This window comes from Pollachius pollachius, assembly GCF_949987615.1.
Source record: "Pollachius pollachius genome assembly, chromosome: 9".
Classification (NCBI taxonomy): domain Eukaryota; kingdom Metazoa; phylum Chordata; class Actinopteri; order Gadiformes; family Gadidae; genus Pollachius; species Pollachius pollachius.
Window position 1 is genome coordinate 22,584,952 of NC_136942.1, and position 72,089 is coordinate 22,657,040.

General features: G+C 45.7%; 2 protein-coding genes across 2 annotated transcripts in view; one reads left to right on the forward strand and one right to left on the reverse strand.

Annotated features, from left to right (window-relative positions):
• Positions 1-8,226: 8,226 nt before the first annotated feature.
• Positions 8,227-34,454, reverse strand: LOC307080972 (SITS-binding protein; the record flags this gene model as incomplete). Its single annotated transcript, XM_079743960.1, has 10 exons — positions 8,227-8,400; positions 9,745-9,924; positions 11,940-12,061; positions 12,431-12,567; positions 12,840-13,102; positions 14,207-14,410; positions 18,482-18,632; positions 19,084-19,291; positions 30,446-30,617; positions 33,990-34,454. The coding sequence occupies 10 exons, from the start codon at positions 34,452-34,454 to the stop codon at positions 8,227-8,229; spliced, it is 2,076 nt and encodes a 691-aa protein (XP_079600086.1).
• Positions 34,455-41,543: 7,089 nt separating this feature from the next.
• Positions 41,544-72,089, forward strand: part of mrpl23 (mitochondrial ribosomal protein L23) — a gene marked incomplete at its 5' end in the record, with an annotated part of 53,670 nt that continues 23,124 nt past the window's right edge. Inside the window, 5 exon segments of the mRNA XM_079744100.1 lie at positions 41,544-41,558; positions 41,560-41,672; positions 42,078-42,200; positions 52,296-52,378; positions 71,082-71,155. Coding sequence (XP_079600226.1) covers positions 41,544-41,558; positions 41,560-41,672; positions 42,078-42,200; positions 52,296-52,378; positions 71,082-71,155 — 408 coding nt within the window.

The following is a 72,089-nucleotide window of genomic DNA, read 5'->3' on the forward strand; positions in this document are numbered from 1 at the left end:
GTGCGTTAGTAAGACTCAATAAATGGGTTTGTAACGTGTTTATTAACAACTATAAGTAACTCATAAGACTATTATTAATTTTATTAAGACCAATTAATGCTAATAAGTATATAATAAGGGTCTTATTAGCGATAGGCTTATTTCAAGGACCTTAATATAAAGCGTCACTGAATAAGCTATTAGATAATGGTAATTGTCATGATAGGGACTAGGGATGCGCGGATGGGCTATTATTTCATCTGAAACCGCATCACAAACGCATCATCCATCCGCCATCCATCCGCACCAACGTTTTTTGATCAACCCGCCATCTGCCGGTTGCTTTTATAGGGCGATGCAAGGCGCTGCTGACGTGAGGCTAGAAAGCTCTTGCGTGTTCCTGAAAGGAGACTGATCCAATGAAGCAAAGATGTTGCAAGGCTAAAGTCCCCGGTAGGATAGCCTATTGCCTGCGCTGCCATCTCCGAAGCGTTGATCACTAGTCCGCTCCCAAAGACGTTGACGTCGCTTAGCAACCGAAAATGCTAGGGTTGACAAGTTACCACAAAAAAAAAGATCCACATTCCTTGACAGCGATCTGCTTAGCAACAGTGAATTATCAAATATAATTTACCGCCGGAATATGTTATATATAAGAATAAAAACAAGAATAAATATTTTTGTTTTGATTGGTTTAACCACCCCTCGCCCGAATTTAATGAAAATGTTATTTTTTCGCGTTATCTGCCCGATCCGCGGTTTAGCCGCGGAGTCCACGGCTGCAACCGCCAACCACCCATCTCTAATAGGGACAGATTGTGACAGACATGACAGATCGGGCCCATCAAAAAGTTTCCTGGGACAATGCCATAGAATGACATCTCTTTAACCATCTCCGTAAATGTGACACCATACCTCTCACTCACCCTTGTCTGGTCTAGTTTTCTGCTCTGTTTATTCTCCACGTTGATTCTGCTCTTGTTTATTCTCAATCAACATTTAATAATAATTAATTACAATTATGTTATTAAACAGTCCTAGTAAAATAGGCTTGCATCGCCAGACGAACTGCAAACTGCCGTTCGTCTCGAACGTTCCGTTCATTTTTGATTTCCAAGGGGCTTTACCAAGGGGACGCAGACAACATCCCTCTGGACACTATTGGATAGGCCTACAACCAATCAGAGCAAAGAAACGGGTGACGCATCACTGAGCAACGAAAAAATTGTAAACAGACATGTTTGCAGCAGAGAAGAGCGTTAAGTGCAGTCATTTGTTATACTTTTAGTGAAAATATACCGTCCAATTCTGTTAGTTCTGTCTCGGTAGCGGAATCAACTGTTCTGCATCAGTGGAAGCCATCTTTGTTGTGGTTTAAAATGCCTTTCCGGTGCTCCTCTTCACCGTCATTGTATTTATCCCGCTGTGGAGTGCAATAAATGAGGAGAAAAGAGACGGAGATGCGTCGAGTCGGCTTTACTCTCCACTTCAATATAAAACTTCACATCAAACGTGAGTGAGGTTAAAATGGGGACACCGGTTAAAACCGCAACTCTGTTACGTAACCCTTTCCCTTAAAGGTCCCTTGGTGAATGTCTCTTAATCGTTCTTGTGGGTCACCACAAAGCCCCCCCCCAGAATTCACCCAAAATAACAGAGCCAGTCCTAACAGCTACCCCAAAGAGAACACAGGACACCCACTAGTGCAAAACAGAACAAACCAGCTCATAACAGTCCCTAGAAAAGTCAACGTATAGGGGGGCAGACCAGGCGGCCAGAACGGCTGCGCTTAACAGGAGAAGAGCAAAGGGCAGGGGCAGATGTTGAGGTTGCCACAGGGGGGCGCCCTCGCCGCAGGGGTTAGGCCAGCTGGAGCGGTTCGCCAATATCCACATGAGCAGGTTTGAGACGGTCTATAGCCACCCGCTCTGGCCTGCCCCCCATATCCACAACGAAGTTCTTAGACCCTCCCTCCAGGACACGGAAGGGCCCATCATAGGGGGGCCGCAGCGGGGTACGGTGGCCGTCGTGGCGGATGAAAACATATTTGGCTGACGGTAAATCCCTGGGAACGTAGGACTGGGGGAGGCCATGGTGAGATGTCAGAATGGGAACAATAGCGTCGGCAATGCCCCCGGGACACAGCACGATGGGAGGCAACTGACCACTGGGTCGTGGCATCTGGAAGAAACTCCCCTGGGATGCACAGGGGCTGGCCGTACACCAGCTCAGCTGATGAGGCTTGAAGATCTTCCTTGGGGGCAGAGCGAAGGCCCAGCATAACCCATGGGAGGCGGTCAGCCCAGTCACTGCCCGTAAGGCTGGCCCTGAGCGCGGTCTTCATGTCATGATGAAACTGCTCGCAAAGTCCGTTGCTCTGTGGGTTATAGGCTGTGGTACGGTGGACCTTCACCCCCAGGACCCCAGCGACCGCAGTCCAAAGCTCTGACGTGAACTGCGGACCCCGGTCCGAGAAAAGGTTGGACGGTGTGCCAAAACGGGCCACCCAAGCCATAATGAACGCCCGGGCCACTTCCGCTGATGTAGTAGAGGACAGGGGAACCACTTCTGGCCACCTGGTGGTCCTGTCCACCATGGTGAGGAGGTAGGTGTAACCAAGGGAGGGAAAAAGTGGGCCCACCAGATCCACATTCACATGGTCAAAACCTCTCTCTGGCACTTTGAAGGGTGCCAAGGGGGCCTTAGTATGACGAGTCACCTTTGCATGCTGGCACGCCACACAGACAGCAGCCCAGGCCCTGACGTCCCTCCGCAGGCCCGGCCAGACGAACTTGGCCCCCACCAGCTTGGCAGAGGCCTCACCACTGGGGTGGGAAAGGCCGTGGACAGTGTCAAAGACCTTACGCCTCCAGCCAGCAGGTACCATGGGGCGTGGTGGGCCGGTGGAGACGTCGCAGAGGAGTGTAGCGTTTGCCGCACCAAACACCACATCTTTCATGAGCAGTGCCGTGGGGACCGTCCTGTAGGCCTGCACCTCAGAGGCCGCAGCCTGATCCTCAGCCATGGCTGTGTAGTCGAGGCCCAAGTGGACGGACCAAGTAACCACCCGGGAGAGGCAGTCGGCTACAAAATTGTCTTTGCCGGCCACGTGCTGAATGTCAGTGGTGTACTCGGAGATGGCGGAGAGCTGACGCTGCTGTCGACCAGACCATGGCTCCGAAGACTTGGCCATGGCGAACGTCAGCGGCTTGTGGTCAACGAAAGTCATGAACCGACGGCCCTCCAACATGAAACGGAAATGACGGGTGGCGAGGAAAAGAGCCAGGAGCTCCAGTCATGGTGTCCACAGGCTTCGCCGGCAGGATGCTGCGCTGAGCTTTAGAATTGACCACCAGCTGCCGGCTGGACAAGGTGTCAGTGACGAACAACAGCTTACAGTCACGGCCAGCGCTCACAGCCGCTAAAGAGCGCCGGCCCAGGCTTTTCCCTGGGACCCAAAACTGCAAGGCTGGCGACATTGCTCGGCCTTGGCCCCAAACCTGGAATGGTAATAACACCACCCGTCGTCCCGCTGTTGGCGGGCCATCACAGCAGCTGCGGTGTCCGGGTCGTACTCTGGGGGTGGAAGCGGGGCAGGCGTGTGGTGGGGGGGCAGCAGTGCATGGACTAACTGCTGCCCGTTGGTGAGGGAAATCCTGTCTGCCTCCACAGCCAGCGTCCGGTAGTCCCTAGAGGAAAAGAGGGGGGAGCTGGCCAGTGCGGTGCGCAGGGGTGCTGGAAGCTGCTGCAGGAAAATGTGGGCGAAAAGGAATGAGGGATCCGCCGAGCCCAGCACAGCCAGCATCCTCTCCATTAACTCGGATGGCTTGCTGTCGCCCAGGCCATTCAGGGAAAGCAGGCGGTCCGCCTTCTCCAGCTCCGACAGTTCAAAGAGGTTCAACAGGAACGTTTTGAGTGCATCGTACTTGCCGCGCCATAGCCCTGGCCGTCGTCGAGGCATCTAAGGCCGCTACAATGTGGAAATACTTTGTAACATCCTGCGTTATTCCTCTCCGCTGGAACTGGGCCTCGATGTGTTGAAACCACGGCCGTGGGTTGTGCTGCCAAAAGTCTGGTAACTGGTGGCAGCGGTGGCAGCGTAGATAGCACCGACGTTTACCGCGACGTCAGCCGCGCCACCAGCAGTGGCCTGTGCCGCAGCAGCAGCATGTTCACCAACGTCGATGTGAGACATAACCGAGCCGTATCCAACTCGCGTCGGGGTCACCAATTGTGGAGTGCAATAAATGATCAGACAAGAGACGGAGATGCGTCGAGTCGGCTTTACTCTCCACTTCAATATAAAACTTCACATCAAACATGAGTGAGGTCAAAACGGGGACACCAGGTAAAAAAAACGCAACTCTGTTACGTAACCCTTTGCTTTAAAGGTACAGTCCCTTGGTGAATGTCTCTTAATTGTACTTGTGGGTCACCACACCGCCTCCTATTAGATTAATTGCTGTGATTGATCGGTCTATCTTGTACCGAGCCGAAATATTTTCGTATGGGAGGGGAGCACGACACTATCTGAAGAGCAAATGAAACATGAGATTAAGAACGTGAGATCTGGTTCCGAGGCTAATAGTTTAATGGGTTTTCCCATCATCAAATAGCAGGAAAAGCATGTAAGAAATGCGGGTGTCAGTTTCTGACGGGTGTCAGCATTTGTGACAAACATCTGCATTGCCCCTTCTCAATTTGCTCACTCAACTCCTAACTTCTGAGAACGTTTAACGATTTCCATTTTGAGGTGCGATAATTGAAGTGAATGCTCTGGTCTCTTCCTAGTGGTGAGGTGTTAGCCTTGCACTAGCTGGGGCTGATCCGGTGCTTACCTGCTTTCTCTGGCCCAGGGACACCCAGCCTGACCTCATATCAAACCCTAGCGATTTAAAGGTGTGGTTAGGGGCCAGGTTTCCCAGGAGAGGAGAAGAAGGAAGTCAGTTCACCTGACCCTTTCCCATTTCATGCTTATTCAATCGCTCCACCATATTGGCTTAAAAAAGTGTGACATACACAGCCATGCGAACACACACACAAACACACTCCACAATGTTTCCGAGCCCCCATGTCAACCCAAGCTAAGCTCTCATTGGCTGGCTAGTGTTTCAAGGCCTGCATTCCCTGGACCTGCTCGCGGTTTATCAACATGTGAACCTGCCGTTTGGCAGCAGGGCGACGGGGATCGATTTCACACGCATCCCTCTGTGTGACAATCAACCTAACAGCTCTGATATAAGTGTCTATCATTATTACAATGACAAGATGTGGGCTCTGTTCCATATGAGTTCACTTAGTTACAACCTTACGACAACACAAATTGTAAGTGTGGGAAGGTAAAAACACCATTGCTGAGTGCATGTTTCCACCAGAAGGCCGTTCCGGGCAGCATAGCAGGCTATTGAGTTGTCCTTCTGGTTAGAGGCAAGCAGGGAAACCCATTCACTGATCAGAGCAGACGCTGAAACTTAACACCTTGACTTGCACTTTCTAAAATAAGTCATTGGGCCGGGGCTGCTCTGGGCCATGCCAGTTGGATCCACTCTGAGCCGTTGAGCAGCGAGGGATGGCAGGGTGGCCATGTTGCTGGTCCTGGTTTATATTCATTCATCCAGGAGAGGGGATACCCTTTTCTGACTCCTGGGGTTTGCTGGGACGTGTTATGGGTACTGGTGGTTCCCTCTATAAGTCATTCTCCATAAAGGGTTTCTAAAAATAATATTCTAATAATAAAGTAAGGATCAAACGTGCTTTCAGTCTCTCAGTCGTTCCTCTTAAATTGGCCCTTTCAGAAACCCATTTTACGATGTCTCATCAACATGTCTTAGTCACAAGGCCCCTGCAGGCGGGGTCCGGACGCTCCTCTGGAAGGTGGTGATTGGGGGGTGGTGGGGAGGTCAGATGAATAGTGTGTATGTGTGTGTATGTCTGGGGGGGGGGGGGGGGGGGGGGGTGGCGCTGCTCGACTGTATTGAGTTGCAGAGAAGAACCCGGAGCCCCAGAGTGGACCGCAGCCCAGAGGGGGGGGGGGGGGAGGGGTCATTTTTCTGAGAATCTCCTTTAAACTCCATTTAAGAAAATGATTTCATTGGGGTTAAGGTGCAATCAGTATTGGAATCACAGACACGTATAAAGACACATTGACTATTATTTAACAAATATGGACATTTAACTCTATATAAACTATATAAATGATCTTAAAAAAATAACGGTATATCGGCCTAAATGTCATTAAACACAGGGATGATACCAGAGAGAGAATGTGTCTAATGTTCGTGGTAAGAAAATGTAAACTTTATTGCAACATTGTCAATTAGAGGTTCTGTGATTTACAGAAGAGAAGGACGCTTGTAATGGCACAGTCATCGTAATATGTACATTGCTGATACTGCAATTCTTTAACGATTTTAAGAGTGGCACAGAGACAGAGGCTCACAAGGCGCTCACCTCATCCAGCAGAATAAGGAGTCCCATGATGTTCTGTCTGCCAGTTCAAGTTGCAAAGCGTTCAATAGAAAGCACATGCCATCGGCGACAAGAAAGGCTCTTTACACCGAAGGAAATCACAGTTCTTCCGTTCATTGTTTGTTCTGCTTCTAGGAAAGATTAAGACGTCGGGGTGTTTGCAGCCCACTGCAAAACGTTAAGACTAGGGGTGATTTGTTAAGCTTCAGTAGAACATTGATACACAGTAAACTTGTTAGGATCAAGGCTATAAAATCGATTAGCGATCAATTAAATTGTGTTTGTTCATAGTGTGATTAAGGGGGTCCCAGAATGACAATATAGACATAAACAAATGGTCTCATTGCTGAACTCATAACTTTAGCCGAGGGTTGAGTGAGTCCTGGCAACATGACATTGAACATTGTCAGCGCAAAACCATACATTTATAAGCATCAAGCTCTAGGCACTCTTCATTCTAGTGTGGAAAATGGTTGGAGTAGTTTTGTCCTTCCCTGTCCAGAGATCCCTGCTTACACAGCACGACGTCATACATCTCGTTTCAAGGAACACCTTCTGAAATGGTAAGCGATGTGCACTGCAGAGGCCTGCTATGATAGATATGATTGTATTGTGGAGTTAAGATTCCCTCCATGTTATTTCTATCTCTTTCCCGCAACTGAGGTGTCATTGAGGGCTTCCTTTAGCACTTCAATTGGCACTCATCAAATTCCTCAGCATCACAACAGGAGTGCAGGCTGGTCAATGAGAAACAGTCACCAAAAAGCAATGCTCAGATGATCCTAAAAAAGACAACAGAAAAAACAGAGGTAGAGATTCCAGAATCCAAGCTTGGAAAAATCTGTTCCAGTATTTGGAGTCAAACCTCTTCATTTGCTCGTTAGGCAGCAGCCAACGAGAAGTGAAATCAGGTGTGAGGTGGGGCCAAAACAGGTCAGGATTTTCACTTTCTGAACTTGGAATTTCCAACTACTGTCAAATATCCACATTTTTCACATTATTTAGCAGAACTATTACCAATTGTGTCTACATACAGGCCTACAATAGACTACGTAATAAGTTGAATCCGGCAAATAGAGTTGTATGTTGAATCTTTCTCTGGATTAGTAAAGCAGAGAATAAGTGCTGATTGTCTGGTGGGAAGCGGTAGTAAACTTGAGGTATATTTATGATACAACAGCCTTTTGGCTCGAGAAAGTTCCAGTAAAATCCTTTCCAATGGTCACAACAAGTGGTAAGAAGGTAGGGTCATGTTCATGTGAGGGCCCAGAAGGGTCCTCCCTCGTCCAACTCTCCAACTGTCCTTGTTTTCTGTATTACTTATTTGGTCGTGAGAGGAGACTGAAGACCAGGAGGAACTAGCTCAACTCCACCTGTAGAGGCGCTGCTGCAGCTGAAGGGTTAAAGACTGTAGATATGGATGTACGTAAACACAGAGACCTTCTTCTGTCCCTTGCATACAACTAAAAGCAAACAAACACATTAAAAAGAGGTAAAACTGATTTAGAAAAACAAAGAAAAAAACCTCACAGTGAAAAATACAAATAGTTTTGTACTGTAAAGTGCAAGTATAAAAATCGATATATATAAAGGTATGTATATATATATATATATTTATATATACATATATATTTAAATCTCAAGATCAAGTCCTAAGACACGGTCAATGGTCTTTCTTTTGTGTGGAAAAGTGCCAGTTGAAAATAGCACGGCTTAACAAAGAACAAAGTAAGATCAACACCATGGGGCGGGTCATGTGACTTTGGCTTGTCAGGTGACTCAGCTCCTCCGCGAGAACACGGCCACCTGGTCCAGAGCCACCGGGTAGTCCTGAAGCAGCGTCCCGCCGTCAAACACCTCGGCGCTGCGGCTGTCCTGCCACTGGAAGCCCCCGTCAGGTAGGTAGATGTCCCTCTGCATCGCACCCCGCTCCACCACCGGCGCCACCAGCACCTGCAAGCCAACACCATCCCCGACGCCTCCATCAGAGGCTCTAGTGTCTGATGAAGGCGCTAAACTGCTCAACCTGAACCGCTGAGCTCCAGGAGCCCAGCGACAGGTTAGATGTTTAATCTCACTCCTGGCTCTATTTTATAACAGCAATAACAGTATTTATTGTGAGAAAACCAAAACCTGGGACATTTTGTGGCCAGGGAAATGCAAACAATTTATCAGATAATAACAAAGGAGATTTGAGGGCAATCCAGGACGGCTGGCAAGCCTTCTCCCTAACAACCCTTCTCCCTAACAACCCTGCTCCCTAAAAACCTTGCTCCCTAACAACCTTGTTCCCTAACAACCTTGTTCCCTAACAACCCTTCTCCCTAACAACCCTGCTCCCTAATATCCTTGTTCCCTAACAACCTTGTTCCCTAACAACCCTTCTCCCTAACAACCCTGCTCCCTAACAACCTTGCTCCCTAACAACCTTGCTCCCTAACAACCTTGTTCCCTAACAACCCTTCTCCCTAACAACCCTGCTCCCTAACAACCTTGTTCCCTAACAACCCTGCTCCCTAACAACCCTGCTCCCTAACAACCTTGTTCCCTAACAACCCTTCTCCCTAACAACCCTGCTCCCTAACAACCTTGTTCCCTAACAACCCTGCTCCCTAACAACCCTGCTCCCTAACAACCTTGTTCCCTAACAACCCTGCTCCCTAACAACCCTGCTCCCTAACAACCTTGTTCCCTAACAACCCTGCTCCCTAACAACCCTGCTCCCGGGGGAAGATGGAGTTAGGATGTGAAGGAGCGCGCACCGCATGATAAACACGACCTCTGGTTACGATGCCCGACGCCAGTTCTCATATCTCTCGCCGCCGATTACGCGTATCAAGTGCACCTGTCTGCTGACAGTTGCAACCCAACTCTGGCCTCCAAAACCGCCATCCAGTGCCCTCGTCTCTAATCTGGGACCCGGCAGGGCTCCTACGGGACAGCAGAACCTCTTGGAGGGGACGGAACCAAGCCTGGGCCAGGACACCAGAAATGGCAAAGGGTGGGCTTTTTCATTACTTAGATATTCTATTGAAAGTAAAACTCAATGAAGCACCTGGATGGAGCTTGAAGAAGGGTATTCTTTAAGTACGCTGAGCTGGTTTGGAACCATTTCATGCTCTTTATTACAGTTGACCAATGAGGGCCGGTACCCCTATACGTTTCTGATCCCGGACTCTAGACCCCAACAACATTGGTTGAAACAAATATAAAGCGAAGAAGGTGAAACCCCCCGGTGTCGCGGGTTTGAGCTCATCAGCCGTCAGGCTTTAAATTATCAAAAGGAGGTCTTCCTACCTCGTCTCCGATGAGGAACTGGTCGTCGATGGTGAAGGTTGCAGGGTCGTTTGGGTTCAGCCACCACATGGGCCTGTAGATGGGGTGCCTAGTGAGCAGCCACTCCTCTGAATACTTCTCTATCAGCGGGACCACCAGGTCCTGGTGCAGCGAGATGTAGGACCGGGTCAGGTTCAGCACCTACATACACAACAAGGCCGTAGGTTGAGGAAACCATCGTTGTTATTGTTCGTATTGGCAGGTGAACGTTGTATCTTGTCCAGGACTGGAATCAAGAAGGTCTCTCGTCTAACTGAGCAGAAACTGGTTATGAACTAAAGATGTTGTTCTTATGTTTCTATAGTGGCTATTTAACTCAGACCATCTGGCTGGAGCTACTCTGTGTGTTTGGAGATCATTGAGCAAAGACAATGTTAATTTCTGAACTGGTTCCATCTCTCCGAGGGACAAAGAGTGGTTTGCTGTTGACTTAGTGGTTTAGCATTGTCCTCGAGTCCTGTCTGTCTCAAAATAACTCTGTATTCCTGGGGTCACATCGTCCCCCATGTCCGCTGCCTAACAGGAACCCTGACCGCATGCAGAACAGCGTGTGTTTTAACGAGAGCAGATAGAAATCATTTGCAGGAATAGATTCAGAATCATGACCCGGTTAGAGACTTATTGAGGAGCCAGGTATTTATGTGGTGCTACATGTGGTTTTAGTGCTATATACGTTTCAACGTGGCCTTTAAACGTGATTAGTCTACAACCAGCATATTTTCCAAGGAAGGTGCCACATTCAAATTGAATCATTTAAATCAGAGAAATGCTTTGCTTTTGTGTAAAATCCTCCAAACCGTGTCAAACTTGTTATTTGAATGGCCATAATAAAGTATTTTTCCAAGACAGCTTCATTTTGGTTGGTGCAGAGCGGCTGCAAGCTGAAGTGGAGTCATAACTCCCTGCGACAGACCCTAACCCACACCAGATGGACCCCCTGCGCAGGTGAGGTCAGGAGGGAGCTGAGCAGTGTGTGTGTGTGTGTGTGTGTGTGTGTGTGTGTGTGTGTGTGTGTGTGTGTGTGTGTGTGTGTGTGTGTGTGTGTGTGTGTGTGTGTATGAGTGTGTGTGTGTGTGTGTGTAGGGGTGGGAGTGTGGGGTACGTAGGAAAATCAGGGGACAAAGGGTCAGCCGGAGTCTTTTCTCCACAGTGGGAAACATATTTGTATCTGAGAACCCCTGGAATCTGGGTTGTACGCTGGACCGTCCTGGCCTGTACTGGACTGGACTACACTAGACTGGACCGGCCTGGACTGTACTGGACTGGACTAGACTAGACTGGACCGGCCTGGACTGCACTGGACTGGACTAGACTAGACTGGACCGGCCTGGACTGTACTGGATCAGTGCAGGAGTGAACTGGACTGGAAGGCCTTTAAAAGGCTGAAGGTCGGGGAGAATAGCCCTTCAAGTTCTACACACTGAGAGGAGGAGGAAGGGATAGAGGAGGAGAAGGAAGAAGAGGAGGAGAGAGGAGATGGAGGAGGAAAGATGAGGAGCAAGAGGTGGAGGAGAGGGAGGATATGGATGAGGGGGGGAGAAGGAAGGGGGAGGAGTAGGAGAAAGAGAGGGGTGGAAGGAGGATGGAAAGGATGGATGGAGAGGAGGAGGAGAAGGAGGGTGGAGCAGGAGGTGTTGATAGTCCTAGGAACAGTGTCCCCTCCTGCTCCTCTCCACAAACACACCTTCTGGCCCGGTGCCATGGAGGAAACATCTCACTGCACAGCGTGAGAACGCAGCTCTAGAGAAAACAATCAGTCCTCCACCGACCCAAACACAAACATCATCCCTCATCCCAGCAATAGAAAAACGCTTTGAATCGTGGTGTTAGGGTATATAAAATGTGTTCAGTACAGAGAACCAATGTTGTTCTAGCTTAAGGGAGCAGTGTTGTCTATGCTACTTATTGAATTGGTTTGAAAGCTTCAGAGCACTTGTACTCTTTCTGCACATGGTCACTTTTTCTATTCATTCATTTTCTACGCAGCGCTATCCTCCCTGCTACAGCAATGGGTCATACACTTGCATACTACTATATAGACTTTTAATATAATATAAGCGAAGACAGTAAACCTATTTCATTTTAAGTGCCTTGCACATGGCCACTCTCCCTCTTAGCTGGGGTCCAACCGACGGCCCCCCCAGACAGGAGCCTACCTGCTCCTCTCCATAGACCCAGGGCGGGGTGTGGAAGCTGAGGACCGGGAGGAAGGCAGCCACCTCCAGCCACCTGATGAACAACTCTTCATCCGTCACCATGTCTCCCGACAGAGAGCCACCTGGGAGGGGGTGGAAAACGGTTTAAACCCAATAAGGACTACTTTAAATGAAAGATCTGGCCATTCTTGTATATGTGAATTCATGTAGTTAGTAGTGATGCTGGCGATGCTATTCATACTAGTCATGCGATGCTAGCGGTGCTATTCATGGTAGTTATGTGATGCTCGTGGTACTAGCGATGCTAGTCAAGTGATGCTAGTGATATTAATGATGTAGAAAGACTAGTGATGCTAGTCATGTGATGCTAGCGATACTAGAAACGCTAGTGATGTAGAAAGGCTAACGATGCTGATGATTTTAGTGAGGCTTGTTAGCCTATTGATGATAATGACGACCAGTAGGAGTTGAAGGAGGAGACCCAGTATTACCTACTGCGTCCGGGAGAAGGAAGTTGTATCCGAGGAGCGTGTGGTGCAGCAGCGAGGGTATCAGGCCCCTCAGACCCAGGGGCCCCCACTCCGACTGCAGGGCGGGCATCCTCACAAACACAGGCTTGTGGCTCGACCTGCGAGGGAAGAATGGGGTAAGGCCCGGACATCATCCTCTCCTCCGTATCACATCTTTATGGTTTTTGACGATCAATATGGATTGACATTGAAGAAATAAAAAAGATGAGAGGTAGATGATGAATGATAAACTATAACTTCTGTAACGCTACAGACAATGAGATCATATCTTTTTGACAGTGAAACCCATCTTAATCATAGAACAACAACAATAATGGCAGCGCATTGGTCTTTAAGACATGCTTTGTTCTCCTTGCGGCCCCTCGCTCACCGGGTCCCAGCGGTCATGATGGCCGACTCTCCCATCCGGGCTGCGACGTCCGCCAAAAGACCGATGTACCGCTCACCCCCCAGAGGCCGCAGGGGCCCCGGGCCCTCGGGCGGGCCGGCCACGGCTCCCTCCAGCAGCACATACTCCATGGCCACGAGGTCTTGAAGGGCCCCCACTCTGTCCAGGAACCAGCCCACCCCTGCTGGGCTGGTGAGGTTGAGCTTCACACAGAAGTGGCCCCCCCACTGACTCAGCACTGGGATCTGGAGGAGAACAGAACCTCTCTGAAGCTCCATGGACTCATTAGATTAGACTCATTAGACTACTGGAACTTACTGCTCAATGTTATTGGGTTTAAATGCAAATATTAGGGCTGGAGTTCCGTGAGGGCAAGGCAGCCAGAATGATAGACAGATGCTATTGATAGAGAGAGAGAGAGAGAGAGAGAGAGAGAGAGAGAGAGAGAGAGAGAGAGAGAGAGATGATAGAGTGATAGATATATAGAAACTGATAGAGCGAGAGATAGAGAGAGAGAGAAAGAGAGTGAGAGAGAGAGAGAGAGAGGGAGAGAAAGAGAGCGAGAGAGAGAGAGAGAGAGAGACAGAGAGAGAGAGAGAGAGAGAGAGAGAGAGAGAAGGCATTTTTACACTGCCAAAAGCGGTACGGTTGAGGCTTGGCCAGCCCTGCCATTTCACTGTCTTGCCTCTGTAAAATTGCCTATATCTTGCCTATAATCCCCCTTCGTCAAGGAGCCGGCTTTCTTGGTTCACTGGAGAAGGCGGGGCTATGCACGGGGAGTAGCCCTCTTTAGAATTATTTGTACTTTTATCTGAGTGTAGGCTACAAGTCTTATTCTTATTCTTTATTTTGCTGACCACTTTTTTTTATCTTGACAAAAGCCTAGTAAGGAAAGTTCTTCTGCGTCTGTCTCGTAGTAGATCGCACCATCTTTCAACGTCTTCGTTAAATGTGACTGCATCACCTTCTTTCCCATGATGGTCAGCATCTCGCGGATTTCACTGTCTCTCCAGTTACTACTCATGTTCATATCGCTGTGTTGTCTCTGTTGAAGAAACAACGCAGCAACACCTCTACCCAAGTCCCGCCCCTGGAACCGTGAAGCCATCTAATAGCATTTACATCAAAATGAAACCCCCAATATGTGAGGATCCAAGAGGGTAAATTGGGGTGCGAAATAAAGCCGGTAAATTACCTCGGTCAGTGTAAATGCACTGACCATGTTGGGAAAAAGGCGGGCATAAGACGGGCATATTTGGCAGTTAAAACGTTTAGAGAGAGAGACAGACAGACAGACAGAGAGACAGACAGACAGACAGACAGACAGACAAACAGACAGATCTCCTCACCAGCTGTCCCTGGGGGCCAGAGGGCAGGCTGAGCCAGTACTGCTCTCCTCCGCCCCCTCCGGCTAGCGAGCTGTGGAACTGAGCGGTGTGGATGCTCTGGAACGGGGTGAGGGTGATGGAAATGTTCAGAAGCTTGACCAGCCCCAGGTCCCTGGTCTGTCTCTTGGACAGCCCTCTCTTCCTGCCCGTGAGGTAGTCGTGGTCCTGAGACAGAGAGGGGTCATGGTCAGCAGGCCGTGTTGGTGTGTCTGGTTGGTGTGTTAAGGCCCTGAGTTAATATTGAATTCCACGGTTGAACTTCAAACACAGCGATTACCACAGAGTACAACAGAGTCATTTGTGTGCGGATCATTTTCGGTTAATGCCTGAGTGGCGGTGAGACTGTGTCCCTGCTGACCAGTGGGATTGAGGGGCCATGTGGGAACATTCTGCACACACTGCACCGCTCTAAGCACAATGTGGCACTGCCATTAAGTGCAAACCTGCAATATTATCGGTGCAAACAGCAGGTTATTCACTCATTGGTTTTACTAACCATTAGATGAGTGCTGCATGCAGCGCTCAGCTATTGAGCTTCTTAGCCTTTCTTATTCTTTCTTATTATGTATTGATGTGTCCTGCTGGGTTATTGGCAATGGATATTTTGACCAGAAGCATTAAAACCATGAGTTGATCGTACACTTGTTGGGGGGATGAACAGGCCACAGAGCAGTCTCTGTTGGGGCGTTCCAGACAGATTAGCAAGCATACAACAAAAGGTCAGGTTGCAAATAGGAGATTTATTCTTACATAACGTCTTAGGAACACAAAGGTTAAACTATGGAGGGGGGGTCCATCCGGTTTAGTGAGGATAAACACGTTGTGCAATTTCAACATTTAAGACAATCACACACGCACATTGGAGCTCAACTTTATGTAATGGGATGTCTGAATGTGAGAGCACTAATTCTCCCCAGTCTTTCCACATTGAGACTAAATACTCACTTAGTGTTGTGTGGCGGGTAAATAAAGAACGCTTGTGAAACTAAAAATAAGCAATAGACCGATAGCTTTGATGTCGTTCACAAGACTGTGATGCTGCTCAACAGCCCTGCTGCTCAGACCACCGTTAACTTTCCAAACAAAACCGCTGGACCACAGAGCTCCTGGGAACGAGGCGGAGCTACAGGTGCTCGTCAATCCAACAGCCTGGGACCCAGCGGTGTGCATGAGAAAACAGATTCTGTTTCACCGTGACCCTGTCTGTTCTGTTGTGTTCTCCCCTCCTACTTAGCGGCAGGACACCTGGCGAGGAGGTCATGGGAACATGAGAGGTGAACTCTGGGAAACTCTGTAGTCCCGTACCTATGATGAACTCAGCCTGTGAAAATAAGTGTATAGAGTATATAACACTTTCACAGTTCCTGTAAAATATTGATTCACAACACTATTGTTTAGAACATTATATGTCTGCACTTTTTGGTTAGATGCTAAAGTACTACTAAAGTTGTATTGAATATAATCCACATAAGGACTTCTGTGAGTCTGGTTTATGGTCTCATGGTGTGTAATAGGGTGGGGCAAGTCCCACACAAGTAGGGCAAGTCACAAACATTATCAGTGATAAAGATTTAATGGTATAGTAACAAATTCATTTAATGTACTCTCAACGGAAAACTTCTGTATTGAATAATTTGAAAGAGTAAATTATCAGATGGTCAATGGTGGTATGCTGTCTTGGTTTAGCACTCCACCATTAAGGCTACATTATCTTCCTTTCTATTTGTATCTATTTTTGTATTATAGTGTGCTCTTTACGTATTATGTTTACTGTGGTGTAAGACAAGCAACTTAGATTACGTAATTAAAATACAGCAACAATTTCCATGGAAATGTTTGGTAGAAAACAGCACTCAGTTAACATTCAACGAAAACATTCTAGTTCAGAGAGCGTTTTGTGTCTCTGAATAAGCAGGACACGATTGAACTGTGGATGTAAGGAACACATCCAGTACTGACATAACATAGAACCATTTGGACCACAATTGTTGACAATGCTAAAGGAACTTTTTATTTTGAGGGCATCAACTTTTTATGTGAGACAATTACTTTGCTATGAAGCATCAGTTAAATGTTTTAGGTGAGTAATGACCTTTTGCACATGAGCTATGGTGTGGTGCTGCGCTATATACCTAGAGCTTTTAGAATGTAAACTCTGTTTCATGAACTGAGCAAAAGCAAGTGAGAGAAACTGTCAGTTTGCTGTTGTCTCTATTGAACCCCCAGACCCAGGAACGCATGTGTTCTCCAAGTGAAAAACATGTTGTTCTCCTTGGTGACATTCCAGTGAACCTGTAATCCTTCCCTCTCCCACTGTTCCCCTGGAGTAGACGTCCACAAGAACACCGCTTTCACCAGCCTCTCTGACCAGCAGCCTAATCCCCTCCTAACCAACAGTCCTGACGGACGGACGGACGGACGGACGGACGGACGGACGGACGGACGGACGGACGGACGGACGGACGGACGGACGGACGGACGGACAGACAGACAGACAGACAGACAGACAGACAGACAGACAGACAGACAGACAGACAGACAGACAGACAGACAGACAGATAGATAGATAGAGCCATGGATAGATAGTTTGATGGATAGATTGGGTTGTAACCATGGGCATCAATTCCGCTGGGGACGCGTCCCCACCACTTTTCGTTAAGATTAATTTTGTACCCACCACTTGTAAAAAAAAAAAAAAACTTGAGTTGAATTATTATGGATTATTACACGGCTCTTCTCAATGCTATAGACTGCTCCATTCACTTGCATGGGCCTTCGCAACATTCAACTGTCAATTATTTTTGTTTATTACACGGCTCTTCTCAATGCAGTGTAATGCTCACGTCCAGCACATTTGACCGCTGTCAAGGAAAGTGGATTTTTTGCCTCTGATTCACGTCATCTGTATCACTCAGCATTTAGTCCGGTAATTTATCAACCCCAGCGTATTTGGTTGCTAAGCGACGTCAACGACTTTGGCGAACTATTTCTCTGCTGATCAACGCTACGAATGATAACAAATACATTGTAAAAAGACACACTGTGTGAAGTTATTTTTTCGTTTTGGCAAGTAGCCAATACTAATAATACCAATATTCTTTGGCTGGGATGCAATGATGAGGCATCAGACAATCAAGTCATTTTAGCCTGAATACATAGGTAAAAAGCACCAGAGCAGGTTGCTATCACCATGGACAGCATCAGAACGATAACCTGTTGAACTAAATGGATATGGTGGGCTACACCACGGGATGCATCTGCAGACCACTGCCACATTAATAAAGGTAAGACAGGATATGTATTGCTTAAGATTTGCTGGTGCTGTGGCGAGGTCTTTTGTGTTTTTTGCACTCAAGTGGTCGGCTGTTTTAACTTGCTATTGATAATCGCACAAAGTGACTTTTGGTCATCCTTGCTTTGCTTGAATTCTGGAATAATTGTGGGGGGGAGTGCATGAATTTTTGTCAGAATGCCTGATGTAGGCTAGATTGGATGGAATGCGTGTTGTGAATTGAGAACAGCCAGCTCATGATTTGATACAGCGTTCAGCTGTGCAACAAATATATTTTTCTTTTGCAATCTTGACGACTTTTGTAGTGCTGTGTGTAGCCACACGTTTGCCCCTTCTGAATTTAAACACGCAGTTAATTTCCTTTCCTTGCTCCTCTTGTTTATGTTGTTAGCTTAGCCAGTCATGTCACGTTGTCAACATTGGATACATGGAGCAGAACATAGTGGTTCATATGTCCGATGCTTTTTGGCAACGTTTTCTTCATAAAACGTGCCTGACAGATTTTGTATACATTTTATTCCTTAGTAATTAGATACATGGCTATGCCGTCTTTCAGAACCTTTCATTACCGGCACTAAAGAGAGAAAAAAGAGTGCATCCTCATTGTACCCAGCACTTCCGAATGCGTCTCGGTCCCCAGCACATTTCAAACCAAACTGACGCCCATGGTTGTAACGTTAATCATATGTCAATGTATGACACAATACATTCTATAGGAAATTAAATACGCAGCATCATCCTCATTCATTTTTTTTGCCATACTTTCTATGGCACACAAAGACACAGACAGAACTCATCATCAAGACGTTAGCCTTATCCTTTGAGGAGGACTCAAAGTACCAGAAGGTTCTCACAATGAAATCCTCCAATCTGGATCTCAAACTCATGAAGGCTGGATCCCAAACACAAATTGTGGAGGCTGGTTGATGTATGATGGAACATACCATGTCGGCGAGGAGGGTGGTGGAATGTTCGCTGAGGCTGATGACCCCCTCACTCAGATGGTGTCTCCTGAGGCGGTTTGAGAAGGTTCTCAGTTCCCTCTCCACCTTCACACCCGAGTCCACACTGGCTAGAAAATTCCAGAAAGGTAACCTAAAAAAAAATCAGATCTCTTTATTGATCTTGGTCTAATTAGGAAATTACTCATTACGCCAAACTCTGGATTATAGTAGGAAGAGCAATTAAAGGAACAAATATCCCGGAAAGAGAAGAAGAAAAATAACTGCAAGGCATTACAATCTGAGGACAATTGCAGTTGCATGAATAAAACATATACCAAAACATTTGCATATGTACCAAAAGCAATGCATTTAATGCAGTAAAATGTGCATATAGAAATTAGCAAGAAATATGCATTTATATAATATTTAAATATCCATAAAAAGGCTCTTGGATTCATTTTGACATGTTGCACATATGCATATACACAAGATAAGGAGCCCTGAAATGGGATCTGTTGCCTCTAAGTCACTACGTCGTGTCCATGTGTTCAAAAGAAGCTGAATGTCATGTCCTTTCTATGTCAAGAGGCACGGAGACCCACCAGAGGGTTCTCATGTTCGGCAGCTCCCTGCTTTGCTGGGAGAGCTGTGAAGCTGCCTCCTGGTGGACGGCCTTGACATGGCGGGCCACACACACGCTGTACTGCAGAGGAAGGCGCTCCATGCCGGGGAGCGACTGGAGGCAGAACTGCTGCCTGCTCTCCAGCCCCAGCTGGACCGGGATGTCTGGGGAGAGCAGCACGGCGACACCTGGGAGGACGTAAGGAAACAGATCCAGTCACTAAGTGGAGGGTGAATGTGGATTGGACACTTGGACTGGCTGCTCTCAGCCTTATTCATATCAGCTTTGGATAAAAACATCTTCGCTACGACAAATTAAACAAAACAAAATCATGAACCTAGATTCATGTTTGTAGATTGTAGTTCACCAGGTTATGTCAAAGGTGCGTTAGTGCGTTTGCCAAAGTGTGCAAATTTTCAAAATCCCGTTACATAGCGTTAAATAATGACACATAAACTGTTCTGATACGCCCTATTCAAATAGTCTTTGTTTCTCTGAGTGAAAACTGAATGTTTAATTCTACTAATGAGCTGTAGCCAGGTAGCTCATACTAGACCAATCGTGCAAGGAGCTGGAACATCCAATTAGTGGCTGCACAGCGACGGAACAGCTAAGCATGTGCAACATCCAAGGCTGTATGAACAGAATCATAACTGGATAACCTATAAATAGACAGCAAGACAAGAGGAATCCCTTACACGGTCAAAGACCTCCAGAAAGATTAAGCCGGAGCTAGTTCTACAGAAGGAGGAATTGTCAACGTAAATGCAACATAAGGCGCCCAAACATTTAAGGAATAAAGTATTGCTGCAGATCAAAATGTAGCACGACAGTTTGACAAATAAGCTGTTTTTGTGTGCAGTACAGTAGCGAAACCACAGGTTCAGATAAGTCTGAATGAGTCCGCTGCACAATTTATAGAAACTCGTAGCACCCATTTTGATATGCTGTGGCCTGAACAAGCCTGTGCTTTCGATCAGTTTACAGATTTTATATTTTCCTGTTCGACCTAGCAAACTCCAGAAAGACCCACAGTTTGTCCCGACACTTTTAGAAAAAAGTGAGCCGCTATTGGCCTTAGGATGTGATTGTCAATGGCAGATGTCATTGATGTGACATAGCGTGAGAGTGTTAGCGAGAACGGAGCCGGCACCGAGGCAGAGTGTAGCCTGGGTCAGCGGTATCACCTGACAAGCTCCTCCAGAAGGAGCCTGAGGAGTATGTGGTTGGATGAGTTTACTGTCGCTCCACACCAGCGCTGGTGGAGTGTCTGTTTACCAAGAACCCTGAAAGATCTGGGGAGCACCAGGCAGTGCAAGGAAAGGGCCAGGACTGGAATACTAGGTCAAAGTCATTGCTTATTGTTTGTCCTCCGTAGAGGACGCACACACACTCGCGCAAAAACACATGAACACACACCACAGCACACACACATTACATCATAGCTACAGGGCACGTTAACAACATGCAACAAGCAAAAAACAACAACAATATTAAGACAAATAGTGAGGCGCAGTCACAATGAAGCAACTGCTTAAACATAAAAAAAAAGACTCAAAAAAGTTCATTTAGTCTAACTTGATATATTAACTTATGTTCATGTAACTGAATACTTGTCTGTTTACATGAACATACAAGTTAAAAAAAAGACTGTTCATATAAATCAATCCAATCTCATATTCTATTACTGTGGTAAACAAATCTGGAGGACAAAAAGCAGATGAATCGTCTTCAATACTTTAATGCTTCCAATGCCAACTGAGTCTGTGTCAACCCGAGCCCTGCACTACTAGCCTGAGTATCACAGACTGTTTGAGATTATGTCAAGCAGATAATTGTGTTCACAGATGTAGCTGCCCTGAGAGGAATGCCAGCCCACTCTCAAGTTACCTCCTCCCATTCCTTACCCCCTTGCTGCCTTCCTCTCACCCCTTCCCAAGTCCCACCGTCTCCCAACGTCCCCTGGTACCCTTCAGCCCATGCTCGCTATACCTTCCCCTCTGCATGGCTCTCTTCCATGCCAGCTTGGCCCCTGACCCCGAATAAAGAAACAAATCCTTCATCTATAGACACCTGTCGACCTGGCCAAGCAAATACTAGCGTAGCATGTCCTCGTAGAGCCTAGCCTAGCTGAGCCTAGCCTTCTAACTTCTTGACCCAATCAGTAATGACCAACTTAACAAGATCTCAGAGACGGAAAACCGATCCGGGGATCTCTCCTGGTACGTGAGCCATACCCAGGCCGGACGGACTGCTTTCATTCCCAGTTTGGACGGTTTCAAGCTCCTCTGATGAGACACGATGAGGCAGAGACCAGCAGAATGCGGGACCAACAGTAATGCTCAGAATCAGTCAGATTCAGAGTCAGGAAAATATCCTAGATGTAGCCGGAGAGGGTGTCCTACATGGGTGTCCGATGGGGAGTTTGTGGGAAGGCATAATGTCAAACAGATAGCTGTGACACCTCTACTACCCCTTCCCAAGGTATTAAGTCACAACCTCTGGGTTTATTAGAAAATATATATGCAGCCGTGAAATGTATCTTTTCAGATGTGAGGGCCTTGCTTGCTTTTGCTTGGCAAATTCAGTCCCCTTCATGCAGATTGTAAAAACAAAATTAAAAACAAAGTTGTCTTTTAAAAAAAACTGAGATATTCTATGAATGCCATGACACCTACTGGCTTGTATTTACTTACTGTGAAGAGACACACAAAGCAGAATAAATTCTCCCAATAAAGTTTGGCTTTGGATTCTCAAGTCCAAAGCCAAACTTTTAAACCAGACATGTGGATTTACTCTCTCTCTCTCTCTCTCTTTCTCTCTCTCTCTCTCTCCCACTTTCGCTCTCTCTCTCTCCTTCTCTCTCTTTCTCTCTCTCTCTCTCTCTCTCTCTCTCTCTCTCTCTCTCTCTCTCTCTCTCTCTCTCTCTCTCTCTCTCTCTCTCTCTCTCTCAGACTGCTGATAGCCTCGTGACCCGTCCCAGAGGTCAAAGGTGAAGAGCCAGGCTGACTGAAGGATGGAGAGGGTGATACAAGCTTGGTCCGCAGACCCCCCCCCCTCTCCCTATATTTTATACCCGTTTCCATGATGCTTGCATACCTATAGCCTTCACCAACAAAGTCATCAATGAAATCTCAAAATGTGTGATCTCCCATCGTCTACCAAGATACATTTCCTTTGCAAGGGAAACTTGCTTTCAAACACATCCAACCAAGGGAAACGAACGACGGTTATCGGTTGATGCTGATGTAGTCCGTTTCCGATCAATCAAATTAAAGGTCCCATAGCATGAAAATCACACTTTATGAGGTTTTCTAACATTAATATGAGTTCCACTAGCCTGCCTATCGTCCCCCAGTGGCTAAAACTTGCGTTCAGTGTAAAACGAGCACTAGGTATCCTGCTCGCCTTTGAAAAAATGGAAGCCCAGACGCGCTAAATTGGAATGTGGCCCCATATGTCGTCATAAGGGGCCAAAGTTTCCTCCCCTTGCTCTGCCTTGCCCGCCCAGAGAATTTGGCCCGCCAATGAGACAATGACCTACGACCGTGCGAGCGCCACATGTGTGTGTGTGTGTGTGTGTGTGATTACACACATTAACGCAAGTGTTGTACACTTCTTTGTTATTTGGATAACCGTTCTGCTGTTGGTGTTATGGCGCATAACACGTCAGACTCTCGTCTCTGGTATTTCCACAACGAGACTCGTAGTGAGGGTTATCTCAGCCATGGTTGAGAAGGAATCGGGGGAAAGGAGCTTTGGCTTTGACTCCCTGAAGTACATGAACCACAACATGGAGGAGAAAGGGATTGTTGCCCGCGATTGTCTCCTGCTTGAGCGTGTGTGTGTGTGTGTGTGTCTGTGTGTGTCTGTGTGTGTGTGTCTGTGTGTGACGTCAGCGAGTGAGTGGACTAGCGAGGAGAACGAGCGGGAGGGTATACGTGCTCCAATAGTGCGAGATAAAAATAAAGCACATTAATTTGAATGATTTTTGCTTGTGTGTGATTTATCGCGGGCACGGGTCGTGTAACAGGCCAAATATTAACGGGTATCGGTGGGTGCGGATTTCTTTTTGATATTTTCACGGGTGACGGGCGGATCTGGTGCTGGACATTGTCAGCATCATGGACAGCATCGTAGCTCAGCTGACTAAAAAACCATCTGACCTACCAGATCTATGGATATCCTACCATGCGACTGTTGGGGCTACAATTTTTTTAGAGATACTTTCTCGTGCAGACCCAACCAACGCGCCCAAATAAGGCCCAACCAACTCTGCTTTCCAATATTTTGTTTGTTTCCAATAGTATAGGCTAGAGTCCTGCCCGGGTCCACTGTTTGAGACCCAGCACCAGAACCACTCCGTCACCCGTGATAATATCAAAATGATATCCGCACCCGCCTGGACCCATTAATATTTGGCCCGTTACCCGACCCGTGCCCGGGATAAATCACACACAAGCTAAAATCATTCAAATATATTAGCTTTATTTTTAACTCGCACTATTGGAGCACGTATACCCTCTTGCGCTCCGCCTCCAACTATGAGATGGTTAGTGTTACACCTTTCATGCTGTCGGCTACCAGACCGTAGTCGAGGATCACAGGGGAGAGGTTCCCTCCAGGGCCGATGCTCTCTCGGTGGCAACACCCTTCATTTTGTCCGGCAGTGGGTCTGCTTATAGGTCGGAATATGGTCGGAATATGGTTGGAATGTAGCAGCCACCGATTCTTGATAGGCTGGGTACTTTATTCTTCTATTCTTCTATTATCACAACCGGACTCGTTCATTACTTCACTAAACTGACACGCAGACTAGCGCTCGCTGTCCTCACTCATCCACTCACTCGCTGACGTCACTCACACACACACACACACACACACACACACACACACACACACACACACACACACACACACACACACAATCACACACAAGTTCTGATAAATAAAATGTATAGAAATACAATCCAATAACACAATAACTTTAATTCATTAATCTGCCATTATAAATGCCGATACCGATCGTTTGGAAAATGCCTAATATCGGCTGATAATATCTGTCGATAATATCGGCCCGCCAATTAATCGGTCAGGCTCGAATTGTTGCCCACCATTGTCTCCCGCTGGAGACCCGCTGCCCGCTGCCGAGACGGGGGTGCCTAAGCGCTGCCCGCTGCCGAGGCGGTATTCCCTCCGCAGCGGGCAGCGAGGCTCCGGCGGGAGACAATCGTGGTCAACAATCGCGGGCAACAATCCCTTTCTCCTCCATGTCATGGTTCAGTCTACTTCAGATTGATGGGGACGTTGAAGAACCAGAGACGGAGAACCTGTCGTTTGAGATTCATAATATCGTCTGGAGGTGCACACTGCTTTTGGCCGTGATAATATATATTATATGATATAGATATCTATGTATAATGGGATATTATTTAGATATAGAGCTCCGGGACTCCCGCCGAAGCACCCGGAGTGTAATAGAATATATACAGAACACGGCCAAAGGCTGTGTGCGCCTCGCCATTGCGATACATCCACTGTAAACAGGGGGCATGGTACCGTGGTCGCAAGCTGCTCAGTGCCACACCCCCCTCCTCCTTGACCCGCCTCTCTCTTCCTCATTTGCATTAAAGCTAGACACCGAAATGGCGCGTTTGGGGAAAGCTCAATGTGCGACTGGCTTGTAGTGGCTGTAATTCTGCACCACGGCTGAATTTCGGGAACGTCTTCAAATATTGTGTTAGGGGCCCACTAATATCTATATTAAAGCATCCATAAAGAAGCATGCCATGGGACCTTTAAAAGAATACCAGGTGATGAAACTCTCACCTGCACCGTCTAACTTTCTCTTTTGGAACCTCCCTTGAAGCAGTGGAGGTGATGTAACCAAGTTGTAGCTAGATTTTATTGTAATTATTATTATAATAACAATTGTTATTTTTCATATTATAAATATTGAAGAAAATAAAGATTGTTGACGTGAAGAACAAGTCTTGCCTGTGGTGCTGTGCCCATATGCCTTCATCCGGACAATGTCAGTCTGGAATATGTTCTCATCACCATGCACCCACCTGGGATTTCCCTAATCACTATTCTGCATGCAAACACATCTGGGTGAGGGTGGACGTGTAGAGCTCTGGTCATGGTGATGGTGGATGTGTGGGTGTCTGAGAGGGTCAAGCTTCTCAGACTCTTAGCATAACGCACTCATTATATCACTCCTCCACAACGACGGTACTAACCATGATCACACAGGGTTCCTATCCATTGGGATCACACGGTCCCCATTAGCTGGAGTTTTCCAGCTAATTTTGATTTTGCGATTATTCTAGATTAAACTCAGCATTATCATGTTCTGATTCAATTCAACCTAAAGACTTCAGACGGTGGAAGCTCAGACCTGGACTGGGTGGAATTGCGTTCAGCGTTGGATGTTAATGGGATTTCATATCCCCACGGCGTGTGGTTTCAGCACCATTCAAGCTGTCCCCAGCAGCTCGGGAATACGGTACGTTTAGAGACAGGTGGGCCTACGGAAAGAACCAACAGTTGGCATTCATCTCATATGTCACCCTACTGTACTGCACTGCTGTGGGACATTCCTTCTTATCCTTCACTCTCTTACCCCGGCTGGCGCTTAACACAAGACCCACACAACACAGTCCTCTTTCCATTTTCTCTCTCTCTGTCTCTATCTCTCTCTTTCTCTCTCTCTCTCTCTCTCTCTCTCTCTCTCTCTCTCTCTCTCTCTCTCTCTCTCTCTCTCTCTCTCTCTCTCTGTCCAGGAGTTCTCTCTGTCATGAATAGCTATCACAGTCCAAATATTATCCCCGTGCTTGCTCTGGTAACTTTAGCTACAGCGATGTATGTGTTTGTCTCTGGGTGGTAACCATGGCAACTTCTGGACAGTAACCCCATTTCTTTGTGACCCTGATCAGTGTTGTGTCATCGTGGTTAACACAGCCAATTAAGGGCTCAATAATTTAAATCATTATAAAATGATAAAAACAAGATGTTGTGTGTCTGTGTGTTTGTTTGTTTATGTTTGTTGATGTGTGTGTCCTATTTACTAATCAATTGAATCACTGATCGCGTTAATACACTGAACTCTTCGTCAGACACAGCGTTAGAGTGTATTAAAACCAATCCATAGCCTGTGAGGATCTGAACGGCTGGACGGATGAGAACAATGATCTGTTTCCTGGACTTCATCTTACAGTGCAGCGTGTGATGACACTCAGAGCTACAAATACAACCAGCGGACTTCTTCTTAGGGCGATGACGTGCAGTCCGGAGGCAGGGTGAGGAGAAATGAAGATGAAGAAAATACAGTTTAGGCTTGCACCACAGTTAGGTACACACCAACAAAGATTCTGTCTTATGGTAGCTCTGTTGAAATGAGTCACATGCCCAATGATGTCACATGAAGAGTGTCAGTCATAAGATCATACGCTTCTGGTCTCCATACAAACACCCAGACTGCTGTCCAGCCTGACCCTGAAGCCTCCCAGTACATATAGAGTCAGTTCATTGATTCATTCGCTCTCACTTCATTTTCTAATTCGAAGGACGCTGTCAACAGGCGCTGACCCAAATGCCTCTTGACCAAACAGATACACCTACAATCAATTAGACCTACAATCAATTAGAACAATGAAACATGTGACGGCAAACACAGCCTTCTCATCAGCACTCACCAATAATTTGAGTGCAGTTATTTTATCTTCTTTGAGATAAATATAACATACAGTTAGTCTTATACTGTTGCAATAGTGATTCAACAGACCGTGCCACAGAGGTGGCAGCCCTCTTGGTCATGTGGTCACCGTTTCAAACCTGCCCCAGATTAGATTAGGTCATTTTAATAGATGATAACGTTATGTATGTTTAATTCTCAAATGCCGGCATTATCCGTTAAACTCCTTCAAGATTCAGACACATTATGCTATTGTCTTTCAATCTATCCAGGTCAACTCATCAAGCAACACAATCAGACCCATCAGAGGACCACCTGCTGCCTCACAGGATAGGTGATCACAGGTGTGCCTGAGTGACTGATCCATCATCCAATCAGCTTTGGGCATTGCTGTTTCCCTGCCTGAGCCCCGACCTGTCTGAGCTTAGGCCCGCATTCTGCTGGGAGTGCCTGCATAGCAACGCCGAGACAGTTGTCCTGATTGGAGTCACTTTGGTCCGATGTGTTTTGTTGGTCATCAAAGAATCAATGAGTTAAGCCGGGTACCAGTAATAACTACTAACTACAGCATCCTACCACTAACCCGGGTCAGCTGGCCCTGAGTTAATATAACATACACAACACACTCTGATGTTTATTTGTGTGTGTGTATGCCCTGTCCACACAGAGCCGAAACGGGCGAAAACGATCCGGTTCCGTATTATGCGGTTCAGGAATATCTCCGTAAAGACTCAGATTCATTGCGAAACCGCACCGAGCTGTAGAAACACTGTAGTAAATATTCAAGGCGCTGGTTCTCAACAGAAAAAAGTGGAGTGCATCAAGCCTGCGTGCATACAGCCTGCGCACTGTATACAAACATTCAGTCACAAGGAGATTCAACCTTTTAAATTGAGCAGAAATACTTTTTAATGTACAGTTAGTAATAAAATGTATCAAGGGACTGTATTTAAAGCTACAAAAAGAATACAAATAAAAAAATAAATAAAAAATTCAACGCAACTCTGACGTCACCAAGCTGGTGGGGGGCAATGACGTCATCGTTTGCGTTTCAGGCGTAAAGAATCCTAACGCATAACGCCTTGTTCACACTACATGCGTCCGTCGATGGATGGGGGCTTTTTGATGTATCCGTGTGTTCTTCCGGGTTGTATTACAAATACGATTTCATTGGACAGTGTCCTTGCGTATATTTGCATAAGGCAGTCTGATTGGTAAACGGATCCGTCGCTGCCTGAAAAGTTGAAGATTTCTCAACTTTTTGACTCAGGCCACGGAGCCGACAGAACGGACGGACCCACAATGCATTTCGCGAGCGCCCTATGCAAAGTCAAATGAGATCCGTCGACGGACGGAGGTAGTGTGAACAAGGCGTAACACGAAACCGTATAGGTCCGGATATATTTGAAACCACCCTGGGACATGGTTTCAGAAATGTGCGGTTTCGGCAAAAAATCGGCTCTGTGTGGACGGGGCCTGTGTGTGTGAAAGAGGTGGGTTATAAAGTGGGGGCCAAGCCAACAGTGAGTAGCAGACGTTATTTTGTCACATTATAATTATGGCTTTTAGCAGATGTTGTGTCCTCCTGTTAGCTCCACAAACACACACACACACACACACACTAAGTATATTTATAAAGATATTTATACACATGCAAAGTGGGTGTGATTCCTTAACACGTTGACAGACTGATACACAACTACAAGCTTAATATAATATCCACACACAAATACACAAACATCATAAACAAACGTGCGCACATGCACAAACACACACACTGTACACATTCTTCATCAGTCACGTTAACAATTTACATCCGCCAGCTGTCATTTAACCCCAGAATAAAGTCCAACTGCCCCCAAAAATAACCTGCTCAGCTATTACTGCCCCCCCCCTCCCCACCACACACACACACACACACACACATCCCAGCCCCCAGTCCTCACCCAACCTGCCTCTCTAATAGAAACCAAAGCCATGCCCCGCCTCGCCCCTAAGAGTTAATTAGAGATACTAAAGGTGTTTCCCTTCCCTTTGTTGTCTAAGCTCCCAATTAATGAGCCAAAGACGGGTTATATGTGTCCCGCATGGCCAGCTGTCTGTCGGGTGGTTGAGGTGATAGGAAGGTGGTGGTGCTGGTGGTGGTAGTGGTGGTGGTGGTAGATACGTTGCTGGTGGTAGTGGTGGTGGTGTTGCCGTTTGGGGACCTGGCCTTGAAATGACCCCCTGCCCCCAGTATGGTTTGTAAACACCCAAGCTCCTCCTGGGGATTGCAGGCTGAAGGCAGCCAGAGGGCTGGCCAGTCCACCCGACTGGCTGCACAGAGCACCACCCTCGCTTCACCAAAATTCACTGCCGTTGCTTATTGGCCAGCATGAAACCCAATGAGAAGAGCGCCTACACTCTTCTGTGCCCTGGGCCCATGGGATCTACCTATAGTCCACCAGGCAGCAGGTAACCATGGAACCATCCACACGTTCATTACATACACCTTACTACCACACGCCTTCAACTCTTCCACGACTCAAAGCTGAAAGGGGATTGTGCCTTGACTGCCCTCAAAGCTGTACAATACTCTCTCAGACTATCGACACATCCCAATCCCTGCCTTTTGTGTGGTTTCAGGTTGAATCCTCTAAATACGTAGGATATTTTTGTCCAAGTGCCAAACATAAGCTTGTCAGCACAAGGCCATATGAGGTGCGTCCGAGAGAGGGTCCCACAGTACAACGGTGTGAGTGGATGTGTGGAGCTGTCTGCTGGGCGGTTGATGTCTGCGTCCCAGGACTACTAGGACACTCAGTATAATGCCACTTTTTTTTAAGGGGGGTTAAGCTCCTAGGACGCTCAGTATAATGCAACTGTTTGTGTGAAGGTGTGGAGCTCTGTCTGGCCGGCAGTTGATATAGATGTCCACGTCCGAGAGAGGGTTAGGCTTCTTGGATAAATAGTCACGGTGGGGGCGCATTCCATACGCGGCATCGCTGCTGTCATTATAATGGTCTTACACAATGACGGCACTTAAGAAGAGTCAGAAATGGGTCATGGCCTACACCCCCAGGTCTTTAATACAACTCTGAGCCCAAAGCAAATATCTTTACAAATGTAGAGACATTGTAGAGGCGTCTGTCCGCTCTTGGCTACAACAGAACCTGGCTCAACATGGCGGCCTCCGTGGAGAGGACCCCCTCCCGTTGTTGATATAAAGGACCAAAAGATTATAACTCCAATAGGATAATACACAAATCAAAACCTAATTCTGCCAAGTCTGTTCCGCTAGACTTATTGAAACATACTTTAATTAAAGATGAATTCAATAAACCTTCCCTCCGCTAGATGCCGCAACATTTCTACACACTGTTCTTTTTCCGCTGAAAACGGATCTGGTCTCACAAAGCGTTCAGTGACCATTTCCGTCATATTTCTGACCAAAACGTAGAAAGTTGTTAAACAGGGTGAACAATTTTATAGAGGGGTCGCCTCTATCAGCTGCCCGCTGGCTCGAGGAATCCAATGTGTTTTTTCTAAATGCTTTACAACAAGTTATCTTACTCGAAACAGGGTCTATTTAAACTTTACACGTGCTTTATAGGTACAAAGACCCGACTCTACTTATGTGACCATGGATTTCTCCGGTCTGGCTTACCAGACGATCCCAGGAAGTACCTCTCCAGAGCGGAGCCGTACCCAGCGGGGGCGTCTCGTAGGTCGCTGATGACAAAGGGCTGCATGCTGCTGTTCTGCTGGTTGATGGGCCAGCTCTGGCCCCGCACACTGCCGCCCCCGTACCACGACACGTTGTTCATGGAGAAGCAGTCCTTGGGGGGGAGGGAAAACACACACACACACACACACACACACAAAGACACACACACACACACACACACACACACACACACACAAAGACACACATATATACATAACCATACACACACACACCCACACACACAAACACACACTGACACACACACACACACACAAAGACACACATATATACATAACCATACACACACACACCCACACACACACACACACACACAGACACGCATACATAACCATGTAAACACACACACACACACACACACACACACGCACACACACACACACAAACTCACATTGGTTAGCTATACCATGTAATAATTCTGCAGGTAATGTAACTAGCATTAAGTCATACAAATAAATTGATTCAAATTTGTTTTTCCAAATAAAATACCTGTGGGTGTAGGGGAAGCAGGGTATAAGACAAATAAAATGCACAGTGGCAATAGTAACATATAAATTATTACTTCACAATTTAGTATATGTATCCAAAATAGGTAAGATTAATGATATAGGCATATTAGAAGATGTGACAATTAAAATGTTGTCCAAAATCACTCCAATACATCAGATATGGCATTTCAGGGTCAAACGAGGTACAAGTGAATTGTTTTGTCAGTATATCTGCGATCTTCACGTCCAGTAGAGTTTGGTATTGTTCTGAGCTGAGGTTTTGAGCAACAGGTGTCTGGGTTTCGGAGACTTGGGCTGTTTTATGTAAAAACAATTCTCACGTCACAATCACATGTTAAATCATGCGAGGAATGTTCGAGTGGAGAGAGATTAGCAGTAGGCCTACAAAACATACAGAAGCCAACCGGTGGTTGAAACAACACAAAAAGTTAAGAGGCTAATCACACCGGGACAGAGTCGTACTGTAGGCATGATGGTGTTTGGTGCAATTTAGTTTTTTGTAATAAAAAAGAGGAACAATCAATCTGTAGGCGTGGCTTCTTTACCGCCCACACCTGACTGAAGAAGTATGAAGGTATTATTGTAGCAAAAGTCTTAAGCACCTGTAACTGCAGATTTTGAATGCGTACACTAAAGTCACAGTAAATTTGAAGTCGTAAATATTTATTTTGCATGTGCACTCTAAAGTCACAAATTTGTAACAGTACATTTGAAGTCGTGAATATTTTTTCGATCATTGTAAACACAAAATAGGGTCTACGAGTTCACAAGTCTGTGTTACAGGTGCACAAATCCTTTTTGCTACAACCATTGCAACGCAGTTGGTGCAAAACACATTCGCACACCTGTGTTTCATGATCTGAGAACATGCCCAAAATGTGTGCATTCGTGAACCCAAATGTGAACTAATGCATCAGAAGTTGCACATCTTTGAAACATTTCCTCACAAATGAAATTATATAGATCGCTTTGTTCAATGAGCATTTTAATGAGCGAGCACAAGTCCATCGATACACCTGCTCAATCTGCTGCTACGAGTCACAGCTCTTGTTTTTCTTGCGGATACTTTTGCAACACGTCTATGTGGTGCACGTGTAGCAAAAGTGATTCGTATCCGTCTGAAGCAGAGCGTCCGTGGGCGGGACAAAATTGCTGCATTAACCAATGAAAGTCGCCGGCAGGGGGTGCATTTTTCAAACTACACTGGGACCATCCAAGCATTTCATTCGTTACTGCTGCAATTTTGTCCCGCCCACGGACGCTCTGGCTTGATTTGTATAAGGATACAAATCAATTTTGCTACACATGTACCACCTAGACGTGTTGCAAAACTGCCTGCAAAAAAACCCACAGCTGTGACTTGCACGAGCATATGCGAGCAGTTGTAATGAGGGACTGCTCGCTCATTAAAATGCTGAATTTACATAGCGTTCTATATCATTTTATTTGTGAGGAAGTTGTTCACAGATGTGCAACTTCTGATGCATTAGTTCACATTTGGGTTTACGAATGCACAAATTTTGTTTTTTTGCACCAACTGCGCTGCAATGATTGCAGCAAAAGGATTTGCTGAAAGTCTGTAGCACAGACTTGTAAACTCGTAGACCCTATTTTGTGTTTATAATGGCAGAAAAAATATTTACGACTTCAAATGTACTGTTACACATTTGTGACTTTAGAGTACACATGCAAAATAAATATTTACGACTTCAAATTTACTGTGACTTTAGTGTACGCAAGGGCGTAACTTTTGGTCTACCATTGGGGGGGTTAAACTTGAGGAATATTTATTTATTTTTTATTTGTTTATTTATTTATTAAATCATTTTCTTGTGTAAAAGGTAACATGCCAATTATCCCTTCTTTTACTGATTTTGGCTACTTTTTGACTATTTATGCGATAATGACACAGTAGTTAAATTCAGTGTTTAAGCACTAGCCAGCAGTGGCAGCTTCCACTTTATTGATTTTGTGTGTGTGTTCACTATCTTATGAAAAAAAATCGCAAGAACTTAAAGATGAATCAATTGCATCACTGTATTGGCCCCTACATGCAGCAAATATATTAAGCACAATTCAACTCTCAATGCATCACACAATACAGGGTGGCACACTGGAGTGCTGCTAGCACCTCTCTTCTGAACATGGCAAACTGATTTCACATATTGGTGGGCATCACCAGTTCAAACTAACAAAATCTAAACAAAAGCATGTAAATACAAAAAAAGCCTATCTGTTAATCACATTTTAAGGTATGTTACAACAAGGCTGCAACTTAACACACATACCATACCAAGTATTTGACTAAAAGAAACAGGATGCCATACTGACGTCTATTCTGCCAGCAACTATACTAGTACTAGCAGACTATAGTACACACCTCACATCGACCCTGGAAAACACCTAAACCCTCACCCAGGCAGGTGCACACCTCACATTGACCCAGGTACCTCACATTGACCCGCGCCTGAGTGTACGCATTCAAAATCTGCAGTTACAGGTGCTTAAGACTTTTGCTACAACAATACCTTCATAGAAGAGGTACCTGGTCCAAGAGGTGCTTCATGAACCACCTCCAGAGTGCATATCCATTTACCTCGTATCTCTGAATGGACCAGGTGTTGAACCTTGACCTCTCAGAGTCAAACCTACCCCCAGAGCATCAGAATGACGGTCCATCACAGAGCCACAGCGAGTACAGTACACCCACGGTGAAATACACCCAGTGGCTTCAACACACACCAACAACAATGAAAACTTTAAAACTCCGACATGCATTTTTCCGTATAACACTGTGTTTCGTGTATCACCAAAGTGAAGTTCTCAGCAATCGGCGCATTGTCTAAGCGCATTAATAAAGTTGGTTATTTTTTAACACCCAAACACTGAGACTTCGTGGCTGAGTGATTGCAGTGTGCAGTGAAGCGCAGTGCAGTGGAGCCCCGCTGCAGGCCTACCTTCAGCACCACGTGACAGCTGGCCGGCGTCCAGCTCATTCCGTAGCACTCCGTTTCCCCGCTCACATCCAGCGAGATCTTCACCTCAGCCACCGACTCCCACGTGTAGCAGAACTCCGTCTTGTTGAGCCAGCACAGGTTCCTCACGAACGGGACCTCCGTGTCGGGGCTTCCCACGTTCCCCACGTCGATCTCCACAAAGGTCTTGTCCTCGTCCAGGGTCTGTATGACCAGGGACTGGGTCCTCCTCTCCCAGATCAGTCCGCTAAAAGTCCCTCTGAGGATCCAGTTCTTGTTCGGTTGGTCCACCACTTGCCAGTAGATGATCCCGATGGTCATGACAAAGAAGACGGCCACCCCGAGGCAGGCTATCGCCCCTTTCCACGTCTCGTTCATCTCCTTCAGACCCGTGTCCCATGTGCCCTCCGGGATGGGGCTTGGGTTCCTGTTCCGTGCGTGAGGCATGTTGTTCTTTAGGTCAGCAAGAATCAAATACACAAAATGTAGAAAAAACACTCAGTGGATAAAAAGCGGGTCGGTTCCACCATATCATGGTGCTGCACCGACGGGTGGAGGATCAGAAGCAACAACAAGCCACCGGTCAGTCGCTCCTGCGCTCCATGGCAGCAGAGACCTGTCCTGAGCAGAACACTGTCCGAAAGAATCCCAGCGGAGGAAAAGGTGGCACAATGAAATAATGACTTACCACATATTTCTGCTTCACTAAAGTGTTGATTTGGAGCCTCTCGGTGGCTGAGCAGCGAGCCGCGCAGTGCCGGTTGGGCAGATGCCTACGAATAGCTCTAAGACGCAGACTTGCTTGCCCTGCACTTTCTGCCTGAGAGTCTGACGTAACGGCAGACTCCTTCAGGAAGGTGGAGAGAGGAGAGAGCGGAGGGTGTTCGGTGGCCGGGTCCAGTGGTCAGGGGGCCGGGCAGGCGGCGGGAGGGGAACCAGCACCTCTCCTTCCGTGCGCTCTGCGCGCGTCCCGGATAGGCCACCTCCTGTCCTCCTGGTGGAGCATCGTCCCAGTGATGAAAAAACGGGGCAAACTTCGGGGCCAATCTGCTCCTTTCCGGACGCCATGCAGACGTTTTTATATAGCATGACTTAGAAATGAACACAAACACACACACAAAAGACGAAAGTGGCAACTGATGCAAGGGATTGAAAAAAGGCACACGTCTAAAATTCGAATCCTTGATAATTCAGGTTGAATTTGGCAAATGTATTTCTGGGCATTGATATTGAAAATATAATAATCCCATACGTTTGATGAGCGTTTCTATCCATTATTCAAATCCCAGTGATTGAGGGTCAGCCCCCATATCGTCATCATCAGTCCCTATCCCACCCTCAGAGGCTCACCATCCAATACATAATAATGGGATTAGGTCATTTCTTAATGAATGGATGCCAGTGTCTGCTAGCTGACTGGATGTGAATGTAAAGGGCCGTGTAGGCCGAGAGGAGAGTGAACACGTTGACCGGTGGTTAAAGGTGCAGAGCAGAGTCCTCCGGGAAATGCCAGCAGAGACGTCTCGCAGATCAGTTTCCCCCTGTCCGTGTATGCGTGTGTGTTTCTGTAACTGTGTGTGTGTGTGTCCTTGTGTTTATGTTTGTGTTCCCGGGTGTGTGGGTCCCTGTGTGTGTGTGTGTCCCTGTGTGCGTGTGTGTCCCTGTGTGTGTGTGTGTGTCTGTGTCCCGTGTGCATCTGTGTGTGTATCCGGGCTCCCAAAGCGACACATACCCCTGGCACGGTGTGTGTCATTAGATAAGATGCTATGGAAGCTCTACTCCACACGCTCTTCAACGCAGACTGCAGCCTCCACCATCGCTCAAAAACCTGTACGTATGTGTGTGTGTGTGTGTGTGTGTGTGTGTGTGTGTGTGTGTGTGTGTGCGCGTGTCCACCACCTTCAGCTCCATCTCCAAGGCTATAAATAATCCTGCTGGGTGGCAGCAGCACCGCCCTCCACCTCTGAGAGTGTGAACACAGAACCTGAGAAAGGGCCAGGAGCCACCCGAGGTGCGGGATCTGCGTACGGGACAGGTCCGGGGGCAGGACCCCGTCCCGTACACAGTTTGCCTGTTGCTCAGAGGACCTAAGCATCATATGCCAGGTGAACTGCTCTTCCCATCAGAGAGGAGCCGGCCTGAACACGACTCATGGCAGAACGGAGGGATTTCTGTTCACTTTTTCCCCATTTATTTTCTCCACATGTTATAACGAGTTACTTGTTATTGCTTTGTGAGATGAGTCCACTCTGTTGGTCTTAGGTCATGAGATGAAACACTGTTCCTTTAATACTTACATATGTAAACAAAACTCCTGGCATCTCCCACCATGTGGTCATTGACCTAATGTCAAATATGGTGAAACCTCTCTGATCACAAAACATGAAATGCCTTAAATATATATAAATATATATATATATATATATATATTTATATATATATATATATATTTATATATATATATATAAATAGATATATAGGAACAGGTGCCGCTGAATCAAATCCAATGACACATATCAAAGGCTATCACACGCTGTGCTGCATAGCCAACATAACGCCAGACAGGCATCCAGCTACTGTTAGGACAGAAGAGCACATTGGTTTACTGCTTCACACCAACTGACTTCTTTTTTGTAGCCTATCTATTTAGATATTACACTTTAATGAGCAAAACAATGTTTAGCCAATAGACTGTGTCCAAATTAACAACTTTAACAACAATAGTTTAACTACATAATGTATTTTGTATATATGGATTACACAAATAAAATAAAACCAACAAAAGATTGAGGTCATAGCAGCTTATTAACAGGGAAGTAAAAGTACTAAATAAGCCTTCTTAGTGAATGATAAGCTAAAGTAGGTTTTAAAGTGTGACATCGATAAAGAGTTTTTCCTGAGTTGAGTTTAGCTTCCGGTCAGTTCTGCCTACAGAACCCCTGACCCATCACCCAACAGGGTTCTTTGAAACCCATTCACAAGTTTTAAACATGTTTAAGATTCAAATATTCATGTCTGCTTTACTGGACCGCAGTGGGGTGTGCTGAAAAGAGTTGGGCCTCCTGATGTAAGAAAAGAGGGGCTTCTTAGACAAAAACATTTTTGAAAATCTGGGTCATTTTACAATCAACATTTTCTGGTTCAGCTGAGAAACTTTTCCGTCTGGATCCCACTTCCCTCCGCTGGGCTCTGGGACATCCAACAGCGACAGCCTCTCCTGTCGGAGGGGAAAGTTTCCATGCAGCCCCGCAGTCCAATCTTGGCGGGACTAATATACTACTATAGCCTGAACAGTTTCCGTCTACCCAGTCTCTCCCCATCCTCTCTCTCTCTCTCTCTCTCTTGCTCTCTCTCTCTCTCTCTCTCTCTCTCTCTCTCTCCCCCTCCCCTCTCTCTCCATCCCTGGTCTTTTACTTCTGTTCATTGGGTTCTGTCGCATAAACAGATGCTTTCCACTAGCCTAGAGCTGACCTCCATTCCCTAGCCTGCACACCTGCACACCTGCACACCCCCTCACACGCACGCACACACCCACACATGCACGCACTCACACACAGACGTACAGCCGCACACACGCCCACACAAACACATACACACACACATATACATGCACACCCTCACACATACCCACACGCATGCAAACACACACACACACACACACACGCACACACACACGCACACACACACACATGCACATACGCACACGCATGCACACACACACACACACACCCTCACACACACACACACATGCACATACGCACACACATACACACACACCCGCACACACGCACACACACACCACCCACACCCGCACACACACACACACACACACACACATGCACACACACAGACACACACACACATGCTTACACACACGCATGCACACACACACATACAAACAAACACGCACAACAACTCACACACACAAACCCGTACACCAACTCACACACACATGCACATACGCACACGCATGCACACACACACACACACCCTCACACACACACACACATGCACATACGCACACACATACACACACACCCGCACACACGCACACACACACCACCCACACCCGCACACACACACACACACACACACATGCACACACACAGACACACACACACATGCTTACACACACGCATGCACACACACACATACAAACAAACACGCACAACAACTCACACACACAAACCCGTACACCAACTCACACACACAAACACAAAGACGCACGCACACACAACCACACTCACGCACGCACACACACACGCAAACAAAGATGCACACACACGCACGCGCACACCCTTATGCACACACACCCTTACGCGCACATGCTAACAAGCACACACAAACAGACACAGCCATGTAATAAAACAATTTAATGGTGGATTTATGTTGTTTGTGTAAAAAAAACAAAAACATTGTCAAACGATGTGCTTGTAACAAAGACAAACAAAGACACTTTTCGCCCAAAAGTCTGGTAGTCTGGATCGTTTGTCCGAGTTTGTCATGCTAACGACAGGGGGCGTGACTTAGTGGCAGGTGAATTGTAACCGGCCACAGAATCTATCTCCATGGTAACCAGCTTCTAGCCTTATGGTCACCAGGTACTATTCCTGGGGAAACAAGCTTATATCCCTATGGCAACCAGTTTCTATCCCATGGCAACAAGCCTATATCTCTATGGCAACCACCTTCTATCTTCATGGCAACCAGCTTCTGTCCCCGTGGTAACCAGTTTTTGTGCCCATGGCAATCGTGCATGCTTCTATCGTATGGTAGACAGTTTCTATCCCCATGGTACCCAGGCTCGCTACCATCATGACTGCAAGCAGGGCTGAGTGAACCATGTGGATGATAAACACAACCACAACACATGCGCACAATATTCTGTACACACCCAACCTGTCCAACAACAGCTGCTCATTAGTGTCAATATTAGCCTATGTTCATCCATGAAAATAACAAAGCATAAATATAACACTAATGAAGATAATTTTTATATTAGAATCATTACTGCCATACTATTTATACAAATACACATACTTACAAGTGCAACACACATGCATGTGTGTGTGTGTGTGCATGTGTGTGTGTGTGTGTGTGCGTGTGTGTGTGTGTGTGTGTGTTTGTGCGTGCGTGCGTGCGTGCGTGCGTGCATGCGTGCGTGCGTGCGTGCGTGTGTGCGTGTGTGTGTGTGTGTGTGTGTGTGCGTGTGTGTGTGTGTGTGTGTGTGTGTGTGTGTGAGAGTAGGTGATGAACCTCCCTGGGGACCGAGCTGTCAGTGTGGGCCGTACCTGACCCTCAGCCAGCTGAGCCGCCATGTGCCCTTACACCCAACAGCTTCGCCACAGCACTGGAAACAAACATCCTGGGCATTTATCGCACAGCGTACGGGATGAGATTGAAAAGGTAAATGGTGTGTAATAGATATGATTGTCTGTGATAGATAATGATGGACTAGGTGTGTGTGATAGGTATTGAAAGTTATGTAGGTGAAGAGTCACTAGCATATTGACAGTTGGCTCCACCTCGTGTGGGCACCAGTGATGGGAACCATTATAGAAGGGTGTCAAATTTCTCCAGTGTGGTCTGAACACCAGACACTATTGTATAAGGTGTACAATTCTATATATAAGTCAGGTGGCGTTGAGAACTTTTATAAAGTGGGTCTTATCTCATTTGCATCACATTTACTTCATCAAAGTTTCAGAAATGTCCAATCTCTCACGTTTCCGAACATTTCTTTCAACATTCCACTGCAATGGCTCGATATGGATGTGTTTAATATGATTCTTCTTATTATAATATGTAGTAGTATTATTACAAAAAAAACATTGGATGAGGAAGAAAAACAACAAGAGAAGTCGAAGTCGTCCTCTGCTGGTCAGTAGCGGTTATTACCGCCTTAGCTGCCTTAATTTCTCTCCTGTGACGCGACATGAGAATATCAAATAACTGTTAAGAGATTAATTTGTCATGCAGATTGTCGTGGCCAATGAGCCAGCTATTAACATGTTTTTTTCTGATTAATTGTTTAACTTCTGTTGAGATTATTATCCACACCTGACCTGGACTGGTTTTGTACCATGGTGGCTCTTTTCTGAGCCACTATTTGCAGGTAAAAAGAACCTACAATGCAAATACTATCTCAACATGTCAGAAGGATAGAATCAATATAAAGTTAGCTACTAGATAATTATTTGTATTAGTCTTCAAATGTATTACTGCATAGTTCTTATAGTCAATCAATAAAAAGGAAAAATAACAGTTTCTTATTTTTCTATTTGCAGTCCTGGGGTCTGAAAATACCCCAATGTTCCAGAGACTTTACAAAAGGCGCGACTCAAGTTTGGCTACGTGCGTGTTGTTTCAATGGGCTGATATGGAAGTAAATCTGTGCCATTGGATTTTGAAAATGAAAAGCCATTGAATTCTAAGCACTGAATATTTATGCATTGAAATAACGTATCTGGATTTTTTGCCTCTGTTATTTTCAACTCTTAAAAATTGAATAAATCATTTTCAGCTTTATTTTTCAATGTTAAAAAATTCGAAATATCAAGTCACCGAGTGACACAGAGTGACATGATACAGATATGAGGATGACAAATTAAAAGCAGGTTGCTGTCGGGCGCAGTTGCGCAATACTGTCGGCTCTGCGCTCTCGTTCCACAGTGGGCAGCGGGCTTCACAGATCGCCCGAGCATCACAGTGACCATCAAGTGACCTCGGCGGATTGCCCCAAATTGGTGCCCCAAATTTTGCAGCTGAATTTGGCATGTTGAATTTTGGGACATTGAAAATATTTAAGTAGAATTTTTTGACGTTGATTTATTGATTTTGAATTTTTTAACATTGAAAAATAAAGTTGAAAATAATTTATTGAAAAATGTAAGAGTTAAATTCAGAGGCAAAAAATCCAGATACGTTATTTCAATGCATAAATGATTCAGTGCTTAGAATTCAATGGCTTTTTATTTTCAAAATCCGATTGCACAGATTTACTTCCATAGCTGACACACGTGGAGAACCCAGTGAACAATAGGACTTCATAACTAAGGCTGAGATTGAAATGGAAATAGAAATGTAATGAAGGCTACCAATCGCAAAATATTAATTAAATGGTTGTCACATTGAGAATGGTCACTCCCGCTCCAACCCCTTTCATATACCACTCATATACAGTACATAGGTATGAATCCCAATTAGTATGATTGTATGAAAATAATAGTCGGCCATATTGATCTTTAATTTTCCTGAAGCAAGCTCCCCTTGAGGAGCTGTGGGACAGAATCATCTCCTTGGGTAAATGTTGGTCCAGTGTACCCTATGTTTAAGGAGAGAAAGGAAGCATTGAAGCACCTTTCCTTAGCATTTAGCGGATTGAAATAGCTTTTTTCAGAGCTGTCACCCAGTTACTTTCGGGTCATTTCAATCAATAAGGAAGCTTCCGAATCAGATAATACTATTAGACGGCAGCCCACGGATGTGTTGTTTCTATATTCCTGAGTTGTTTGAACGCAGCTATTAAGGCAGTCAATGCGCATGCGCACACCATTGTACCCGGAAACACTTCAATGCACATGGAGCATATCAACTAGACCTTCAAAACAACGTCAATGCAAGAATCCCAACGTCCACCGCAGCCATGGCAGCAAAGAAACTAATGTAAGCCCCGAGGTCTTATTTTATTTAATACTCTAGCCAGGCTGTTTACATATGTTAAAAGTGGTTTCAGTCATTGCTTATTACAGTGACTTGGAACAGAGTGGTGTAGTCTTGTCTCAAGACAAACGTTAACACATTAAAAAAACTCAGTATCTGGTTCATAGCACTCATAGTACTAGCGCAATATACACATAAACAGATGAGAGTAGAAGAGAAGAGTGTATCCCTTTTCTTTAATCCACAAACTCCTAACCCTAAATATGTTTTTGGGTCCTGAATACTATGATGTGAAAACATCATTAAATGGACAGCCGAGTGGTTTTTAATTGGTTCCCCAGTTTATCTTTGTTCTCTGCACCTCTGTACCTAGTGACCCCCGTCCCCTCCTCTCTGTCCCCACCCCAGGTACCCACTCTACCAGCTCGGAAACCCCCAGCTGCGGCTCTTCAGACCCAACTGGGCCCTGACCCTGGTGCGGCCCGGCCGGGAGCAGCCCTCTGACACCGTCCAGTTCCGCATCCCCATGGAGTGAGTTCTAAATTCAACTATAACATCTTTAAGGCCATCTTTCAGTTCTGAGGCCTGCGGTCCATCAGCTAAGCGTGGGAACAGACAGTCACAACATTAGAACCAATGACCGGTGAAGGGGACTACATTGATCATCTTGTTACGTTGGCATCTATCAAGCCCTGGGATATATTAGCCATAAAGGGAACCCTCAGCTCTTTAAATTGATGTGTTGGTGGCAGAAAAAATGGAAGCAAATCTCTCCTTGATGTTGCCCTGTGACATTGAGCAGTTTTCATAGGAATGAATGGGCGCCATTTTTGAATCCGCTGCCCATTCTATAATATGTCCATGGTGTCAGAACACCGTGCATCCCAGCTGACTGCGTAGTGGCAGACCTGGCGGATGCCTGTCTGACCCCTGTCTGACCCCTGTCCACTGCCTAGAGGGCCTACAATGGGCAAATCGTCTGAACTGGACCATGGGTCAATGGAAGAGGGTCCGGTCTAATGAATCTAATTTTCTGTTCCATTTGGGTGGCAGTGTACATGTGTGTCTTGGGAGGAGATGGCAGCAGAATGCACTGTGGGAAGAGTGCAACATGTTCAGGAATGGTCGAGGAACATCATTGACAGTTTCGTTGACTGGACCTGCATGTTTCCCTATCCCTTGTTATTTCATAGTTTTACTTGAAATAATATGTACAACTATTAAACGTGTATATTTAGACCTATAAGTTTAATGGCAGTTGTATACTGCTATACATAACTATCACGTAAAGTCGCAGTTGCAGACTTTCATCAAAGGGAACAAAGTTACAAAAGAGGCTACTATAATGTTTTGAGACGGCAATCTTTTCGAAATATTACGGTATTATTTTCAGTGTTGCAGTGCTTGAGATTGCCAGAAGGTTACCAGGGGGGTATTCCATCAAAGTCGCCAATGAAAGCGGAGCTTAGTTGATTAATCCCGGTTAGAACAAACGCCAGCTTCCACTTGAGGCTAAAGCCGTTCCGTCAACCCAGTTCAGCCGCGCCTTGCTCAGGTTAGTTCAAGCCAGGCTTACGTTATCGTGGATTACGCACGCTCACGAGATATGTAACCAGCCCAGAACCGTGAATGTCGAATCATGGATCAAATGTCCGAAAAGGACCGAGCGGGACCTTTTAAAGCGGCGAACAGAAGCTGCTTGTGGAGGTCTATGGAGGAGTACAAGCATATTATTACTCAAAAAGGGAACACCGTAACCATTGATAAAAACAGGGAGGCCGCCTGGCAATAAAATCGCAGATCTTTTGAATGAATAAGTAGTATTAAGTAACATAATTAAATGTAATATTAACCGAGAATTCGTAATCAGGGAGATAGTCTAGAGGTAACGTGTCGGACTTGCACCCGGTCGTCAAGGGTTCAATCCCCATCTAATTGGTGATTTAGGAAGGATTACTGGAGGAATCAGAAAACGTTTCATGCCATTTATTTTCCATTTCTTTGAATATTCTAAATTGACTGACCATAATACTTTTCTTGGCTGCCTGCCGAGAAACTCACCTGAATGCAATTCATGTGGCTGCAATTTCCCATGCAGCAGTGTCTTTGTCATTGTGAAAAAGGCTTATCGGTAACATTAATATTAACATTTACTTTACCATGGGTTTTTGCAAGTTATATTTGGGTTCCAGGGATATTGTAAGACATATTTATTATATAAAAAGTCAATTGTTAGGCCTAATTTCTCTGATATAAAGGAAATTACAAAAATAATTCAATGTAGTGCCCAGGACGCGAACTCGGGTCGCCCGTACTACAAGGCAGATGCTAGAGCACTCACCCAACTGCTGGTTCCCAATTTTGATAGAATACATAATTTTGTTTAAAAATGTGTTTAGAAAATATCCACGATAGCAATAGATAGCGATTCATTTAATTATTTTATTTGCATCATTTAATCTTAGACCCTTAGTGAAAATATAGGCTGTTCATATGTGCTCATATATGTACTTCATATATGTACATTTATGACAAAATCGTGAGGACTAGGCTTGGCGGAACCTTCTGATAGTACACTTGTTTCTGACAGATGGGACTTCTCTGAAACACCGCTCAAGTAAGCCTGACAGTTCATTTGGTCGGATAAATCGCCATGGTTACTTAGCGGAGAGTCCCTTAAGTCACGTTGATGGGACGCAACTATAGCTTAAAGTAGCGAGGCTAAGTGAAATAAGCCCGGGTTTGCCTTTAGCTTGGTTGATGGAATACCCCTCAGGTGGTAAAAATCCATCTTTTATTTTAAATTGCCAATATTGGAGTGTAGTTAAGCCTCTATGCCACCAGGGGGAATCACAACACCACATAAACCCAAATGTAGCTCTCATATTCAGGACTCCAGAACTATGTTTGGTTGGAAGACGTTGATCAGGTTGATTATTTTGATGCAGTGGAGGTGAGATGTTCTAAATAATAACAGATGCTGTTCCTCTGGGTCAAAGACTCAACAGAAATCAAAACAAACAATAAAATACCTAGCACTGTATGCAATGTATTTGCTAATATTCTGTTATTTGTTATCAATAATATCTTATTTTATATAGTGTGTGTGTGTGTGTGTGTGTGTGTGTGTGTGAGACAATACATTTACGTGTAGTTGGGCTGTAACTGTATACATGCAGGATGTGTGTGTGTGTGTGCGTGCACACTACAGTAGTGGGTGTGGAAGGAAGGGTGTGTTGTCTTTGATGCCAGTGGCAGGAGAGGTACGCATATGATTGACAAGCACTGTGTTCTTAAGGTTGGAATCCTTCTCACCACATCAAAAGCCTGAATTAGTTTTTGCAAAATGGATCAACTTTATATCCCTACAGCACTATGAATGGCATGACGCAATGTCTGCTGCAAAAGAAAATAATTCAAAGGCAGCGGCTTTCTATCTTTTTCAAAGAACTTGTACTTGGTACTACACACTATTCATTGATACAATTTGCATTTATTAATATTGCTTATCTCAAACCCTAAAACAACAGGACTCATTCATCCAGTGGGTGTTCCACCTCCCCCACTGAAGGTATGAATCGTGCAACCTGGTTTACAATGAGGTTGGACCGGCATATGTAAACGTCCTTGTAATCTGAGACGAAAGTGGATGTGTGTATGTTCTCCATGTCCTGTTTCCCTCACTGAAATGTCAAGACCCAGGAAGGCAGGTACCTAGCTGGCCTGTGTCCCGGTGCAAGTAGTTGTAGCTGTGGAAGGGTGGGGTTGGGTGGGCTGGGGTGAGCTAGGGTGGGGTGGGGAGGTGCAGCTCAACTGTTAATGAGGAGCAGTAATGACAGCATTCACGTGGGAATCACACAGAGTTCTCTTTGTCCCTCGCCCACCTGGGGACCAACCATAAGAGATCTCTCGCTCTCTTACCTCACGCTCTCTCTCTCCCACTCGCTTGTCTCTTCCCCGCTCTGTTGCCACCCTCCCTCTTCCCTCTCTTCCACTCACCGTATCCCTCTCCCCCCCGTCCATCTCTCTTCCTCTGTCTCGAACACGCACACAGACAATTGCTCACACATATGGGTGAGGCTATACCACGTAATAATACAGCAGTCATACAAATAAATTGATTGAAATTTGTTTCCAAATACTAGACTGCAATTTTGTATTTGTATCCATAATGAACGCATACATACGCACACACACACAACATGCACACACAATAATATAAATAAGTAATACAAAGTCATGTTAAAGCAACCTAAATTTGAGTTTTTTTTATATCATCTCGTATTGTTCGCTCGCCAGACAATGAGCACCAACGTGTGACTAGATCTACTAATAAGATGAGCATCTAATTGGATGCCTTGCAGTTAAAACAACCCACCATAACGCGATAGGCATCATCATCAGCGATGAAAACATGGGAGCGATTCCTCCGCTGATGGTGGAGGTATCCAGTGGGTGGACATGCCCTTTCCCGGGCTGTAACACCTGGGCAGTGCGGTCTCTTGTTTCTCCCCGGCTGCCAGCAGGAGGCCGTCTCCCTGTCATACTGTTCCCACTGTCCTTTGTGCTTTCCTAAGCATTGCTTCTCCTCTGCCGCATCAAATTTCTGCGTTTACAACCACACATGCTCCCTGGGCCTCACCTGGTCGGGCTGGGACCCTCTGAGGGCCTCACCTGGTCGGGCTGGCGGAGCGTGGCGTGACCCGGGGCGTCGTGCTCGCGGGCAGAGAGGGAATGGCAGGAAGAAGTGTCGTTGTTTTGTCATTGTCCGTCAAAGCGATTTTAGGACAGAGGATTTTGTTTACTCGCTGACTATTCTTTCTGGCTTTTGCTTTGGATTATTGACGATAAAGCGGTCTCAGAGTTGTCTGAGGCCTTTGTTTGTCATGCTGTTATCACCGTTATCTGATGTATTTTAATACGTCCATATTGATATGCAGAAGCGTAATTTCTCAAGGTGTGATGTTTCATAATGGTAGTAAGTTAACTATACGGTCCAATGGGAGTCCCACCACTACACCACGCCACCCATGTCCACTGAGGTCACTGTGGTGGTCTCAGGTGGAGCTGTAGTGGAGCTACCTGTAGGTAACACAACTCAGTGTGTGTGTGTGTGTGTGTTGACAATACGCGCAATCCTTCACATGTGTTACAGCAGGCCGCCTATCTCAGCCGTCTCCCCTGTCTTTCCTCTCAGGTTCCTCACGTCTTAACCCCCCCGCCCCTCAGACAAAGTGGGCTGTTATGGCGGTGGGGGCCGGGGCTGAATGGGTTGTGCGCGTTGCATTGTGTCGGTGTGAATGGAGCAGCAAGCAGTGAGCGGTGTGTGTATCGTTCCCCCGACAATGAGGAGCGGCTCCTCTTTGTTTCCCTTCATGTGCGTCAGGAGCCGCGCTCTCGTTTCATTCTCACCATTAAGGCGCCGGCACAACGCGCTTTGATGTCGCACGGGCGGCGTGCACGGGCAGCGTGCACGGGCAGCGTGCACGGGCGGTGCACACGGCTTTCTGAAATGTTTAGGAATCTGTTAATAACATCCATCAAGGCTTGTTGTAGGATGACATGGCATAAGAAGGGCACGGTGGAGCTCACCTCTGCATACATGAGGTCCCCTGGTAAAGAATGTAAAGTAGTTTGCATGCACCCCTATACATGCACACATGTCATTTCTTCCATGCATGCCTCCGTGCACCCCATGCATGCACCATACATGCACACTCATGCATGCGTTGGTGCAGCCGTTTTATATCTGATGGATGGTATGCTGCCCCTGCAATGAATGCCCAGCAGTGACGTGCTAGCGTGTCGTGTTTAACGGGATACTTAACCACACGGTTAATACAAACCTTTAGTCCGCCTCTCACACACCTTCTCTCTTCTCACGAACTTACCGGTCTAACGGTCGAAACGCGTTTTTCACTTAAAACAACAATCCTCCCGCCCCCTGAGATATGTAGCCTGGCCTAAGATGTGCTGTTTGTGCGTGTGCATGCGTGTGTTTGTGTGTTTGTATACTTGCATTATGTCGTTTTTGCGTAGGTGGCGCTTTGTGTACGTGTGTGTGTGTGTGTGTGTGTGTATGTGATGGTCTCCACCCATTCAACTCCCACTGGCTTAGCTTTCGGTGACGGGAGCACACAGGTGCCAGGGCATAATCTCTCTAAGAATACGTCTCTCTTCTGTTTACCGTCAATGCAGCTTTTGTCTTTTCCTTAATGGCTTTTTTTCTTTGTCTGTATCTCCACCTTTCACCTACATTACCTCTTCATCCTTCTCCCTGACTCAGGGTGACCTGCTCACTGCATGCACACGCACCAACACACACACGTACCCACACACACACACACTCATCCGCACACACACACACAGGCAGGCCGTTTCTTGGGATGACGGCCATTGCCCAAGGCTTCTTTATATCAGAGAAGAGGTCAATCCAATATGATTAATTTAGTTGAATCGATGACATCCTAGAAGGCTCTTCGGTCTTCCCACTCAGTAGCGTTGACCTCATGGGCCCGGACGTATTGACCAGGATGTGCAGGGCAGGGCTTCTTGTTTCAAACGATCAAACTTGCTTGGTAACAGTCCCTCCCAGACACTGTGGCCTTTCCTCTGCGTCAGCCTCCTCCTCCTGTCCTTCACCTCGGCGGTATTGCTATGGTCGGCCCAGGCTTGCGTTACCGCGACAAATGCCTCTCTGCATGTGTGTTTCTATATAAATAACACCAGTTGCTTGGTGGGGGAGACGGTAGAGAGGTATACCCTCATCCCGGTCGCTCACTTAGGGCCGTTCTATTGGGCAGGATAGTGGGTGAAATGTCTTCCGCTCCATGCCAGACTGATATCTATCCTGGCAGGGATGATGATGATGATGATGATGATGATGATGTTGATGATGATGATGGGCTGTGTACCACTGGAGGAGGCACAGAGCACTTTTTCCCCCCCCAAGTGTGTCTCGCTGAAGTGCTGCTCTCTCGCTTTGACATTCATTAGCTTGCACTCAGACGTGTGCGTGCGTGTACGCGCATGTGTGTGTGTGTAGTTGTGCAAGATAATCCTGCATCCTGCGCCTGAGCCCATGGAAGCATGACCAAAAATGTAGCGACAAGTCGGGACAGGCTATTTGAACCCTAAATAAATCTGGATCTGCTCTGGGCATAAATAGTCACAAGCTATACCTTTTATTGCTCCCAATATGGAGTGTACAGATTAATGTGGTTACTTTCAAAAATGGTGGCGGCCGGCATCCAACGGTTCTCCCTCCTGAGAATGAGGAGGAGACAATGCGCGGCCAGTTGAACCCTGGCTCTCCCCGTCGACAGAGCGGGGCCGGCTGCAGTCAGCTACAGTTTGTGTATTGCTCGCTTCCTATATCGCTTCCTGTGCGTATGTGCTGCAGCAGAATAATTGGAGTGCCCGGCGAGACTAGGGGTTTAGACCCTGTTCCTGCCATTAATCAGGGAAGGGGGGTTCCTCCTGGAGGGGCTTCACGGACCCCTGGCAACCCCCCCGCTCTGCTCTTCCTCCTCCTCTACTTCAGAAGCAGCCCTCTGTGCTCAGCCCAGTCTTCCTCTCTGCTCTCTAGGAATAATTTCCTCGTATAGCCCCCTACCTCCACTCTGTCCCTCTCGCGCTTTGCCTCGGTCTTCCACATTCTCTGCCTTCCCTTTTTTTAAAAACATGTTAAGGTTGGCTAACAACATCATCAGCCATGTCTTAAACAAAGAATACAAACTGTTGCCATCAAAGTGCAGATTCAGAGTACCCAAGTTTAACAAGATCGAACTGAAACACTCTTTGGTGCATCAGTCAATCCACGTGTTCAACACTGAAACAATCTCTAGATCAAAGAGAAGGTGAAGGGACTTTTATGTTTGTGTCTTCTATGTGTTTGTGTTTTTCTGTTTTCTGTTTGTGGTGTGTGATGTAATTCCCTACAATGTACTTCATTTACAATTAATGTTACATGTATGTGTTAAGTCACAATGGAGCAACTAAATGGACGCAAAACAAATGTCAGAAAGTATATTATTATTGTTATTATTATTATTATAATTATTTTCTGTCTGTCCTCTCTGTCTCTGTCCCTTTCTCATTCTGTCTTTCTCTCCCTCTCCCTCCCTTTGTGTCCCCCATGCTCTCTCCCTCGCTCTCTACCCCTGCACTTTGTCTCTCTCCGTCTCTCTGGTGTTTGTGATGCGCTGCATGCCCTCCTCTCATCACAACCTCTGAGCAAACTGCTGCTGTGATGCACATTCCTCTACCTTCCCCAACACTAGGGGTGTAAAAGTCACGGTTCGGTACGTACCTCGGTTTTGAAGTCACGGTACAGTACAGGACGGTATGGTTCATAGTTAAGGGGAAAAATAAAAATAACTGCTTGTTGTCAACAACGTAGATCAGCAGCAATGAAAACACCAATAAACTTGGTTATGGCATTTGCATTTCGGAATTCCCAGACAGGGATTGTTGAAATAGTGTCGTGAGCTGGGTTTGCACAGCTCGTTTTTTTTTTCACAGCAACGGTGATAGTAACACCTGGCTGGTGCCTTTTCAAATGCGTGTGCATGTTAAAGTGCTGTACGTAGACACGGAGAGCCCTCTCCGTAGCCGGAGACCCTCTCCGTAGCTTACTTGCGCATCCAATATTTTTTAACTATCCGGCGACGCAATGGAGAATGTCAAGGGCTGTCATTGGTCCTCTAACAAAATCATTTCGAGAATCACTTCTCCGGTTTGACTTTGCACCTTATTTACTTTGTACATTGTTAACTTTGCACATTAAGGACCAATAAAACACCAAGTAAGGTAAGTAAAAGTAAGTTTATTTACAACACTGCTTACATGATTTGTAGTCAACATATAAGATTGATCGGACGCCGAATTGCATTGCGTATCGGACATCCTGTCGGAGAACTGCGAATGCTCAAGGGGTCTCCGTAGTTAGAGTTGGAGTAGTATACTGGCTAAACAAGCCTTTACATTCGCCATATTAACGCTATGCACACCACATTTAAGCACCGCGGTCCACCTCTGTAACCACCCAGAAGTGCCTGTACCGTGACGGTTCGGTACAAATGCGTGTATTGTTACACCCCTACCCAACACATATGGCGTTCTGTTGGTATCCCGAGTGCTTTTATAAGTCATTTGCCGTCCGAGGGAATGACAGTAAGGCCCCGTCCACACAAAGCCGATTTTTGGGTGAAACGGCATAAGTCTTATGCGTTTCGGCCGACCGTCCAGACGGAGCTGGCGAATCCGGTGCCCGAAACCACACATTTCTGAAACCACCCTCGGGAGGTGGTTTCAAATCTATCCGGACCTATGCGGTTTCGTGTTAGGATTCGTGTGGACGGCTGCAACGCAAACGATGACGTCATTAGCCCCCCACCAGCTGGGGGACGTCAGAGTTGCGTTGAATTTTTTATTTATTATTTTATTTGTTTTCTTTTTGTAGCTTTAAATAAAGCCCCTTGATAAATGTCATTACTAACTGTACATTAAAAAATATTTCTGCTCAATTTAAAAGGTTGAATCTCCTTGTGACTGAATGTTTGTATACAGTGCGCAGGCTGTATGCACGCAGGCTTGATGCGCTCCACTTTTTTCTGTCGAGAACCAGCGCCTTGAATAATTACTACAGCGTTTCTACAGCTCGATGTGGTTTCGCAATGACTCCGTCTTTACAGAGATATTCCTGAACCGCATAAAACAAAACTGGATCGTTTTCGCCCGTTTGTGTTCCTTGAGTCTGCTTAAAGGTTGCAGGAGGTCAGAAAAGTGCTTTTATGTGGGTTCTTATTGGAATTACTTTTTGTGATATTTCAGGTTAGCTAAAATGTATTAAAAAGTGCTTCCTAAATATCAATAGAATATACTGGTTTGATCTCTGCAGCAGGGCCAGATGTGGTCCCTCTACAGAGAACATCAGCTCCTCAGAGGGGCAGCAGAGTGAGGTCATGGGAGGAGAAGAGCCTCCTCTCACCTATGGAGAGGAGTGGACTCCTCTTTCCGTTCAGAGGCCCGAGTGATGCGGCTACTTCCATTGACAAAAGAGGCGGCAGGAGTGTGTTACATTAGTCGGTCATATCAGCGGGCAGGGCAGACGGCGTTTTGGAGGAGCTGGTTTTTGCCCGTAACCCCGCTATAGTGCACTTTGTCCGATGCATTTGGGAAGTGCTCTCTAGCTGGGTAATCCAATTGGACAAATTGATTGAGCCGTTAAAAGCCTTTCTTCCTCTGACCGAACCGATCAATAGCAAGATGCCAGTAGTTAGCTTTAGCTGAGCTGGTGCATTGTTGCCAGGCTCATTTCCTGTGTAGGGTTTCATTGGGCGCAATCAATACATCCAGACAGCTAATTGGATGAATCACCACCAGTCACGTTCTCCTCCGCTTCCTGCTTTTCAAAGGTTCTCTTGGTAACAAGCCATAACGGGATGCATTGTGAAAATGTTTTTTTTGGCCCTGGTGATTGTCATTGTTGTGTCACTCAATGAAGTCCATGTGAAAAAATGTGCTGGCTAGACACACACACACACACACACACACACACACACACACACACACACACACACACACACACACACACACCTCTAACCCTCTCCCTCCCCTGGACAGGATGACCAAGTGTGATGTGAAGAACTACCTGGAGAAGGTTTACAGTGTTCCAGTGGGAGCGGTCCGCACCAGGATCCAGTTTGGTGAGTGTCTGCTCTGTACACATACCGTACGTTACAACGCCTGGCTTTAGAGCAGGGTTATCTGTTGCTAACGGGCCTGTGGAGAACACTCGATGGATTTGCCATTAGTGCGCGGGCCCGTTCTGGTTCTCCATACCAACGTGTACCTGGGTCAACACTTGTCCAGTTGAGATCCTCTGGTCCTGTGGATCTTCTGGTCCTGTGGATCCTCTGGTCCTGTGGATCCTCTGGTCCTGTTGATCCTCTGGTCCTGTGGATCCTCTGGTCCTGTGGATCCTCTGGTCCTGTTGATCCTCTGGTCCTGTTGATCCTCTGGTCCTGTGGATCCTCTGGTCCTGTTGATCCTCTGGTCCTGTGGATCCTCTGGTCCTGTGGATCCTCTGGTCCTGTGGATCCTCTGGTCCTGTGGATCCTCTGGTCCTGAAACCGAGGGGGTCAAATCCCCAGTTGTCGCGGAGCGGGTTTTCTTGGTTCACTTGAGAAGTTGGGGCTTTTCTAAAGACCTCTTTAAAATAATTAGCATACAACAAATGTTTTAATTTTTTTATGATTCAAGAGACTCTCATGCAAGAATGAGTATACATCTGTAGGCTAAAAACGCGACTAACTATTTCCAAGTGCAAAAACGGCAAGATATTCTTAATTTTGAGGCTAAAAAGTCTTCCTCGTAGATCGCACCATCTTTCCCTGTCTTCAATTAATGCGACTGCATCACCTCTCTCACATGATCAGCAGGATTTCACTGTCTCTCCAGTTAGAACTACTCATATTGATATCGCTGGGTTGTCTCTGTCTAGACCGCAGCAACACCTCTACCCAAGTCCCGCCCCTGGAACCATGGAGCCGTCTAATCGCGTTTACATCAGATTGAAACCGGCAATGTGTTTAAGGTCCGGGAGGGTCAATTGGGGTGCTAGCTGAAGCCTTTATTCTAGGGCATATAAACGCAGTGTCTGATTACAGTTTAATTCATTTTTCACAATTTACCAGCTCTCGTTTTGAAGAATAATCACTGCGCCATTCGTTTCAATGGAGAATCGCGACGGTCTATACTTTCAACATAAAGTGTACATATTTATAATTTGAAATTCGCCCTAGCCTTTATACCACAGATACTATAGGGTCCATAGCATATAACCGCGTTTTCTGATTACAATTTAATATAACAGTAAGCTGACAACATCGCTAATTAACCAACTGCAAATTAACCACACGGAGATAACCATGGCAACCGGTCAAACAAATTTTCTTTTTGCGATCATTCTGCGCGGGCAGTCGCCGTGTTGATAAACAAATAATCCCCCTATACACATGGCCAAATCCCCCTCCCCCTCCTGCTCCCTTTCCCAACACACAAACGGCAACTAGAGGATATACATCGGGTGTGGATATCGGCCCAATTTTACTCATCAGACCGATGCCGATATGTTAAAAAATGACGAACATCGGCCGATACAGATATTAATGCCGGTATATTGTGCATCCCTAGATTTCGAGTGATTCTACTCACGCAAACACTTTGCTCTAGATGAAATGTTATGAAACCATAAGCGACAGCGTTGCGTTCTCCAACGTAGGGATCGACCGATTATTGGCCGGGCCGATTATCGGCGCAGATATTCGGCATTTTGACGCATATCGGCATCAGCCTTTTTTTTTGATCCGACGGGCGATAAGAGTTCAATTTAAAACTGGGTTATTTTGGCCCTGATGCAGCCGCACCTCTCTGTCTGCTGTCACTACGCTGTGTCCAGCATTGTCCCACCCACAGCACCATCTGATTGGTTACACGCTCTGGTTACACGCAGAGCCACGACGGGTAACAGCCAATCAGCAGTGAAAGCTGTGCATGCACAGTGCTCACACACACGGCGGAGAGGAGAAAAGGTTTTGTTTGGTTTGGTTTTCGAGGTAAGTTAAGGCAGCAGACTCTCCCGAAATTGTAATAAACATCCCATTCCTCTACAACTCACAACTACTAGTAACATTACTGTGAGCCCATTAACGTTATATAAACATAAGCGGCAGCTCTGCTCGCAGTCCGGTGTCCAGGCATGCCTGTTAATCACTCGAAACAAGGTTGCTGATAATATCGATATGGAAATAGTCTGTGATAGTAGAAGTCTGTGTGTGAGTGAGAGTAAAAACCTAATAAACTCAATTCAGTCCAGTTTTGTTGCAGGGAAGCACGTTAAGCGGTGGTTATACTTCTACAACTGCGTAATGCGCTATCCAACTGCGTAACCACGGAGCCCCCCGAGCTCTTAAGGCCAATTCATACCTCCGGACCCGGACGAAATTCGTCCGTCAGTTCCAAACGTTGTCTTCGGGACTACCCTTCATACCTCCGTCCGGTTTCAGCGTTGTCATGGGTGTTACGCAATACATCCTCTAGAGGGCAGTGACTGTCGTGTCACAAATTACCGGCATCGACAATCGCGAACATGGCATCTGTAGAGGAGATGATTTTGCTTTGTGTCATCCGAAATCGGCAAAAAAAAAAGGCGCAAAAAGTGTAGGCCTACGCGGCGGTGGCATGTGACACCCCTCACCAACCCGCAGATTATCTTCTCAAAATGTTGCGCCTTTTTTTAATGACCAGTTACAACTCATTGCCAAAGCAGGGGAACAATAAAATAAAAAGGTCAGGTATATACTATAATATAAGCATAAAACGTTAAATACAATATATATACATATCAGATATTATACTACTCTATCTATTTTCGCGAATGGTCTGACTTCTGACTCTATACTGCCGCCTCGATTTCCGGTGGTATTGCTCCGTTTCTCCCGGAGCACTCCGGATTCGTATGCTAAGAGGCGACGGACCCATTGACGGACGAAACACCTCCGGGACCGGACGAAATGGTCCGTATCCGTATTTACCGTAGGGTGTGAATGGGCCTTTAGGCTTTAAGGTGAAGGCTGATTAGCTTTTAGCGTAACGTTAGCCCAGCGGTCCGCTTTCTCCTTCTCTGGCTCTAGACGCTCAGCAGACTGAAGCGAAACTCTACAACTCACGACTACTAACGTTACTGTGAGGCCCAATACATTAGCAGCAGCTGTCTGTTCCTATGATAAACACTGATTATTAAAGTGAAGATGCTGTAGGCTATTTAGTGTTTTTTAACGGTTTAATCACTTGAAACAAGGTTGCTGATAATATTGATAGGGAAATAGTCAGTGATAAAAGTAAGGTGTGTGTGTGTGAGAGAGAGAGAGAGAGAGAGAAGGAGAGAGAGAGAGAGAGAGAGAGAGAGTAAAATTCAGTTTTCAGTTAATTTCATTAGAACACCCTGCACTTTTTGTTTTTGTTTGAACTTAAAAAATTTAAAAAAAAAAAAAAATAATATTTCAGTTCAGGAAATTTATTTCAGGAAAAAAAAAATCCTTCAGCCAGTCTTTGTTGCCGACCCTCCTATATTTCCAGTCGCCTCCCCCTGCAGACCTGGCAGCCACAAAGGCATTGTAGCACGCCACCGTAAGAAAATAAAAAAACAGCCTCCTCCACCACTTTGTAGACCTATGCCTGATCTGGTAGTATCCCACCATCTGGTCCAGCAGGTCTACCCCCTTCATGTGCTGCTGATAGTCAGCAAGGCAGGCTGGCACGTGAACCTCCGCTTGGCGTTGACCATTCGCCTTCCTCCTCACTGACCCAAAAGCTGTCGGGTCATGGAAGTTTGACAGGACCATCACTGCCTTGGTGTCCTGCCATATACATAAGGTCAGGTCATCCTGCTGCGCCCCTTGTATTCGTGCCTCTTCATGCCAGCCTGCTTTGTTAGGTCCTTGCTTTTGGGGAGGCCCTTCCTATTAGCACGCACCGTCCCACAAGCTTGTACCCCCCTGATCTTGAGGTCCACCATCAATGGTACACCAGTGTAAAAGTTATCCATATAAATGGATAGGTTGGTTCCAAAATAAGGTTTGGCCAGGTCCAGAACAATGGGGTGAGCCAGGTCTTTCTCAGCCTTACCCTGAAGGGCCCCCGTGTATACCTGGAAATTGTTGACATTGCTGTCTTGCTCTCCGCCATCACCCACACCTTTACTCCCCACTTCACCGGCTTCATGGGGAGGTACTGACGGAAGGCCAGGCGTCCCTTGAACTTGACCATGGAATCATCCACGGTCACAAAGCCATTGACCTCGTAGAGATCCTGGAATCTGACGAGGAGGAGGTCCATGAATCCCTTGAGCTTCCAGAGCTTGTCAGACTTGTCCACAGCAGGGTCCATGTTGTCTTGGAGATGGAGATATCTGAAAATGCACATAAGATTAATGAGTTTATGCCTAGCATTGCCATCATATTTGTTGTATGTTGCAGGGATATTGTCAATACTACAAACGGTTGTGCTGTGTTTAGCCAGAGAAATACCCCAGGGAATCATATCTTGTGTGGCCAAACTACTTGATCAATAAAGGAGTTTTGCTATTACAAGTTACTTGATTCAGGATAAAGTGAAGCTACCACCAAGCTACTGAGGATTGTAGTAAGTTACTATCTTCTCTACAAGTAGTGAAGCTACTGCCAACACTGCTATTTATTATGCTATTTAATAATTATGGCATTATTATATTAATAGTAGCAGAAGGCTATAGCACCACTATCATTATTGGCCATGACGGAGACTTCAGTGCGCTAACGCTAGCGTAAGACATAGGAACTCGGAAATAGCGCAAGAATACAAATTATTACCTCCAGATCATGTCAAAATGATCCCGTGCCATGGCCTTGGGGACGTCTGTCTGGTACAGCCACTTTGTCTGCCTCCATAATCCCGGCGTGCTGGCAGTTTCAGGATACCAAAAGTGAGGCAGAGCCCGACAAACGTTTTCATCTCGGTTTGGAGACGGGGTTCCACTTCGAGTTTGATGGGGTCTGGCCGCGCGTCTGATCAGCCTAAACATTTGTTTGGGTCACCAACATGTCCCAATGTTCATCAGTGAATATCCGTGAAAATACGTCCAGGGGGGTTTCATCCACGGCAATCGGCTGCTTCGGTCCCGGTTTGCGAGTGAACTGCTTGGGATTTTGGGGCAAGTATCCATCCGTCTTCCAGTCCCCCTGAAATCCAGCAAAGTCGTTGTCGTCGTCGTCGTCCTCCTCTCCTTCTACCCACAAATAAAACTCCTGGGCTCGATCCAAAGGATCATCAGGTACTAACCCTTCTACCTCCACCTCCCTCTCAAAATCCTCACTCTCTCCCAACTCCAAATCGCTGCCGTCGCTGTCACAGTACTCGTCGATCGCAGCCATTTTTGCAGAGGAAAAAAGTTCAACATTGCACGTGTATATCTGATTGATTGATGGGATTGTCGGCCAACAACGACGTTTGGCTGGTCACGTGGTTTTAAGAAAACAACAAGACCCACCTCATGTGTATTTGAACCAATGACTTCGTCATGAAAATGACGACAAATCAACAATGCTGCGCTACGCAGCAGCCGGCAGGAGATTCAAAGCTGCGCTACGCAGTAACCGGCGGTAGATACAATGTTGCGCCGCGCAGCAGCCGGTACAAATGGGTTAAATTGTGTTATGTTGCAAATCTGATAAGCTGTTGTGTTTATTAAACAACTTCGTAAATGAAGTTAAGTGTTGGAGTCTGATTATTCAAAATTTTTACGTCAATCTTTTCCCTTTTTCTGTAAATTAATATCGGCTCCAAATATCGGTTATCGGCCCCCTTGACTACTAATAATCTGTATCGGTATTGGCCCTGAAAAAATCTCTACTCCAACGTCTCTGGTATTTCCACAACAAGTAAAGACTCGCAATGGTCGTGATCTCGGCAATGGTGGAAAATGAATTGGCAGAAAGGAACGTTGGCGTTCACAAGAGTTCCAATATTCTTCAAAACACTTGCACGATCAAACTTGTGTACTGTGAGTAGAATATTCACTTGGCCTTTGGTGTGATTGCACAGTTCGAATCATGGCAGTGAAAGATGGATTCAACTCCCAACCTTGTGTAGCAAGGGAATCTGATTCTGAGCCTATGCTCCGTAAATAAAATATCCTATGGATTTAGAGGATTCAATTATTATGAAGTTTTATTTGTAATCCAAGGATAAAAGGGTTTATCTAATGTCAGTTATTGAATAAGGGGGATTAAGGTAAATGATTGTGCATTCTTTAAGTCATCCCTCTTTTGGAGATATTTGTTTTTGAGGTAGTTTTCCGATTTGTTAACCCAAAGTAGGCTATCACTCTTTTGGAGGAAGTTAGTAACTGCTCAACCGATATTCACGTCTCTGAGTGCAAGTAAACATTGGCTTGTAGCACCGACTGCTATCAAGATGAATGATCACCGCATTAAACACAAAGCGATAATTATATGAATGTAGGAAACCACTATGGATGCAATAAGAGGACTGTGTGATTTACAGCAAAAAACTGTTGGTTTGCGGCTGCAGATGTTGAAATGGCTGAAATTAAATGCTTAAAGTACTCAGCCAATCAGATTTTCAGCGCTGCAAACCCAGGCCTCAAGACTAACTTTTCTACGGCTGTCACTGGTGACACTAACTGTTTCATTTTGTAGCACCCTTACATATTTGATCGCACCCTTCTATTAGCCACTTTGTCGCAGTATTGGCATGTCCTTTGTCCTGTACCATCCATCTTTTCATTCATTTGAACAGTAACTCACTTTAATTAAGTTGTAAAATGTTTTTAATGCAGTTTTTATTTTTTTTCTGTCTTAACCACCAGTACCTCCGTCCCGTCCAATATCAAAAAGCTCTACCGACTAATAACGGTCTGATAATTATGTAATAATAATAATATAAGTCAAATTACAATTATTATACATTATTTATTTATTTATAGGTTTATTTCATTGAAACCTTTTCCACAATGTACAAAGCACATTTTTTGTTTTATTTTGGAGTTTAAGTGGTCTTGTTTGTTAATAGTGCTCCCCCACCCGCTCCATCATAAAGCCGCGAGAAAACCGCCAGCACTGCTCAAGAGCTAGGCTCGCATCGCAGTGCCGTCCATTACAACTCATGTTAAACACAGAACAAAACCTAAAGTTGAATCTTCTGACGGGTGATATATATATGGATCCCCATGATAAATGGCTTCAGCCCTGAGCCCCCCCCCCCCACAATGCATCCTGTTTTCAGTGGAAAAGCACCTCGTTCCTTCAAAGGTTTCTAGTTCCTTGGAGGGTATTGATCATCTACATAGCAGTCTCAGGGCAGACACATTACAAAATACATTTCAGAATGCATATAATAAAATGTTATTATAATAATTACAGCAGGCCTCATTTCCAAAGAAGTACACACACACACACACACACACACACACACACACACACACACACACACACACACACACACACACACAGCAGGGTGTTACCGACACAATTATCCTGTTAATCCTGTCAGGGTTCGGATTGGCTGCTGGACCCTCTTTGTGTTTTTTCTGTTTTGGGGAGATTTTTAAAGGGCATTGAGTTTGAGGGAGAGAGAGAGATCTGTGTGAGTCCTGAAGGGGCTATTAGGAGCCCCTCTACCTCTGGAGAGATGCAGGAGAGACACACACACAGAGCGTGCGAAGTCCAGTGTGGACCGACCATTAACGCTGTTTATTGGGGTTTGTGTTGTTAAAAGACTGAGGAAATAGGAAAGCCCCTCAGTGAGGGGGAGAGGGAGGGCAGGGGCCCCCGGGGCCTGGTGGTGGTGCCTTGGTGCGTCAAAGAGAGAGAGAGAGCCTTCATAGTGGCATGTGTGGTGGGGGTATTTTGGAAGGTGTTGCCATGGTTACTCATGCAGCCCCAGGATTTGTAATGTGATAGCTGGCTGCAAAACCGCAATCATGAAGTGGTACAATTTGTGCTTGCGTCTGCGAGTGTTGCATGAAAGTACTTTGTCTGTGTAAAGAGGATGGCGGGGGGGGGGGGGGGGGGGGGGGGTACACCTTACAGTTACCTTACCTGTCTCCAAACACAACTCTTCAACTGGGGTCGGGGTCAAGTTTCAGGTTGATGCTGGGGAAGTGCACTAAAGCCTGTTGGGCTTTCCCATAGCAGTGCACTCACTCACTCAACGACACTGCATGATTCATTACCTTGTGTGTTTTGCTAATTTGTCATGTTAAAATAAAAGTTCCAAAGGTAACATCTTAAGCTGTAGGCGGCCTTAGATGAGCTTAATGACTGGTCATCCTTAATTGCGCAATAACAGCAAGCTAGCCGAGACACTTGGACCATTCCCACGGCACTTGTTAAAATAACCATCAACAATCACTCTGATGGAATTCCATAAACGGACACACACACACACACACACACACACACACACACACACACACACACACACACACACACACACACACACACACAGTTCAGGCGAGGGTTATGTCATTGTCTTCTTCCAAGGGTCATGTTGTGGGGCTCTACTATGCTTCCCGGGTAAACAAGGTATTTACCATGCGCATATCCGCATTAACACACTGAAATGAACATATTGTACATTCAAACAAGGAGAGGGCACCACATAGTTTAATTCACATGAATGTCATCTACCTGTAATGTAGATGATGCATTCAATAATTAATATTTAAATTTAAAACCAGCCTTCGTCAATGGTCCTAATCACCCCTCCTATACACTTAATTCGTGTGTGTGTGACGGTGCTTGCGTCCTCTTGGATGCAAACAAACTCTTAAATATATTGTACTAGTACTGTGTCGGACTGTTAAAAAAAAGGTTGAGCAGGAACACAAGGGGCGTATAAACACGTCTCAAGTGCTTTTACAGCAATTAGCAAACCAACAGATTAAAATAATGATCTGTCGGACGGTGGGGAAACCTATTTTAACGAGCGGTTTCTGTGTGGAAGGAAAACAAGCAATTTAGAGGGTGATGGTAGCGGTGAGCAAGCTGTTGTCGCCGGACAGAAGAGGGGAATTCATCACTTTGCAAATGTCACAGCACTGTGGAACACAAAGTTTATGCATCATAACTTAACTTAACTTTACCTGCCAACATCTGAAATGTATTTGTACTTTTCAATTTTTCAATTCAATTTTATTTGTATAGCCCTTAATCACCATTACAGTCTCAAAGGGCTTAACAAGTCAAATATTTATGACATTTCACTTTTCAATTAAAGGTTTTAATTTAGGTGGAGGTAAGGCTCTGATTAGACAGCACACATACAATGGAGGCTGTGAGGACAAGGGGACTTAGCATAGCATTGATATGCAAGGAATAAACCATCACAACCAATCAGTAGAATTCAATGCTGTGGTAAGCATCACCTACCCCATGAAACATTACTTTAGGATGGTGGTTCATTCTTCTTATACGATAGTTATCAACAATGATTAGATGATGGTTAGCTTTTGTCTACAACTTCATTGGTTTTGTATCAAATATTCAACTGAAATTCCAATATTGTTCTGCGGTGCTTTGGGCATATTGTTTGTGTTGTCCAAGAAACATCTGGTGGATTTTTAGTTGTTGGATTGGTAGTAGTGCTGCACGATTTGGTGAAAAAGTCAAATTGCGATTATTGTGGACACTATTGCGATTTGCGATTGCGATACAATAAACAAATGGTGTCATGAGTCTACTTGCTTGGTTATCAAGGAAAATGCAGACAGATTACTGATCATTTTAAAATGTTTATTGCTCAACTCAAACATACAAACTTGAACTAGCATAAAAAATACAAAAACTTAAAACTGTGTACAGTACTGTTTTCAAAATAACAATATTTTACAAAATTAAATAAATAAAAAAAATATATATTTTTCAAAATAAAGGCATTTCTGCAGTGCAAACCTGTTAGGTTTTTCTCAATAGTACAACTAAATTAAAAAAAAATGAATAAATAAGAAAATACAAAGAAAAAGAAATATATATATTTTTTTTTCAAATTAAATCGCAGCCTTTTGTGGTTATACAATCGCAAAGGCTGATATCGCGATTGTGATTTGATTAATCGTGCAGCACTTATTTGTAGCACATCAAGTAAGGGATACGCCCGGTGAGGTGTCAGGAATCAGGAATTAATGGATGACGCAGAGGCCTTAGAAACATCCGACGCGCAGCGGAGGACGGTTGTCTCCGCAAAGTCCATTAATTCCTGATATTGGACAACTCAAGGGCATTATCCCGCTTATACCATGGTAATTTGCCAAAGAAAATAAATGAAGACTATTAATTCATATTTTCATGCGTTTTACAATCCAAATATAAAGTTTTTCACAAGCCATCATTTTATCTCCCTGAAAACGCCTGAGGGTTTGACTAATGCCTGGAACAATCATTACCCTCCTGTAAGGTTCTTATGCAATGGAAACAATGTTCACTCCTCCAGTAAATAGGGCGGACCTTAGATACGACACTAACGGTATGCATTGTACATATTTATAATTTGAAATTCGTCCCAGCCTTTATAACACAGATACTCTAGGGCAGGGGTTGGCAACTGGCGGCCCGCAGGCCATAACTGGCCTGCCAGACATAATATCTGGCCGCCAGATTTTTCAGATTATTATTTTTTTTAAATTATTTTTTACAATATCGAACTGACAGTCCTAAATATTAATAATCTACTAGGGATGCACCGGAATGAAAATTCTTGTCCATTACCAAAAAATGGCTTTTGCAGTTTTTCATTTATTAAAGACAGTTAAACCTTCATTGATTAGAGACAAAACGGCCCACACATGTTAACAATATTGAAGAAAATAACACAAACACATTGATGCAAAAAAGTGGTGATGCCCGGCATACTGGCCTATGCTCCTAAAACGACAGAGCAAACAGCTAAACATTATTAAAAAAATTTTAAAAAACACAATTTGCCACACAATACTAGTGTATATCACGGGGTTTGCGGTTTCGTTTTGCCTTCGGTTTGGGACGGATGTGCCTCTGTGTTTCACCTAATGTGAAAAGTTGCATTTTCCATTGGTCACGATTTCTTTTATGTCGGGCGATATGGACGTTACTTTTATCCGCAGGCAGTTCTCAAGGTTTTGTACAACAATCTATTCCTCTCATGCTTCTTGATTGCGTTCATGGAGGAGAAGGTCGACTGGCACGTGTAGGTGGAAGGAAACATTGTAAGCACGTAAAACGCGAGTCTCTTGACTCCTCCGAGCAGGACACCCAAAAGGCACTCACAGACTCTGCACTTCTGAGCACATCACCAACAAAGGAGCTTGTTTGGAAATCAATTAACTCCATCTCAAATGCAGCCTGATCCAACAAGGAGATGGATTTTTTGGCCAGGGAGGAGAAGTCTGCACTTGATCGGACAGTGAGAGGGTCACGGGCAAAGGCTATGATTTCCCTTGGGAGAGAGTAGTCTTCAAACCTTGAAGTGAACTCTGCCATCAGCTCTGTCACTTGTCCCGGTAACATTGTTTTCAGTGTAGCGAAATGTAGGAGCCTGCCAGTTGATATATCGGACTCCAACAACTCCAGCTTCCGCGTGAATGACTGCAGCTTTTCAACCATGTCCACTATAGTCCGGCCTCTACCCTGTTGCTGCAGATTAAGCATGTTTAAGTGGCCAAATACATCAGCTAAAAAAGCTACATTGGACAGGAACTTTTTGTCATCCAGATGGGCAAGGTGGTTGGATGCTGCGCTGTTCTTACTCAACTGAAGGAATTGCTTGGACTTCATTCACTAGCTTGGACTTCATTCACTAGCGCACAGAAGTGCTCCAACGCCTTGCCGTTACTCAACCAGCGCACGTCGTTGTGTAGCAGCAAGTCATCGTATGTGGCCTCTTCTCACGCAGCAACAAGTTGGCGGAAAAGTCGATGCTGGGTGCGTGATGTGCCCCTGATAAAATTAATGACACGCATACCTTTATCCATAACCCCCTTCAGCTCACCGCTGAGCCTGGCCCACAAGACACTCTGGTGAATGAGGCAATGCAGTGCATGTATCTGGGGGCGACTTCCTTTTCTCTGCTCACCAGTCCTTTTTCCCACCATTGAAGGAGCACCGTCTGTCACCATTAGGTTCACTTTATGAAATGATAGTGAATGCAGCCTAAACAATTCCTCCAGCTTTGTGAATATAATGTCCCCAGCGGTGCGCCCTTCTAATGGGATAAGAGAAAGCAGCTCTTCCCGGAACTCCTTCCCATCAAAATATCGAACATAGCCGCACATCTAGGCTACATCTGTGTTGTCAGTGCTTTCATTGATCGCTAAGGGAAAGTAACTGGCCTGACTGAGGCCGTTAACAATCACCCCAAGCACATCATCCGACAGTGCGTCTATGCGGTGAGTTGCAAACCTGGCTGAAAGGGGCACCTGTTTCACTGAAGCATTGATACCATCCATGGACTTGTTTGTAGCCAGCTCCTCCAAAATTGTCACCATGACCTCTTTGAACACATCGGCATCATTGAACGGCCTGTTGTGCCGTGCAAGCATCCATGACGCTTTAAGGGACGCACTGCTGACTTTTTGTTGATCTGTCAGGCCTCGGACTAAGATCCTGGAACTATGTGCATAGCTGGCTGACATTGCTTCAATTTTTCGCTTTCGTACCTCTGTTGGGGTGGAAATGCCACATTGAAGTTAGCATGCTTAGTCTCGTGGCGCCGTCGGATATTGTACTCTTTGCATAGAGCGACAACTTCATTGCATATCAGACACAAGGGCTTTGGATTTACGAAAACAGGTAGGATGAAAATGTATTTCTCTTTCCGTTCTTCATTGAATGCCCTATTCTCGCTGTCAACCTTCCTCTTTAGACTTTTTGACAGAGACATGTTTCTGTTAGCTTAAATGGGGTGCGTTGAATTAAATGTAAAGGGCCCGATACAGTCAACTTTACTATTAGGCCTATTATTATTTTTTGAATTTAAATGTATCAATCCTGCTACTACTCCAGAGAGATTAGAGACACACCCCCTCATGTCGGTCACGCGTAAGCTGCGAAGGGCTGAGCGGGAGTTATTGGAAACTGCAATATTAAATGAAAGGGAACCCCCCTCTATGTGTATATATTTTGTGTGATTACTGCACGTAGAGAAAGGCAGGAGCTGTTGACAAAAGTCAACAGCTCAGAGGCTATTTCGCCTACAGCTCTTCTGATGGTGAGTAGGCTAGAAACGGAGGTGTGTGCGCAGTCAGTCAGCACCCGCCGTGGTGTGTGTGTGTGTGTGTGTGTGTGTGTGTGTGTGTGTGTGTGTGTGTGTGTGTGTGTGTGTGTGTGTGTGTGTGTGTGTGTGTGTGTGTGTGTGTGCGCAGTCAGTCAGCACCCGCCGTGGTGTGTGTGTGTCTGTGTGCAGTCAGTCAGCACCCACCGTGGTGTGTGTGTGTGTCTGTTTGTGTGTGCGCGGAGTCAATCAGCACCTGCCGTGGTTTGTGTGTCCGTGTGCGTGTGGGCACGCACAGTCAGTCAGCACCCGCCGTGGCGCCTGTGTGTGTGTGTGTTGTGTTTTAAGATTGGTTGGCTGCTTTTTTAGGTGCTGCTCTCTCCGGCATAGAAGGAAAGGAGGAGCAGCTTTACGCGTGGCCTGTGCATACAATGAGACACTTACGGACACTTTTACCTGGCAGACTCCGCTGGAGAACCAGGCTGACAACTGCGCAACTCTTTCACTTCATCTTCACATTTAGGGTTAGGAGTAAGAGTTATTAGGGGGCGAGATCAGCAAATAAATCATTCAAATACCAACGGGATGTCCCCCGTTCGGCTACATTATGAATTAACTTTTTTTTTTTTTACTTTAATAATCACAATCACGTTGGCAGGTTATAACGTGATCAGACATGAAATGTACGTGTTTAGGGCATGCACTTGTTTATATGTAAGCCTTATATGTAGGCCTACATATAGTCATCTAGTGTGTGGTAGGCATATGACTAAGCCAGCTGGCGGGCCTGCGTCGGCTGAACAGAGAATTTGACTGGAACTACTTAGTAGGTGTCCATATATCAGGGATTAATGGACACCCTGCAGCCAATCAGAATTGAGTATTCCCCCAGACCATGGTTTAAAACAATAATAATTCACCATGGAGTATTGCACCTGTTATACAGTGGATATATCTGATTACTATAAGAGCATAGGCATATAGGGAAAAGTGTGAAGTAGTTGAAGTAGACCAACCAGTGATCAGTGGATCACTGGGTCACTATAAAGATGACAGCGTTGATCCAGACTGCCTGGGCACAATACCTAGCCCTGATGAGGGGCTAACTCTGAGACATCTGGACTGAAACAAGCTGTGGTCTCAGCATAACCAGCTCGAGTCAAACACTGCAGGCTGAACTCTTTCAGACAAACCCACGTATCATAAAAACTAAGCCTCACTCCTCATATGCCAATGCAAAACCCCTACCTACACAGGAAGAGGTTGATGATGACGCTTGGAGGACTCAAGCAGAACTGCTGTTGAATGACTCCTCTGTTCCAGACCTCTGAAGGTCAGGAAGATGTTGGAGAGGTTGATGAGCACCACTAGTGACATAGTCAAAGTTCTTGGCATCACGTCACCAAACTTGATTTTGCTTTGGGATTGGAGCAGATGGAGAAGAGCTTTTTGCAGCATTTCTAAGTGCCAAACCCCTTAACTATTTGCATGACTACACAAACTACTAAACAAAGCTGATGCCCAGGGCGGGATGTGGGGTGAAGATTCACATAAGCAACTTACCAGATACTTCTTTAGGAGTTGTTGAGACCAGACAATAATCAGCGAACTCAAGCTTTAGCACAAGAAGGCTCGCGCGGTCCTTTCCAGAGTTGTTGCTTTTCCTTAGAACAGAGGAAGTAAGGCGATCAACAAAATGAATGAGGAATGAGGAAATACTTAATAAAGGCTGAAGCTGTGGTTCATATGCATACAGTCTGTTGCCTTTCCCCTTGCGATGAGGACCCAGATGTAATTGATGCCAATCTGAGCAAGAAAGCAACTGAAAGAGTGTAACTAAGACGCAAGGAAGTTGATCCACTCTCTGAACCAGAATCGGACGCAATGAAACACCCAAGGTAGAGGTGGAAGGTCTCCAGGAGATGAATGTAAGAGGGAGCTGAATATTCAGATGTGTTAAACTGATGGATGAACATGAAGCTTGGTTCTCATTTGAATGTGGAGAAGATGGCCACATCACAGCCCATTGTCTGCATGAACCCAGCCCTGCTGCTCTGGAGTTGAACGAGAGTGGCTGACATCCTACAGGGACGTGACCTCAGTGATTCAGGCAATTACAGCACATTAATCTGACTCACAGTGAAGTAGATGAAGCAGCTCAAGTGAAGCTGCTAGAATGCCACCATCCAGCAGGCCAAAGAGTATCTTATAGGGGCTGATGATAAATGATAAATATATCTAAAACTAATTAGCAATTGAGCCTTATATCACTCATCACTGTGTGATCGCAGTAATTATGACAGCACTATTTGTCACGTACTTGAAACCTGATGTCCCCATGTCATGTGTTCTCCCGTCAGTGTACACTTCCCATCCCTACAGAGTGGAAATGATGCATTCTGGCCAAATTGAATACAATATCTGAGGTGGCGTCAATATACAGTTGATGACTGTGGAGTATGTGTGGATGATGGCTGGTTTAAGCAGCCTCACCTGGCCCCAGTTATACTTATTGGACTCTGGGGCTGGTCGAGGCTGTACACCTGTGCACAGGTTAAACAAGCCATCTCAACACGCAATCAGTGCGTGACACCATGGATCACCTGCTTCATGTTGTCCTACCAGCGCTACAGTTTCCAACAACATCATCCTGTGTTCTGTGTCGGGAGCCCGTAATAGCCACCTAGGTAGAGTGTGACAGCCACACGGTGGCATGTGGCTGGAACATTGTTACAATGACTCAACCAACGCATATCTGCTGTGAAACACACTCAGACTTAAGATCACCTTCAAGGAGATGGAGAAGCATTTTACCAAGAGAAAGAAGGAAAGCTTAGGGCCATTGCCTTTGCTTTGCGAGGGCTTTCCAAAGGTGAACAGAACTATCCGACACACAAACTTGAATACTTAGTATTAAAGTGATCATTATGTGAGAAATTTCATGAAATGTCAGTCCAGACATCTGGAACACACAATGCAATAGGCCTCTGGTGGCTAGCTGCCCTATCAATCTACTGCTCTGACATCAGGTATTGACATTTTTACAAATATTAGGATGCAAACGGGTGTTCTCTCGCTCTTGAGGTGCCCTCAGGAGCCCTCGGAAAAAGAACATTCATTTCAAAAGGAAAAACAGAAGATTAAAGAGCTAACTCAGTGTGTGTTGGATTGAAACCATCAAGTACTCAGAGGACACCATCACTGCCTGTTCACCCAGTGAGACTGGAGCCCTGCAGACCACCTGTCCAAGCAGAGTCCCTGTTGGTGGGCCCACCCGCCATTCCTTTAAATGAACCTGATTTACACATGAGACTTACACAAAGATCTAAAACTAAGATCCTGCCATAAAGCATGTTTAGCATCTTATTGGGACAAAGACTAAGCCCCCATTCAAAGAGGCTAAAATGGAGCCATCAGACCTGAGAATATATGGAATCGGTTCAAACTCTGAGACCTTTTCAGGAGATATGTAGACGGAGGAAGAGAAGGCTTCCAGTTAGTTAGTCTTACCTGTAAAGTACAGAGCCAGAAACTTGGAAGGTATGAATGATGAAGTGGGACACCTGGGGTTTGAGCGATCACTTCACCTGGTCCATGCCAGATTCTATTGGACCAAGATGGCTCAACGTTAAAGGCCATACATGTGAAAAATGCTCGTAAACCATGGGAGAGCTGCTCCAATGAGAACAGTTGGCGCAAGTTACCTGATTGAGTTAGTCTGCATGGGCTACTTGTCTTTTGAACCAGACAACGAGATACAAGAAACGGATTGGTGATTACAGATCAAGTCACGAGTTGTCATTCGCGATCCAAATGAAGCATCAGAAGGAAAGAGCTTTGGCTTCAGCTCCAGGAGAACTTCAGGCCATCAAAGATCTGTGTTCTCTTACAGGAGCTGTATACAACAGGCAACATGCTGAGTTATGACGAGGAGGCAGAAGACTGCAGTAGCGGTGATGTGGAGCTTGTAGTGGAGAACAGGCCCGACGCAAATGTGATGGGATCCCTGATCGAGACTGGATGGAGAGTTTAGAGAAGGCCTTGCAGCCTCCAACCAGACTTCCAGCAGCTGAGGGTTTAGAAGCTGCCATTAGCGGTATCCACTGTGCCTGGGAACACTCGCTTGAAGAAGACTTTCAGGAGCATGTACTGTGTCCTACATTTCCCTGTTGGTACAGGCCACAGGGCTGTACCCACACGGCACAGACGTGAATTTGACGATGACAGATCCAACGTCACAGATCCTCCATTTCAACATGAAAAGTTAAGGGTTCCATTCCTGCCTAAGGTCCTTTGCTGCATGTCCACCCCTCTCTCCCATACCTTCCTGTCTATCTCACTCTATCATAAACCTATAAGCCAAAACCAGACGGTCAAGCAGGCCACAGCAAACCCAGATACTGTAGATTTCACGGCAATGGGAGACCCTATGTCTTTGTTGTTGCCGCCTCTGTGAGAGTCTGGAGAGCCTACTCCATTACCCTGCCAGCTGGTAGACGTGTGAAGGGACTCATGTCGGGGGGAGTATGTATCCCATGCTATTTTCACAACGTATATGGCCCTAACTTGTTGAGGCCCCATTAAAAAAGATGCATTTACAAAGTTGATAGCGCTTTTTACCAAGGACAGACGTGTGAAGCCGCAGACGGCATATCAAAATAGTAGAACGAAGTATAGCTTCAAGAAATAGACTTCTACTTTTCTGTTTTCTTTCTTTCACTGAGAGGCTAATTCCACAGTCCAAACAAATAGACCTGGAGGGCGGTTGACGTTCTTGTGCACTGATCCATGTAGGAGTTGGTTGCTAGAGCCATGTAGTCACCATCATCATAAGCAGCCTGCTCAGGAATGTTGGCCTGGTTACTAGTGGTACAGTCCCTTCTACCATGAACCATTGGCCTAAAAATTCTTTAGTCCGCACCCATTTGATTTACTTTATTTTCTTTGTGTTTTCTTTTTGGATGTAGCTTTTTATATGCATTGTTGATTGAACATTTATTTGAACATCTAATGTTTAAAACATATTTAAAAAAAAACAGAAATAGAGTGTTCAGTGAATTTTATTCCTTATGAGAGAGTTTTCTTATAAACCATTCTCCGTATTTACCTAGTGTTCGCCTAGCCTGGCTCTGCCCGCCTAAGTACTTCCACTCAATTTGAATTTCCCTTCAGTACTACGTCTGGGTCTGCGGTATGTTAGTGGGTTATCTCCGTCTAAATTTTCTGCGTCCAATCAGCGAACAGAGGGAGTGGCTGAGATCAATGACGTTAAAGTCAGCTCTCGTTGACGGACATCGTCACGCACGGTGTTTGGTTTGTTTACAGCCTGTGCGCAACGTGATTCCCGGCCAAACATTAGCGATTGGTTATGGCAGATCCAGAGTGGCACTGGGCAGATCCAATAGTTTTAAACTTCAACAGACACCCGCCTTCAAGTGAGTTAACGTTTGTTGATTGAGTATTAATTGAGTCCAGACTCTCTGTACAAATTAAATGAAGTACGAGAGTCTGGTAGGACCAGGCTAGTGTTCGCCTGCATCTTGCACTAAATGTTTTATCTTAACAGTGGGCTCCATTGAAATGATCCTCTTCTGTTTCTCACAGGTTCCAACAAGAAGAGGAACCATCTGAACCAGAAGGTTAAACAGCCTGATTATAAAGTGGCCTATGTGCAGCTGGTAAGATCACACCACACGTACACTCTGTTTGGTAAGAAGACTTGTTTTTATCATACAAAGCGTTCCACCCTCATGGAGATATTTGTTGGAGATGACAGAAAAACTCAAATATTTTATGAAGAACCTGCTTATAAAACTGTCGGATTACGAGTTCTGATGCACTGAATAACCTGGTTCTTGCTGGCATGGTAACAAGCAAGGGGAATTATACGTTTTTAAACAAATAAATCGTTTACCCATAGCCTAGCCTCGGAGATTCTATCTTCATAACTCTTATACCAAAGCCTATTTTTTAATCACAATGGCTACTGGGCTTTTGGAGAGTGGTGAATCGTAAAGGATGGGATTCTGGCACTAACGGCTCGATATGCACAATAACCACTCACTGTGACAGTGACAGCAGATCACACAGAGAGAACAATTGGTAAAACAGAGCGTCTGGCTTGATTTAAAAAACATTCATTAATCTCTTATTTGGGGTGCACAATTTACAGCCACAATAAATGTTGCACACTACAGACATAACATAACGTATGTGGTCTATACTGTGACTGTAAGCTCTGACAACCAAACTCTCTTGCACACACTCTTTATTCCTCACAAACACACACAGGCATACACTTAGCACGTGCACGCACACTCACACACACTCTCTTGAGAGAGCTGCAGCCTGCCTGAACTCAATGTCAAAGGTCGCGGTTGGTTACATGCCAGACTTATTACATACATTAGGGTATGGTTATCTTGGCCAGCTCGCCCCGTTTTTGTGTATGTGTACGGGGCTCTGTGTGTGTGTTCCTGTTTAACGGTGCTTAACGTCGTTGGTGGCGTTTCCACCAGACACATCGGTCCCTCCCAATGGTTTCCTTCACACCTCAGTTCAGGTTGAACATCAGGTCAGCTGGCACCTTCTGCTGTGGGAACCAACCATGGG